General features: G+C 37.2%; 1 protein-coding gene across 2 annotated transcripts; it reads right to left on the reverse strand.

Annotated features, from left to right (window-relative positions):
• Nucleotides 1-9,617: 9,617 nt before the first annotated feature.
• Nucleotides 9,618-46,943, reverse strand: LOC149791070 (uncharacterized). 2 transcript variants are annotated; one of them, XM_089971457.1, is made up of 15 exons: nucleotides 46,875-46,942; nucleotides 45,778-45,831; nucleotides 44,951-44,982; nucleotides 41,582-41,669; nucleotides 37,053-37,100; nucleotides 36,614-36,697; nucleotides 34,676-34,753; nucleotides 33,552-33,590; nucleotides 31,845-31,907; nucleotides 26,530-26,610; nucleotides 24,074-24,115; nucleotides 13,844-13,921; nucleotides 12,952-13,136; nucleotides 10,856-10,978; nucleotides 9,618-9,780 (listed from the first exon to the last, which is right to left on the reverse strand). In XM_089971457.1, exons 1-15 carry the CDS (start codon nucleotides 46,891-46,893, stop codon nucleotides 9,682-9,684), a joined length of 1,113 nt encoding a protein of 370 aa, XP_089827583.1. In that variant the 5' UTR covers nucleotides 46,894-46,942; the 3' UTR covers nucleotides 9,618-9,681. The 2 variants fall into 2 exon arrangements, with proteins under 2 accessions (XP_089827583.1, XP_089827584.1); XM_089971458.1 differs by lacking the exon at nucleotides 13,844-13,921 and having other exon boundaries at nucleotides 46,875-46,943.
• Nucleotides 46,944-72,089: the final 25,146 nt, after the last annotated feature.

The raw sequence follows: 72,089 nt of genomic DNA on the forward strand, positions 1-72,089 counted from the left end.
CTATAGATTTGCGTATGTTAACCTTATTTAATTTCCATTGTGTGTTAAATTTATTTTTTAATTTTTTATTGATTACATGCTATGGGTAAAGTAAAATTGTATTGCTGACCCTGTCCAAAATCAGTGACAGTTTTGTAAACAACATTGTTTACGTTTTTCCTACAGTAGGATAAATATCTTTGGATTATTATCTTAAAGGACATTGTGTTTACCATGTTCTTTATTATAAATAACAGGCCTTCTAAATAAAACCAAGATTTTATTTTGAAAACATTTGGAACCTTCTGTAATGAAATTGTCCATTAGGTAATATTTTTTATTATTATAAAAAATGCTAATTTTGACTTAGGTCAAGAAGATTAGTTTAAATTCGTTCTAAAGCCTCTGCTGAAGAAACCATAACGATTTAAAGAACTACCGCCCAGCTTCTAATCTCCCATGCACCAAGACAGATAGCGGAAATGTACCCACTAACGGGAAGAAAATCGTATTGGGAGTATTCTCATTCATCAACTGAATGAGTCGACACTCCCCCAACCGTTAGATGTTCAGTGTCTGGTAAATCAAAAATACACCCTCACTCTCACACTGAATTTAGAGCAGGCACATAGGCAGACGACCTTACATGATTTTCTCAGTGTTACTCATCAACACACATTCACAAAAACGACCATAATCTGACAATCAGTGGTTTGCAAAGTCCGATTCGGTAAAAGAGAAAGAGGGCGGTGGATAAACAAGATGTATGGAAGTGGCAATAAAAACGGAAAGAAAGACAGGTTGAAGGCAAACTTGCAGAGGATGAAATAGTAGTACGAATGTACCCACTGTATTTATACCATGCTACAAATCTGCATGCTAAGCAAATTCCAAAGTTATTGCACAGTGACCAGACTGAATCGAATGGTGTCAAAACAGATGTTTCCTTTGGGCATTGTTAGTTCAGAAACTTCCTCTGTAGATTCCTTTTTTTTGTGTGAATTAGAGCATAGTTTTGGTCAAGAAAGGAAAAGATCAAAACAGAAAACACCTGTACAAACAAACATTTAGTATGACAAACTAAACCTCACACAGAACTCTATCTCTACAAATTATGTCAAGAATCTAGATCTACAATTAATTATGACAGTAGAATAAACGATTTACAAAAATCATTCTTACTTCAAAAATACCTGTTCTGGAAATACTTTGAATTGAAAACAAATTTCGAGAATTGTCCACTATGTCAATATTTATGAATGGAAGAGATTATTTAAATATTTGGAAGCGTGGATAAGAAGAATTAGGCCTCATTACGTGTCAAGAGGACCCTGTCAACATAGGAACTAGCACGCAAATTCAGATCTATTTATCTAAGAGTGAACAAGTTTGGTATTTAGATTTTCGAAGGTTTAATGAACTTTTACAATCTTAAAACAGCAGGCCAAGGTCACAAAAGAATGGTCAAACACATGATGGAAAATGCTGTTTCCCTACACCAGTACTGTCCAACCTTTTTGAAACCACGGGCCACTGAAAAATGTTTTTCATGAAGCCGAGGACCGCAGCAGAAAACTGAAAATCAACGACTTTAGACCATTCTCAGAATGTATTCATGTATTCATATAACCCTAGGTTGTCGAATCCAAACGAGGCTAAGCTAGGCACCTGCTTTATTTTACTTCGCCACCATGGCTGCTACAATTGATACTGGCAAACGAAAACATCGCAACGAATATTGACATATACAAAAATAATAAATTAGTCAAACAACTGGAAATTCCAAGGAAGTTTAGAAATGTTAAAGAATTAGTTTTTAAATATAGGGATAAGAAAGAGCTTTGGGAAAAAGAGGAAAATTTAACACATAATTGGATAAGAGAGGAGGTAACAAAAATATTAAGAGCACAGTAGAAAAAGAAAATATATACGTTGATTGGGATAGGGCATGGCGAAATTGGACAAAACTAGGATCTTTGAAAATTCAAAGCTTCTGCTTCAAATGCATACATAATGCATGGTTGACAGAAGAGGCTTCAGTGAGACGGCGTATGGTCAGAGTACCACCGAGATGTCCACTGTGCAAAACAGGACCATTTTCAAAATTTCATGTTATGACGCAATGTGCAAAAACACATAATGACCATTTAAAAGTCATACATGAAATTAGGAAAACTCATCCCTATAAAAACCAAAATGTACTATATTTAGATGGGAATTTCTCAAAAAATACACTATATGAAATTAGCAGTTACATTGTATCAACAATGAGGGCATGCCGCCAAGTGATAGTTATTGGGACTTAATATGGAGGGGCGGCGGCAATGAGAACTACCCACAAGGGATAGTTACCTTAAAAGGACTTGGCGCCCGTAAACCCATATATATACATCATGAATACTAACAACTGTACTGACACTAGACCGTATTAAGGAAAAATATTCAGGAAATTTTTGGAAATAAAATAAATTATCAAAGGCAGCCAGTTCGAGAGAGTGAAGTATATAATAATAAAGGAAATATGGAGCTCCCTCGAATATGGATCACCTTATCAAATTAGATTTGCGAAGTGCGACACACATATATAGCAAACATCAAAACACTAATGGTATTTTTTTCTCATAAAAGTAACACACCGTCACTTCGCCAAAATTCGAAAATGATATAAAATCCATTAAATTTTATTTTAAAATGAATTTATAAGATCAAGTTATAAGGATCGAAAGACAACCGGGTTTGATGTGATGTAGAAGGCTATCCCTACACGAAAACAATTTATAGCACGAACAAACATATAGCATAATCACCCATAGCATACACGGGATATAGGGACCTCTAGCCAAGGTCACAAAATTAATAGGAGAGGCATTTCGAGATAGGTGATATAAACCTACTCGGAAGAACAAACCTATAGAATACACTTCCCCGTCAAAAATTCATCAAAATTTTTGAACAAAATTGTTTTTATATAAAAAAATACCCAGCAATATATCGGGGGGATTCATGAACACATGAAAACACTTTTACTCTTTGGCTAGGTGGGTGCGGGCATCTGTCTGGTGCCCCCCCCCAAAAAAAATAATAAAAATAATAAATAAATATTGTTCTGTTCCGTTGTGCAATGGTAATGCTAGAATTCACATAGATTTAAGCTTCCACCATATTCCATCAGTGAAGAAGATGGAGCTTCGTAGAAAATAGAGTGTTAATACGTCGTGATGACTGCAGGGACGTCATTTCAACTTTTTTCCGGGGGGGGGAGGGCAAAACTTGGTTGGGGGGGGGGCGGCAAAACTTGATGGGGGGGGGGGCAAAACTTGACGGGATTACTACAGTAATTTTACACCACATGCAAATTTGGGGTGGGGCAAATAGAGTGTTGCAATACGTCGTGATGACTGCAGGGACGTCATATCAACTTTGTTCGGGGGTGGGGGAGAAGCAAAACTTGGTGGGGGGGGGGCAAAACTTGACGGGATTGTTAATTTTCGTACATATGCTACAGTAATTTTACACCACATGCAAATCTGGGGTGGGGCAAAAGCCCAATGCACCCCTACTATTTACGTCCCTGGTGATGAGGGGCCAAATTTTAAGGTTAGAAACTGGATGATGTTTGGTGTGTTCGTATTTTCTTGCAACCGAATGATGTAATAAAGAGAAATCCAAACGCAAAATAGGTTCTGCCGATGAAGCAATAAGTGTATGTATGTGTATTTTATAATGGTTGTTTTATTAAAACGTTACCCCTAGTCCTAGTCCACAATACGGGGTCATCGCAAACTGGGCGTATCTGAATGCAGCGCATTTAAAACATATCATGAATTGATGTATGAATATTTATTACAGAAAAAGTGAACTTTATTTATTAAAAAAATAAATAGAAACAGTAGAATGAAAATGATCACGAAAGAGAGGAGATAGCAAAAGTACAATGAAATGATGAGAGAACAAGTTGAATGAAATTACCAGAGAGAGAGAGAGAGAGAGAGAGAGAGATAAAGAAAGAAAGAAAGAAAAACAAAAGAAAGAAAGAGAGAGAGAGAGAGAGAACGTGAGTGACTGCATACGAATTAATTAAATTGTTGATAAAACATACTGATGTGTGTAAACGTAAGAGAAAATGCACACTTAAATCACAGGCCATTGAAATTCTAACAGTGTAGTAAGTTAATGTCAGAGAATCCCCCCAAAAAGGAAACACACACACACACACACACACACACACATATGTTTTCTTGCATATTCTGGCATTTTTATTGATAGTAATATAATTTCAATGGCCTGTGCTGAAATAATTGTTGTTTTTTTTTACAGCTAATTATTGCAATTAACTCATGGTTGTTTTTTCTTTTGTTAGATTTTCACACATACAGTTGTGTGTTCTAGACACTTTAAACAACAGGACTATAGATGGACACCCAACAGGCGTTGCTTAAAACCTGATGCTATTCCATCAATCTTTACTTGGACAACTCGATATACCTAGCGTAGCCTCGTTTTCGCAATATATTAATATTTATGAGGATAGCCTCGTTTTCGCGAGACATTAATATTCATGAGGATCTCATTAAGAATGGTCTATATAGCTGCTCGAGCTTTGGCGGGCCATTTAAAATCAGCCCGCGGGCCGCGGGTTGAACAGCACTGCCCTATACAATCGCGTCTTGCATCCACAACGTAAAATATCTGCCTAAGGATATTAGTTCTGAGAATAAAATCAAAAGTTCCCTAAATTCTGCCTAATATATAATTTACATCGGTCGAGAGAAATCGCATCAAAAGCAAGATAAAAATGATTCATGAAGACTATTGTTACATCAAACTATTCGAGCACTCTTGGGTCAAGGACAATTAATCTTTATGACCAATTCTAATTTTGCCGTTAAAGTAGGTTCCCAAGGAAGATTCAAAAGAGAGAGGATTTATTTAAGACCTCAGAATTTTGTGAAATCTTTAATTTATAATACTGTTGACGGTTATCATCGTCTCGGGAATAAAAACAAAATTGTGGTAAACTTTTGATCTGGTGTTATTTATGCTAATATTGAAATATGCTGATATTGAAACAACGTTTTTTTTTGTTTTACTTTGAAGTTGGATCACATATTTTCATATTGTTATAATGCGACAGGATATGGATCTTTTTGTGTTGTTTAAGTATTTAAGTATTTATTTAATTGAAATTTGACAGAAATTTAATATATTATTTATGCAGTTGGATATACATATTGAATTCCGTCACACTCTTAATATACTCTTGCATATACTGTATTATATCTTTAATTAGGAACTAGAATTAATTTAATAATAAAGTTCCCAAACATGGTTGACGACCCTATGCATGACGAAAAACAATATAGAAAGACATACTAACCCACACAAAGTTTTCCATATGGTAATATGGTGACATAAATTACAGGTTGCCCATTGGTATTCGAAAATTTCAAAGACGTTTGCAGTATAGTTTTCGTCAGAGAAAAACAAGTTCATATTTTCTCATACAAATGTAGTAAACTTTTTAGTATATACTCATTTTGCTGGATAATAAAATGAACAGTTCTATAAGAAACAAATTAACAGTATTGTGCTGAATTCTAAAGTAAACGCACAACCGTAGTTTGAAAGATACACAGTAATATTGTTCATAAGCAAACATTGCCACCCATCGACATTGAACTGTGTAACGTATAGCACGATCGGTCATTCGTTTAAAACAAAAATCTCGTTTTGGTCTGCTTAAAATTTACATTTAGGGTCATACTGTGATTGAATATGCCATGATAAAACTTTTCAGGTTGGTCTGGTTTTCCAGTTTGTCTGGAATGGAGGGACTTTGTTTTTCTGTTGATCCAACTAGATTTTGTTTTTCTGGTTGTGATGAACTGCATATGTTAGCTGGGTCAATTCGGTAATGGCCTTAATAAACCAGCACATGTGTTCATGTTCTGTCATTGATAGTTGAGAATCATCAGGTGGGAAAATTTTTATATTCTTTTAATTGAAATTCTCAAGAAGACGCAAAATTTAGGGAATATCAAATTCATTGTTTGTTTTTTTTTGGCACTAAATTCTCCTTTGGAATGCCATTTACGTTGGATATGTAGTCCAATTTACAGAACAACAACTTCTTTCTTTAGTTGCATTGTTACGTATATTTGATTTAATTTATATTTGATTTAATTTGTGTTTGATTTGGTTTGATTATTTGTGTGTTTTGGAGTCTTTTCATTTTCTTTATAAGTCAATGCAATGTAATTTTGCTTACAAGGAATTTGATATTCTCCAGAAAATTCAGCTTGACCTTAATTTTTCTTCAGATACCTAATAATAGAAACACTAGTTTCTATTTTTGACTTAGTTCAAGGCCTTGACTGATGGTCAAGTAAACAATTATTTCTCGGAGTAAAATGAATTGTTCTTAAAATCAAACCCTCTGAATCCTGCTTTTTTGGCTGTTTTTCAACCCAAATACAAAACTTTATACGAAAAAAAAAAAAACAAACAAACGCCATACATTCCTTTGGCATTGGAATATCATCCAGCCTTGAAAGTACAAAAATAGATCTTTCTAAAATTCAGAAAACGTCCATCTCCGAAACACCAAACTGGCTACTTAAACAACCAAAAGTACTTTTTACGCTACACGATGGAAAAAAATCCAAAACCAGCCCTTCTGTCTTCCACAACTCTTACTTTGAACTCCTCACCTAATTTAAGAACTACACAAGAATTTACACCGATAGATCAAAGGATGAGGAAAAAGCTGTTGCAGCCTTTGTTTGTGGAAATCACAAAACGTAAGTTCGCTTACCAAATGGAACATCAATATTTTCAGCTGAAATCAGAGCAATAGACATTGCTCTGCAACATATAGAAAACAAACGTATTTTAAACAGCATCATCTTCTCCGACTCACTGTCAGTACTTCAGTCACTACACAATATAATACTGGAGAATCCATTATTGAAAAGCATACTCGTTAAAAATACCAAGCTGAGTGTGTCCCACAATATAATATACTGTTGGTTACCTAGCCATATTGGTATTAAAGGTAACGATCTAGCAGATCGCGCTGCTAAAATGGCCCTTACTCAACAATCATCTGTTTTTAAAATACCATATACTGATTTTAAACCTAGTGTCCGAAAGTCCTTATATCAGAAGTGGCAGGCATCATGGAATGATGCAGTGAATAACAAACTTCATGCAATTAAGCCAACTCTAGGAGAATGGACTCCTTCCTACAGAACCATGCGTAGGGAGGAGATAGTCATTGAAAGAATCCGAATTGGTCATACTTATATCACACACTCCCACATACTGAAAGGTGAAGACCCACCAGTGTGCGTTTCTTGCAATGAACCATTCACTGTTAAGCACTTTATGATAGAATGTTTTGACCTGTGACCTACACGCGATCAGTAGTACAATGTGCATTATATGTAGGAACGTTTTGATACTATAAACATCACTCGTATTATAGAGTTCCTGAAAGCAGGGAATATTTACTCTAAACTCTAACTTTTATGCTATCACCTTGTGCAGTTTTATGCAATATATAATACATTTTCATCATTCTTCATTAACATATACCATTCACACCCCCCGTTGATCGGGAAGCTTTTTTTTCTTCACCGTTACCATCTTATCGTTTTAATTTCAACTATTCGTTTTGTATATCGCTGGACGATATTAGACTTTTTATAATGTTTAAAAGAATATACATATAACATTTTAGTCGGCGCTAAATAGCCTAACAGTGCTGATGCGCCGTTAAAACTAAATCAATCAATCAATCTTATCAAGACCATACACAAACTATGTGACTTTTACATGTAAACATGATCACATGATCCTGTTTCGCAATTAGGCATTTTCAAAATTGCGAAATACTTAGTATTAATAGTGATGTTTATTGAGAGAGAAATCTCAGAGTCTGCGTTTTAAACACTTGATGTCAAGTTGTTTTCTTTGTTGTGATCATTATTTAATTTTTTGAGTTATTTCTTATTGTTTCTTCAGATTTGGTCTCTAAAAGAATAATTCGTTTCTCTGGAAATATTATTGTATTCATACAGAAGTCTTGAACAAGGACATTTCTTGAAAATTGTATTTGTATCTCCAAAACCGGAAAATAATTTTGTTGTGTTTGTACAAGGAAATGTAGACTTCAAAACAGTACAAGCTACATCATACGTCATAGCCTTCCATCTTGGATTCTTCGTCGGGACTCGAACTTGAAATCAGTAAAATATTTTATTAGTAGGACTTCTAAAATGTTATTAGTGGATTATTCTTGGATTATTTTTGGATTTGATTCTTAAAACCATATTTTTTTTCTTCTTCTTCCATTTTTACATTTTTCCAGGGAAATAAATTACTTGTGAAATTTTTCAAACCTTGTTGTTTTCACTCTTTCTTGTGTTACGGTTTGTTCGAGCCTGAACACGTACCATAAGAGCATTTGGTTTTCAAATTAATCACTGAACTGACTTGTAAGATGGGATTAACTTTTTTGTGTTATTTTTGATTGGTTTTTAGTAAGTACGGTTTATAGTCTGAACCATAATATTTGCCAACAAATCTCCTAAATAAGTGTTTAAATGGTCAAAGTGTAAACACAGTAGTATGCCATTGTTTAGTGCAAACATAGCAGTATGTTATACTCCATGTTATTATTTTGTACAAACATAGGAATATGTGATTGTGTAATGCAAACACAATAGTATTTTATTGTGTAGTACAAACATAGTAGTATGGTATACTGTGTTTTTGTTTAGTGCAAACATGTTAATATGTTGTTGTGTAGTGCAATCATATTGGCATGTTAATGTGTAGTGAAGACATTACAGTATGTTACTGTGTAGTGCAAACATAATAGTATGTTACTGTGTAGTAACAAACTTATTATCATGTTAATGCGTAGTGCAGACATTGCAGTATGTTATTGTGTCGTAGTGCAAACATAATAGTATGCTATTGTGTAGTGCAAACATATTAGTATGTTATACTGTATGCGATTGTCTAGTGCAAAAATAGCAATATTTTGTTATGTAGTGCAAAAATGGCAACATTTTATTGTAAAGTGCAAACATAACAATATGTTATTGTGTAGCGCAAACATGTGTATGTTGATGTGTAGAAATACAACATTGCAGTATGTTTTTTGTAGTGAAAACGTAACAGTATTTCACTGTGTGGTACAAGCATATAATTCTGTTATTGTGCAGCCTGGGATCGTGTCTCGCCTGATATGTTCTTTGATTTTGAAAGATTGCCGCATGAACTGAACAATTTAGACCTTGGATTTTAAGGATTGTGCCTGTTTTGCCTTTATCTTTCTTTTTCATGCCTTATTTATAATTTGATTACTCTTTGTTTGAGGGTTTATGCATTTTTGTGGGAATTTTCGGAAATGTGTTTTGAATTCGTTATTTTTAACTAGCCTTTGCTCTGATCTGTGAAATCAGGATTACGATGGCTTGCCGCTAAACTCAATACTAAAACACATATAAACATAGTTGAAAATGATTTAGTTAGTGTGGTCCCATTTGGAACGCTTAATAGATTGTTTGAAAACAGAATGGTCCCGTCAGTACAAGCAAATATAGCAACATACGAAATATAACACCAACTGTTAAGCTGCATTCTTCTCAACTGTACCTTTAGGACATTTGTTTTCAGTTTATTTAAACATTTTTACATAACGATTGAGTAATTCACCGGATCCAGCTGGGAGTGGCCCCCAATCACTAAGTGCGACAGGGTAATGTTCTTGTCGCACTCCTGAACTATCATCTGAAGAACGAAAATAATTTTCCAAATCAAGACCATGTCGTAAAACACCACTATCACGACAATGTCGTAAAATATCACTATCATGACAATGTCGTGAACAATCTAAATCAATTAATAATGTCGTAACAAAATCAATATGAATCATCACAATCTCGTGAAACTAAAAGTAAAATAATCTTAATCATAAAATGTCTAAAATTCAATAACACGACAATTTAGTGAATAAATTAATATCGTGACAATATCGTTAGACAAAATGGTAGAATCGTCTATGATTTTATGACGAAAAGAATATTTCTTGTTTGAGGTTTTAAAGGTTACAAGCATATTCATTGTAAATAATGTACGTTCATTTTATAAAGAACTAGAAGATTTGCCGATGCAGGCTATTTAACAATACCATTGAGACTGACCAATAATTTCTATGGCGAGAAGAAACCCTGCGGTGAAATGAATGAATTGTTTCCGATTCTACAATAATCAATATTAAATTGCCAAGAAATACAGCTCCGTTAGTGCAAGAATGTCAATGGTTTAAAGACCGCTCTTGGTCAGCAAAAGTAGGTATGAACATGTCTATTTGACAACAAATCTAGTAAATGTGATGCAATAACGATGCTGTTAAGGTAGGTATTATTCTTACATACAGAAAAGGTCCAGTTCTACAAAATTATAAATATTTGTTTTTAAAGTTCTACAGAAGATGGCGATTGTCTGCGAACAAGCAATAACTGGTGCAATCATACTATCACAAAAGTAACAGGAGAATTAAAATTGTTCCCACGTCTCAGAAACTCTAAGATATTTTGAACATGTATACGTTTAACTCAAAATCCTTCAGATTTAGAAGAGTGGAAATGAACTTTCAAAACAATTTATACTTCGCTGTTTCAAGGTTCCAACATAAGAAAAGAAAGTAAGAGATTTTTTGTGAAAGATAATCAGTCGGCTATACAAAAAATTAAGTGAATGATTATGTTATGTTCCGACTGCGTGCTAAGTCTGTAGTTCGTAGTATATGGCATTTCGCTTTAATATGTATGTATTTCAAATCATATATAAAACAGTTGATCACCTTAAAACCGTCTAGCAGACAACCGACGAATATTCCGGCAAGTCCTCCATGATTTGAATATTTTCCATTAAAGAATGTGGCGACGGGCGTGTATAGAGGGATTTTCTCACATACTGACATCACCTTGGTAATGAATAATATTTTATTATACATTTAAACGTGAACTATATAGGCGTAGTGACAAAATAGTTTTCATATTTTCAAAATTCTTATAATTTCACATGTGAAATATATATCCTGGATTGTTACAACATAAATATACCTGACCTAAGAAAACGGTAGGATTGACATGACCTAATTTGTCGCAGTACATTATGTTTGTGACATTTTGTGAACTGTCTGTCAATATATGAAAACAAAGCAAATCCGATTCGCTGCTGTCAAGGAAATAAGGGTAAATAACTTCAAAGAGACGCATTCATCGTTGGTCAAATTATTTTCAAAGGTAAAATTTCTGAAATGGAATGCAGTTTCTATTTATTTTGTTCTAGCTTGCAAGGTACTCTTTTGTTCCTCTCTAAGTTACACCTTTTGTAGGCACAAACAATCAACCGTCGCGTAGCATAATGGGAAATCATATATCCTTACATGTGAAGTTATAAAGATATAGTTTACCCACGTTTAAATATCAGGGGTTTTACTTGACCGATAGATGTCAACACATGGCGAGATTCCGCTAGAAGTCATATGTTTCCCCCTTAATTCCAAAGACTTCTATACAAATACTGTTGTAAACTACAAGGTTCCAACTTGTTCCTTCTATAATAATTTTACTCTAAGTAATGCAAGACCACAGATCTCAAGCTGTCTATCCTCCGCACATCTGAGTGGTTTTTCTTGATTAAAGTTTCGTAACGTACCCTTGGCATTCCACGCAGAAAAACTATACAATTCCCCATATAAATGAAAACGTTTGTACTTAGCCACCTTAGGCCAGTCAAATCATGGTTTGAAGCAACATTTCACCCATAAAACTGTATCAAATTTACCACAAGGACAACTATAAACGGCTCCTGCCGACCACAGAACTGTCCCTTTGTGTTTATTCCGTTGTGTAATATGCCAATCAGTCTCCAATCCAAATACTACACCTAGAGTCAGAAGATCAATGTACACAACTGGATTTTGATAATGACTATTGAAAGACAATTACACTCGTGCGGTCCCACATGAATTTACCAAAAGTAAACCATGGCATCATGGAAATTCACTAACACTTCACTCCGTGACGTTTGCTCCTAGTAATTGGGTACTTATTTCGGCCTGAGGAATATCTCCCCAGGATCGGCTTCGCATAATCAAACAAGTAATCTAAAGAATCTAAGAAATCCTTGAAACATCGCTGTTAACAAATACGCATACTCCAAATTTATTAAAATATGGTCAAGCATCACAAGTGAGGTGAATTTAAATAAAGGGGATGGGGGTGAGAGTGATATACGGTGAGTTAGTTTAATCTTGAAGCAATTTAGAAGCAAAACAAATCGTTCTTTTCCTACTCATTAAAATATAAGATTTGTGATACCACACGATGAAATATATCCGGTATTAACGTGGGAAAAGAAAATATCGTCTATGAGCATGGTCTTCAAGATGAACAGCTTTATATGTAATAGTCTACCTTGGTGCTGGTCAGCTATATTGCAATTTAGAAATTCTAAGTTTTCTTTTCAAAAAGGACCAGAAATTTTAATTTTAATACTAACAAGAAGTTCTCGTTTTAATACGGACGATAAATTGTCTTCTTAATACGGTCAATAAGTTTGTGTTTGCGAATGAAGTGATACTGTATTCAGTGCTTTATATGTTGTTTAAAAGTAGCACAAAGTTAAAAGATATACATCAAGAGGCATTACATGCATGTGGGGTGGAGAGAAGCCAAATTACAGAGGTACGGTTATATTCCCGAGAATATGTGCCAGAATTAAATAACATCTTTTCTGATACTCAGACGCAATATTTGTTTGTCCTTGAAGTTATTTTAAATCATAGATTGTTTCATGCAATATGGCAGCATTTGTTGCATTGCTTTCTTTCACAAAGATAAAGAATACACGAACATGTTGTTTTCTATGTTAGAAGTGCAAATAACTTACACTTGGACCTCTTGTCCAGGAATCCGAATGACCAGAAACGTTGCACATACTTATTACCAAAGCTTCTGGTGCCATGTGATCAGACGTTTCCGGATGACAGTTTCCTGCCAACGAATTCGCTTGCTTAATTCCATGTAACAGAGTACCAACGGTAGATTCTTTCCTACATGTGTAGTGGACCGACACTATGAAAATAACAATACCTTATAAGAGTCGACACTATTAAAATAACAATATCTTATAAGAGAAAACACAACAAAATGGTTTAGAGTCTGTATGTCTCACCGGATAATGTTGTGTCTTCCTCTGTCTTTTAGCACAAATCTTTCATTGTCATCGGTAATGTTTATATTGTGGGAAGGCTGAATGCAATGAAAAGCGAAACTAAGTTTTAATAATAGGATATTTAAATTGAAATGACGTGTTAATACGAGTATTAAGAGTTGTAAGGTCTTCATTTATTGAACATGTATCTGAACTGAACGAGATAGATGTAGAAGGAAAAATGGCGTGAAGCAAATACATGCATACACTAAAGGTCCCCCAAAATAGTAATTTTCTTTGCTTTCTGGGTCATATTTGCTTGACCGTTACAAATGAAATGTCTTGAAGAAAATGACTGATGTAATGTAATAGTGAAGAACAGAGGGCTAATTTAGATAATATATTTCTCACTAAAATCAACGAATATCGAAAATATAATTGGGGTATTCATTGTCAGTAATATGGAAGTGGTAAATGTCAACGTTTGAGTTAACTATCCTGACCCATTCCTGTATTAATGAATCAGAGACGCCCAGTCAGGTCTCTCGGTACCATACTTTTATATTTTCTTTGATCGATTTAACATTAAGATATTCCGAAATCGATAAGATTTTGAAATAGTACGCACTAGTAAGAGTTGGTGTTGGGCTCATGGTTGTTGGCGTGGAATCTGTATGATGAAGTGTGGTGTGAACACTCATAGGTTCTGTAATTGAATGAATAGAAAACCAAAGTTACTATCTTTATATAAAGTAAGATTGTTTTCATCCACGAAACATTACTGGAGTTTATTGTTATAGCTTTATATGTATATGACAATAAATGACGACATGGTGAGCGATATATATATTAGCAAATTGCCAGGAGCAGACGTCACAGAGTGGCGTGTTGTAAGAGTTTATAATAGCATGGTTTAGTTTTAGTGAGTTTAGGTCAGTGCCGCATAAGTGTCCCTGAACTCAGTAGTCTCTATTACAATCTGATTTTGTTGATTGATTGTGCGAATCAATGTTCAGTACGTATGATTGGGGATTGGTTAAGTATATAATGGAATAACTGAGAAGGGATTACTATGTCACCTGGAGGCGCCGATTATTGTCATTATGATGGTAAATAGGGTTACAGGCGAAATGAGGCTGAAAATCATGATTTGGCTGACCTAAAGTAGCGTAGAGAAAGCATTTACCTGTATTTGCTGTTGGCGTGAAATGCTGGCGCTATGATGAGGAAATGTGATGAGGAGAAACCATGAGGTTGACAGGCAATTGTGTTGTTTTTATATTGTTGGTCATGCATTCTATGTATTATTGAATTCACGAGGTTTCGCACATTAAGTACATGTACCTCGGATTTGTGACCGCACTGCAGCCTGTTAATTGTTCCTGGGGGGACGGAATCAGTGCCTCATCCGCCAGGCATGTATGTGCTCAAAGATCACTGTTAATTTAGCCTCAAGGCCTTGGTCCATATAGGCCCCTAACGGCCTGAATGAAGGGCAGACATGAGTGGGAATGGACCCAACACACTCTCATGTTTTATAAATAATAATCTGTTTCACTTGATGGATGAGTGGGAATTGTGCTCACTCACTCATGTGTTTGTTTGGAAACATTTATGCGCGAATTGCTTGCTGATAATTGGTGTATGTCCGTGGCAAGGGAGAAGTGCGGGACGGAAGGCTGCTGTCCGTTATTTCCAGGTTGATCTAAGGTTCCGCTATGCAGGAATTTTGAAATTTATGTTCAATTTGTTTAAATTTAATTTGGAAAAATATTCTGTCCTGTTTAGGTTAGTAGAACATGCAAGTATGTGTATGTTTGTGTGTGTGTGTGTGATTTGGATTTGTAACGTAGCTTTAACAATTTTACAGTCATCTCGCTACGATGTCTGTTGTGTGGCAGTTTAAAGTGATGTCTAGCACTGGATTATCATGCCGCAGACATGTAGCATGATGTCCCACCCCGTCACATTATCCTGACACCAGGCCGACCAGTCCTATCACTAACCTCTTAATGCTGAGCGCCAAGCGAAGCACCTGTTAGCACCATTTTTGTAAGTCTTTGGCATGACTCGGGCGGGGATCGAACCCACGACCTCCCGCATCCGAGGCGGACGCTCTAACTGAACACGCAAGTAGAGGTATATATTTTTTAAAATTCAAATTTAAGTGTCAATGTAAATTTAATTTAATTTTTTAAAATTAAAATAGTTAAATAGATAAATTAAGATTGAGGGTTATTGCATTTTATTGTTCCTGTATGTGTGGGTTTTAGGGTTGTTTGGGTTATATTGTTATAGTTTTATTGATGGAGCTAATTTTTTATTTCCAGATTAAGTTTTGTTTTATTAAGATAGATATCTTTGCCGAAAGATCGGGTCTCTATGACATGTGAAAGACATTTGATTTATTTAGTCCGTAGTTTTTAAGTTTATTAGCTTGTTTACTAAAATGATTCTGGTTTGCTTTTTTATGTGTTGTAATTTTATTTCAGGCTAACTCTATTTTATTAAGACATATATCTTTGCCGAATTACTGGGGTCGCTGGGACGTGTCAAGGATATCTGAACTTAGTTTTTTGGTTTTCCCCCTAATTTTAGTTTTGTTAGCCTGACTGCTAGTTATGGTTGTTTTCAGGTTTTTTATTAGAGTAATCGGGTTTTGTATGGAGATATGTTTAGTGGAGGAGGTTATTTGATATTTGGTAACTGGAGACGGGTTTCTTTGCTGAAAATTCAGGTCTCGTTATACGTGTCAAAGTCGACCGTCCTTTGTTGACTGCATGACAAGGTTGCTTGGGGCACGTTTTATCCTGTTTTTAAGTTCGTTTTTTTTCTAGGAATTTTAATATATTATGGGATGCTAATTGTATGTTAAGGTTTTGCAAGTCTAGAATTTCTGAAAAGGTTTAAGTGGATCAAATTATTTTTCGTGCTTTTTGGAAATTGGTTCTTGCTATTTGGAGTTTAGTGCAATCATTGAATGCATGATGCAGGTCGTCTACTGTATGACAGTGGTAACAGTTTATGTTTACATGTTTGGGGCCTATGCATTTGCAAAAACTGCCTGTTAATTTGGTTTTACCTGTCAGTATTCAGTTAATTACTTTTTGGTCAACATTGTTACATTTGGGTGGTTTAATGGACCTATTAACTGTTGTTGGGATGGATGAAGTTTCCTACCTTTATGGGTGGAAGTCCAGTGTTTCTGCCATTTTTGATTAATATAGGTTTTTATGAAGCATTGAGCTTCTGTGATGCTATATCTAAGTGTGGCTGGATTGGGGTCTCCTACCGTACATTTTGCCACTTTATCAGCCTGTTCATTGCCAGAGACTCCTATATGTGATGGCACCAACATGAACTCGACTATTTGATCTCTTGTGGATTATTCTTTGAGCATATGGAAGGCCCCGTCAAGGAACAGCTGTATTGATTTAGTGTTTCGGTTTTTAATTGAGTTTATTACACTAAGGGAGTCGCTAATAATGACTGCTTTTTGGATGTTTTTGTTTTTGATCCAATGAAGTGATTCAATAATTGCCCATAATTCACTAATATATATAGGGCAATGGCCTGGTATCCTGATTCTTGTTTGGTTGTTAAATGTAGGGATTCCTATTGCAGCAGCCGTTCTGGGTGGCTCAGCTGTTTTAAACCCGTCTGTGTATATTTAAGTGAAACCAGGATAGGTGTCCTGTATGTCATTTGCGATTATTGATTTTAGTTTATTTTCCTGTTCCAATTTGTTTCCGTATTCTGTGGCCATGGTGTTTATCCTTGGTTTGGTTTGTGTCCAGGGGGTTTCGTCAGGTGTTTTGGTGTATTCGTCCTGTTGTTCAAGTATTGGAAGTTGTTTCCTAAGTTCTAGGATTACTTTGCCACAAGGTATGTTGGATCTAGTTTGTGGTTAAACGTGATGTTACATCTGCAAATGGCAATTTTAGTGGGATGAGTGTTTGGATGATTAGCTAATTGAATGGAGTATGTGAGTAACATTTCTTATCGTCTCAGTTTTAGCGGTATTTCCCCAACGAGGACTTGAAGCTCGTCCGATAAGGTGGAGATGAGTGTGCTTGAGCAAACGATTAAAGCTTTTGTTTAGATGACATCTAGTTTGTTTAGGAGTAGTTGTTTTGCGGAGTGTATACACTTGACAACCGTAGTTTCATTTGGATCTTACAAGGGCTTTATAGATGGTAAGGAAGGTTTTTTGGTTGGATTTTCATGTGGTACCTTTGAGATTTCTTAAGAGTTATAAGTCTTTATTGCAGTTTGGTATAATATATATATATATATATATATATATATATATATATATATATATATATATATATATATATATATATATATATATATATATATATATATATATATATATATATATATATATATATATATATATATATATATATATATATATATATATATATATATATATATATATATATATATATATATATATATATATATATATATATATATATATATATATATATATATGGTGTTCCTAGGTTTGGTGGCTGCCGAGATACATTCCTAGAAATCTTACTACCTTAACATGTTTGAGCAGTTGGTTTTGTAGATAGAGGTTAGGGTATTCAAATTAGTTATTTCGTTTTGGGGTAAATATTATTGCTACAGTTTGCTTATGTGACATTTTAAACCCCCATTTATCTGCCCATTTCCCTACGTTATCTAAACATTGTTGTATTTCTGTAATGAATGGTGTGCTGACGGGGTTTCCTGCTCTCCAGATGCCGCTGTCGTCGTCTAATTGTGAGATATTAACTCTAATGTAGGCTAAATTAAGGGAAAGGTCGTTAATCATAAGGCTGAAGAGTATGTCACGGAATAAGGCAAGGACATAATTCGGTTTTGCATTAAACGAGGACAATGTATAGTTGGTTTTTGCCGACGCGTACAGCGTTAACTAGAGTAGCTTATTTTATAACCTTGACATATAGTTACTAAATGACTATATCTCGCTGTAGGTCGCTCGTAGCGTGATGCCTAAGTTTCTCGACATGCACGGCTACTTTAGCCTTGGGTCTTGAACGTCTTGTTTTTTTATGGTATAAATAGTAAGGTTTTACTACAAGCGGTATATTATCGCATGGATCTTGTCACGTTGTGTCGGTTTGGAACCACAAAACTATATCCATAGGGGTGGGTGACAACTGTTAAATAATTCCCTTGTATATTTATGCTTTTTAGTGCGTTCGTGACATACCTATTTTATTATTGTCGTAAATTTGATAAAGCTTCGATTAATAAAATAACCACGGTTAACAAACAATTCTCTGTTAGAATTTGTTCCTTTTCACGTGTAGGACTCGGAGTAGAAAGTCGCACGTATAGTGCGGGTTTAATGTATTTGTGTTCACTTATATAAATCATTAGGGACACTGATATAATGTAATGGACCATATGCATTTGTAGGGTAACATGTTTCATCTATTTGCAACTGAAACTGGTGGAGGGGGAAGTGTAGGTGAACAAGACAGAAACTGGTGGGAGGTGTTGTTGCGCCAGACTGAAACTAATGCAAGGTGTTGTTGTGCCAGACTGAAACTGGTGGAAGATGTTGTTGCGCCAGACTGAATCTGACTGAAACTGGTGGAAGGCGTTGTTACGCCAAACTGAAACTGGAGGGATAGTAGTTGAGCCAGACGAAACTGGTGGAGGGTGAAGTTGAGCATATACGAGTCTGGAAAGTTGGGCCAATGTGGAACTGTGATATTGTGTTTTTTTGTTGTTCAAAGTAGAGAGTTTGAACTAGAGTGCACCCGACGTGGGTCGGAACTAATATTTTTGTTTGTCATTTTTATATAGTATATCGGTTATATGAACCGACCTCATCATTATCATTGGAATTTCGGCATTGTGTTGTCATCATCTCAGTCCTCGTCATTATCATTATATACATATATACCGATATTTCTTACTTTTGTAATGTGTGTGTAGGGTGCGTGAGAGAGTAGGAAATTACATAGATTATTTCATTTATTGTTTCGTGCGATCATCTTATCATACAATACAGGTCTAGTCATTCACACACATTGTTTGTGTTATTCATTTAATCCAAATCCCACTCGGCTTCAATTATGTGTTACAGAGTATTGGACTGAGTACGCTCCCTTGTGGTGTTCCATTTTTAAGTGAGAATTATTTGGAGAGGGTGTTTCTTATTCTGGTTATAATTTTATAATTTTTGTTGGATGGCCTTCAGACATCTGTTGTACTCCACTGCATCTCAAGCCCTTGGCGTCACTGCGCAAAAGCACCAAGACAGGTTTGACGAGAACTATGAAGAAATACAGTCCCTGCTAGAGGAGAAGCATCATCACCATCGTCATACAACATCGACCCCAAGTCCGCTGCAAAGAAAGATGCCTTCAGCATAGTCCGCCAAGCTGTGGAGAAGAAACTACGCGAGATGCAGGACACATGGCTGAGCCGAAAGGCTGATGATATCCAGTCCTTTGCCGACAGACAAGACATGAGGAACTTCTATAGTGCTCTTCGTGATGTTTATGACCCAGTAACAACACACACAGCCCCACTCTTAAGCTCCGATGGCAGCACTCTCATAACCGAGAAGGAGAAGATACTGGATCCCTGGGTGGAACACTTTGACGGTAACTTCAACAGACCATCTTCCATCAATGATGAAGCAATCAACCGTCTACCAAAGGTGGAGATCAAAGATAGGTGGGCTGGTCCTCAAACAGTGCTGGAAACTCATAAGGTCATTGAGCTCCTGTCTAGTGGAAAATCTCCAGGAGCAGACTCCATCCCAGCTGAGATCTACAAGTCTGGTGGGCCTAAGTTAGTGGGAAGACTAACAGAGATGTTCTGTGGCTGTGGAAGATGAAACGCATACCCCAGGAATTCAAAGATGCATCCATCGTCCACCTTTACAAACGCAAAGGCAATCGTCATTCCTGCGACAACCATAGAGGAATATCTCTACTCTGCATCGCTGGCAAGGTCCTCGCCAGGATACTGCTGAAAAGACTCACAGAACACCTTGATCATGGCCTACTGCTAGAAAGCCAGTGTGGCTTCAGAAAGGAGAGATGCACCATCGATATGATATTTGCTGCCAGGCAGTTGCAAGAAAAATGTCTTGAACAAAATGTCCAGCTATACACCACCTTCGTGGACCTGACTAAGGCATTCGACACTGTCAGCCGGGAAGGCCTTTGGAAGATCATGGCCAAATTTTGGATGTCCAGAAGTCTTCATTGAAAAGGTGAGATAGTTTCATGTTGTCATGCTTGCCAGAGTCCAGGACCAGGGTAACTATTCCAAACCCTTTGCAGTTACTAATGGTGTGAAACAAGGATGCGTCTTACCCCCACTATCTTCAGCCTTGTGTTCTCCGCAATGTTGATGGATGCTTTCAAGGACAGCGATGTTGGAGTAGGTCTTAGATATCGTCTGGATGGGAAGTTGTTCAACCTGAGGAGGCTCCAAGCCAAGACCAAAGTCCAAGTTGAGAACATTCGCGACCTGCTGTTTGCAGATGACTGTGCGCTCAACTCCAGCACGGAGGCAGGCATGCAACATAGCATGGACCTTTTTTCCATAGCGTTCTCCCACTTCGGACTCAGCACCTCTGCCATCGAGTTCGAGGCTCTGCATCACCCAGCCCCTGGAGAAGATTACCTGGAACCATCCATCACTGTCAATGGCCATAAGCTCAAAAATGTAGACAGGTTCACATACCTCGGCAGCACCCTCTCACAAGCAGTCCACATAGACGACGAGGTCAACACTAGGATTGCCAAAGCCAGCATAGCATTTGGTAGACTCCGCTCAAATGTCAGGGATAGGAGAGGCATCAAGCTTGCCACCAAACTCAAAGTCTACGCAGCGGTTGTTCTCCCCACCCTCCTCTATGCTTGCGAGACATGGACTGTGTATAGTCGATATGTTAAAAAACTGAACCACTTTCATATGAGCTCCCTGAGGAAACTACTGAAAATCAGATGACAGGACAAGGTACCAAACACAGAGGTGCTCACTAAGGCCGGCATGACAAGCATCCACACCATGCTGTGCAAGGCACAACTCTGATGGGCTGGCCATGTTGTCCGCATACCGGTAGAACGCATACCTAAGAAGGTCTTTTATAGAGAGGTACAACAAGGCAAAGATCACACGGTGGTCAAAAAAAAGAGAAAGAGATACAAGGACACCCTCAAGGCTTCGCTGAAGAATCTAGGCATTGATCCTGATACCTGGGAGAGTGTCACTGATAACCGAGCTGCTTGGCGCAGTCAAGTCAACACTGGTGCGTAAACCTCTGAGCAGAAAAGACTGATGGACTCAGCTGAAAAACGTGATCTACGCAAATCCAGGAACATCAGTTCCGCAACTCCCGGCCAGCAACCTGCACAGCCATGTCCCCATTGCAACAGACTTTTCCGGGCCCGGAGCGGACTGATCAGCCATCTTCGGACCCACCCCCAGTGAATCGATGACATTAAATGGTCCTCATCGACACCGACGGACGAACATCATCATCACCATCATAATTTTACGACCTGATAGAAAGTGTGCCATCCAGCTAAACATGCGTAAATTAATAACGAAGTTGAGTTCTGCAATCAATCCTTTTGTCCAGACTAGGTCAAAAGAATTTTTTAGGTCAGGAAAGACCGCTATGAGGTTTCCGTCTGTTTTTCTGATGGAGTCGAATGCTAGTTTAATGTCCGTTGCTAATCGTAGTATTTGGTCGGTGGTGGGATGCTTGTTACGAAAGACATATCGGTTTTCTGATAGCAAGCAGATTGTTGCTTACCAGGTGATGTTTTAATCTGTTTGAGAGTATAGTTTCCATAAGTTTACATATATTATTGGTGAGGACGATGGTTGAGTAGTTTAATAATGGTTGTTGTTGTTACGTTGCTGGGGAGATTTGTTTATATTATATACCCGATTGATCTTTTCCGGGTGATGTTTCTCTCTTTGACCCTAACGTTATTTCACATCAGTATAAGGTCATTTCGCTGTTTTAAGTCCGAATCTTGGATTCGTGTCTTGAAATAGGTGACGGTGTTTTCTGCCGTATTTCTTTGGTCTTGGAAATGTTTTGAATGTTCTTGTCGTTGCTATGTGGGAAAGGAACTAGCAAGCATATTGGCCTTTTCTTGATTGGTGGTAGCACCCAATAGTTTGGTAGGTGAGTAGGTTGATTTTCCTCTAATAGATTTTATTTTATCCCAGACCTGTTTGGAATTTAATTTTAGGTTTAATTTAGAACAAAACGTTTGCAATGTGAGAAACATTATTTATAGTCTGGGCGCGTTGGAATTTCCAGTTTAGGATATTAGTTGCAGAGAGGTCATTGGGAATCAGGAAAACAAGCGCCTTCTAGCAGGATTCACGACATAGTAGGATTCGATTGGTATAGAAACCCCTTTTGGCTTATTACAATACGTAATTCGAAAGTGTCTAGGCCATATAGTTACGTAATTCGAAAGTGTCTAGGCCATATAGTTACGTATTTCGAAAGTGTCTAGGCCATATAGTTACGAAGCTCTCTGAGTATAAAATTTGACGTTATGATTAGAATTGAAATTCGTCCAATGGGAGTATAGTAAGCAATAGTTGGACATATTCGTGTTCGTATCTCTGCATACATGTGAAGTTTGAAAAATATCGATAGATATCAGTATGTTTGAGTTTTCAATTTGAGTCTACGTTTTGTGCTCAGACAGTTTCTTAACTATTAGGAACGAATATGTTATGTGCCGTGATTTACGTGCAATTTAATTTCATGTCTGTGCTACTGTAAAATTCTTCAAATTTTCAACTTCAGAACAACTATAAAATGCACATACTGTACGAAGCACCTGTGATCGGTTGAGCAAAGCTATATTGACATGTATTGAACATGTCAATAGCCTAGTGGTCAAGGAGTATAGTACACATGTATATAGCATACTGTTATGTGTGTGGTTTGGAATTTTAACGTAGCTCAAACATTTTATTCATATCGCAACAATACCTGCAAATGGGCATCATGCCGCAGACATGTAGCATCACGTGCCACCTAGTCGCATCATCCTGACACCATGCCAACCAGTCCGAGCACTAATCTATTGATGCTTAGCGCCAATCGAGGCAGCTGCTAGTACCATTTTATTACTAAATGGAAGCATCGGGGATTGACGCTATAACCCCTTAAGGACACCTGAGCGGTCTATAGCCTACGGATCCAGGCGTCTGTCAGTATAATGTGGTTATGTACCTGACCATCACGGATTCGAACCCACTCTTGAGATACGTTATATCACTATGATATGAAAATTAGAGTTCCAATATCAAAAACAGGAACAACAATAACAATAATAATAATAACAACAACAGTAAACTTTGTTTCACATGCTTGCATTGTGACAGCTCAGGAAAACCTGTAATATATTTTGAATTATGTAATATATTGTAATTTTAGGATATGCATTTCTTACTAACGACAAACTCTATACGGTCGTGAAAGTAAGTTAAACATGTATTTCTAATATCGAAGGAAATGAATGGCTGTCTGCTTTCGCTTTTTTGTCCTCATCCTCTAGGTCGTTAATTAAACAAATCAAACTATAATGACTATATTACCAACGACATCAATAGTTCCAACAACAATACAAACAGCTACCATTGTGAGATAACTGTAATAATCACAATCATGTGGTATTAACCGTCATGATAATAATTAATTTGCATGAAACAGTGTAATACACTAAACGTACCCAGACAATCAAGAAAGCACAGTGAGTAGAGCAATAACGTGATGTTCTTATTTGCATATTTCTTTGTGTGTGTGTGTGTGTGTGTGTGTCTACCATACCGTTGCTACAGCTGCAACGTTGTCCGTTGGCATCAATAATTGCTGGAAGAAAATAAATCGTTGCAAGAAGTAAACCTATTTTGTTCTTAGCTACCAATGACAAACTATCTTGCGACTCAATCAAACGGCTTTCCATTATCAAACTACTTTGCGACTCATCTAAACACTTTTCAGTGTCAAACTACTTTATGACTCAGTCTAACAGCTTTTCATTGTCAAACTACTTTGCAACAAGTTTTTGTTGTCAAACTACTTTTCGACTCAATTTAACAGCTTTGCCATTATTAAGCTACTTTGCGACAGTCTAGATGCTTTCTGATGTCAAACTACTTTGCAAGACTGTCAAAGAGCTTTCCATTGTGAAACTACATTGCTTCTCAGTCCAACGCGTTTAATTCTCAAACTGTCCTGCGACTTAGTCTAACATTTTTTCATTGTCAAACTACCTTTCGACTCAATCTAACATCGTTCTAATGTCAACCTAATTTGCAACTCAACCTAAGAGATTTCCATTGTCAAGCTACTTTGCGACTCATCTAAAATTTGTCCAAAATCAAACTATTTTGCGACTCAGTCTAACACCTTTCTATTGTCAGGCTAATATGTGACTCAGTTCAATATATTTTCTTTGCCAAACTACTTTGCGACTCAGTCTAACAAATTTACATTTGCCAAACCACTTTGCGACTCAAACAGCTTCCCTATGTCAAAACACGTTGCCAGTCAGTCTAAGAGCTTTAAATTGTCCCATTTGCGACTCAAACTTGCAGCTTTCCAATGTCCTACTACGTTGCAACTCAGTATGACAGCTTGCTATGTCAAACAAACTACTTTGCGACTCATTAACAGCTTTCCATTGTCAAACTACTTTGCCCCTCACTCTAACAGCTTTCCATTGTCCAACTACCTTGCGATTCAATCCAACGTATTTCTAATGTCAAACTACTTTTCGACTCATTCTAACAACGTTCCAATATGAGACAAACTACCTCAAAACTTGACCTAACAACTTTCCACTGTCAAAATTATTTGCGCCCAAGGCTACAAATTTCCATTGTCAAATTACTTTATGACTCAATATAACAGCTTGCCAGTGTCAAACTTTGCGACTCAGTCTATCATTTTTTCCAATGTCAAACTAATTTGTCAAACTACTTTCCTACTAATACATTTTGCAGATGTTTACGCCTTGTATTTTTTAAATTGAAACAAATATTAACTAAATCAGCTATTTAAACTTCAAGAATAAATACCCTTCTTCAACTTTTGAAATTTCAGCAAAATTAAAAAGTGCACAATATTAAAAATGATTTCACTAAATTATTTTCATGAGAAATGTTATGTATATTTGATTTAATTTATATTAGAATTAATTTAATTGTTTTTTGTTAATATTAATCGTATTTTATTCCAGTAAATACTTTTGTTATGTAATTTTATTTACTGGATTTGAAATTTTCCAGAAATTCAGTTTCGTTTCTCGTAAACCTAATAATCGAAACTTTGTAACTTATGGTGACCTGGTTCCTGACCTTGATGCATGAGTTGAAGTAAACAACCTTTTTACGTCTTTTATTCTTTCTTAGAGTAGATTCGTATGGTGAAATCGACGGCGTACTTGAAATACGAAACAAATAACATGCAGCGATTATTTCGAAACTCTTGTTTTACCGGAAGGTTGACCCTCATGCGGGCATCTGTTTTGTGCAGTGGCCAGAATAAAGATTGATGTATTGAGAAATAATTTTATTCTTGCCTAACCAATTTAGACGTCAAAGTGATTTTTGTTGTAACCAGTTTGAATTGAACTGTTTACTTTTTTTCTTCAAATTTTGGATTCTAAGAGATTATTATTCCCTGGAAGCATTTGTGTTCTAAATTATTCTTGGACAAAGACAGTTATCGAAATTTAAGAAATGCAAACACTGGTATATTATTGACACCTGAATACTACACTCATCACAGCATACGTCGTCGCCTTTCATTTGGGATTTCATCGGGACTCGAACTCAATTTCATTAGAACGTTTACTACCATGACTCTATTTTTTAATTCTTGGATTATTCTTGGATTATTTTTGGATTGGATTCTCACAGCCATAAGTTATTTTCCTCAATTTTGCCTTATGTTTCATGGGCTCTACATTATCTGTTATATTTTAAAAAGAATGTTGTCTTCACTATTTTCTTGTTACTGTTTAAAAGATCCTAAACACGTATCAGAAAGAGAAGTAAAGGAACGAAATGGGAATTAGTTTATTTGCATATGCTTATATCTCTTAATTTAGAATTTCTGAGGAGATATTATTTCATGTTGAAAAAGTTCTTAAATTGTGTTGTTAAAAACGAATTTAAAACATATATATTTAGCAGCTAAACTATTCAGTTACAAGAGGCATATATGTTTCGCTTGTAAAGTAAAGTTGTATTGATATTTTGATAATATACATTACTTACTGGTGTAATGGTTGATGATCTCCCACTGACAGTCCATGTGGTTGTCTAGAAGCGGTGGTACGTTGCCCAACTGAATGAAGGCTAAAGCAAACTCAAAACTGTTTATAATAATTATATAAATTGATTTATCATTATTCATTATGAAATATTTTCTTATATTCTTTTATTAGAGTGCATTTGCTTTATAAAATATATTACTATACTATTACAATCGGTAAAGTGAATTGCATTCTTATAGTGTTGCTTTGTGTAAATTGTTGCACGGGAGGACGTTAAATGCACCTTATTGCACCAAACAACACTATAGGATAACATTTTCCGATGAAGATGGGAAAGGTAGATCCATTACATAATGTTCTGTCACGTCACATACCATCACCGAGTGATATGAGTGCCTGTTGGAACATCTATATTCCTGTAGTCAAGTATTTATCATGCACCGAAGTGGAAATGCAGCCGGATCTAAAATTTATCCCTTTTATCAGTCAACAGGAACTCGAAAACTGTTGACGTTGTCAACCAAATACTTACATGTTTCGATACAAATGTTCTTACATGTTTCACACTGACGGCAGGACGTTGAAAGATATTACTCTCTTTATATATAATCACATGGCAAATAACAATATTTCCAAATTGAATTCGATCATACAGACTGTCTACCTATTGATTAGGAATAATCGGAAAGAAGGACTGACAAACAACAGTTCAAATATATTGAGTATAGGATATTAATCTCACGTCTACTTTTAAGCGATTGATCAGTGTGTAATGATGCGACTTACTTTAAAACTTTTAATGGAACTTTGAGGATATAGATAAAATATAAAAAATTCGTATTCATTTCTCATGTTGCACCAGGCTGATTAGAAGCTATCAACAATAACTAGACTTCAGGTGGACTTTTTTAAACTATCAATGCATGAATACGTCATTGTTGTGCAAATGACGTCATTGATTAATGTGGAATTTTTCTTTCAAAAAGATAACACTTGAATCAAGATGTTTGGTTAGGTTCGGAGTTTCACTATTTAGGAATTGTTTTAAATAAATGTGGCACATACTTATAGATTATATAAGCAGATATTTGATTGTCATTCGTTCTGGTCACATTCTGATATTTGTTCATCCAGGCAAGCGAGAAGAAGAGGAGGAAGAACAAGAAAAAAGTGATATAAGCCCGAAACCTTTTGACGTGGAAATACTGATTTGAGTAACAGGCAGTTAAAAACAGCAACCCATTGCAATTTATCATAATGATGTTCTATGAATTTGAAAGTTCATTAGAGATAGTATTTCCTTTCCTGTTAATTTTTATCGTTTAATGCCTCCACAAGGTAACTTAAATATAATGCACATTTTTACTCGGTGTCTTGTGAAAAGCGTATAGTCCTCTAATTCCATTGGACAATATATTTCTGATGCTAAACTATTACAATTAATGATAAACATTGACTGTATTCAGGGTGAAGCTCTTAAATAAAAGGCATTTCAAAATCCATCTTCAGTGCCTAAATAAAGCTATCTGCATTTCACAGTAAATATTATTGGAGATTTTCAAAGTCATAAAATTCCATGATGTCAATGACTTTGTCCTCTGGTGCTTGTTCTTTTCTATATTTAAATGAGAAAATGTAATCTAGTTCCTAATGTAGCAAATTAATTTTTATACGAATAAAACACTCTTGAGGCACTATATCCTTTATACTGACGATCTGTTAGTTGTTCAGGTTATATGTTCTAAAATTAATCATTTAAGACGGAGAGTTTTGAGGATACCGATTGTATCACTTCCTCACTCTCTTTTTGTCCAGTAGTTGCTATCGAAAAAACGACCGGGGGAATCAATATCGAATCCATTTATCAAGCATTATGTCTTCGTTCTAAGATGAGAAATAATGACCCAGTTATTTATCCAAAATTTGAAAAGTATATACCTATTATCCGATTGAAAATTGGCAATGTTGGGTCCCTATTTTCATATTACCATTCTAGGAGAGGTGACGTTACTCGGACATTCTAAGGATCACGTTTCTTTAGAATTAATTTAGCAACATGGGATTAGATTACTCAGGCATTCAAGGAATGCCTTTGTTGTTATTTTGATTAGAAAGTGAAAGTTTATTAGAAAACAAGTTATTTGATCTACATTCAAATTTTAATTTTCTTCCAGAAATAAAACAACACATTTCCGTTACCGTCTTAAATTTATATATGGCCATATATGTGACATGACCCATTCGATCCAGCCTTTGTCGGAGATACTATATCACAATTACAGAATAAGATTTAAACCAGTCAGGCCTCTGTCAGCTCCAAATATAATATTAATGATGTTGGCATAAATGATGTAAAGAACCCGATCTTTACAGTGATATTACGTTCATACATACATCTCTTTTCAATCACCAGATCCCAATAGTGTACTCAAATAATCGTATATTCTATCATTCCTTGGCTAACTGATTTATAAATAACGATAATGCCGGAAGTACGTACCAATAAAGGCACGAACACTTTATGCTGCAAATGAAAGTTCAATGTATTCACAGCTATCTAATATTCCAATGAAATAATCATCACATCAGAGAACAATATCTTTTTATAGACCTGAAGTCTTGATTGGGAAGTCAATCGTGTTCTCAGATAATCCGTTTTCAGTAAAGTGTCTCACTGAATATCACGACTGTATATTCTTGTTTCTTACCATTTCAGTCTTGAATAGACTGTCTTTCGCATTAGGTTCGGAACTAATGACAGCTGACATTCCAAGTGGGTAATTAGTACAAAGGAAGCCGAGATTTACTTAAGCAGCAGAACACACATTCTTCTGCTTGGTAAAACCTACGAGAATTGGTATCCGAACCTTCAATAAAAATCCTTAATTTAATCTCATTGGTCACTTCGTTCTTTCCGGCCTTCTCGGAATCCATTTCGAGACATTGTTCAGTCGAGACCGTGCACAATATGGGTAGATGATGGTGTCAAATTGTAAAGGAATATAATAACATTTTTTCCTACCATTTTCTTATTGTACCTGTGTCATACTAAATGTATGCACCATCGTATTAAAAAGAATTAGCTGTTTTTACCTCTATAGTGTGACTATAATAGACTTTCAATTTGTTTTATATCCTTTGTGTTGTTAGTTTGTCCTAATAGTGAAATGACGGCGTTTCTGTTTCATTTTGAATTTGGATCACATATTTTCATATTGTTATAATGCGACTGGATATGGATAATATTATGTTGTTTAATGCGAGTGCACAATCAAAATATTTAATTAATTGAAATTGGACAGACATGTATGATCTTATTTATGAAATTAGGTGTAAATATTGAATTCCGTCACACTCCTGATATCATCTTGCAAATATCGTATTATATCTTTTGATGAGAACTAGTACTAATTTAATAAAGTTCCTCAGAATGGTTAACGACCGTATTCATGTGAAAAAGAACAATGTAGAAAACATATGCTAACCCGCACAAATTTTCAGAGTTCTGCATATGCTAATATCGTGACATAAATTATAGGTTGCTGCATTTGTATAGGAACATTTGAACGACGTTAGGAGTACAGTATTGATTAGAAAAAAAAACGAGTTCATATTTTCCCATACAAATGTAGTAGCATGTTTATTAAATACTCATCAGGCTTTTCTACCTAAGGCTGAATCCAAAACTAAATTCACAACCATAGCACAACAAATACACATAAATATTATTCATGGGCACCGCCCATGAACCATTCAACTTAGTCACAATCCGTCATTCCTTTAAAAACTAAATCTCGTCTGGTCTGCTTAAAATTTGCATTAGGGTCATGTTGTGAATAAATGGACCTTGTGACAACCTTTCAGTTGAGGTTGTTTTCTAGTAGGACTGGAATGAAGGGATTTTGATTCTACTTTTCTAGTTTGGATGGACTGCATTTATCATCTATGTAAATTCTACAATGACCTTAACGCAACTTCACATGTATTTTCGTTCTGTCATTGATAGGTGTGAAAATTGTTAAATTATTTGGATGAACTTTTCAAGAAGGCTCAGAAGTAAAATGTGTTTGTTCAGTTGTGTTTATTAAAGTCTCCTTTGAAATGTCATTTCTGTTGGGCATGTAATCTAATTTTGTTTTCAAATTTATTGACTCTACTGACTCGTAGAATGGGATTCACTGGAAGAGACGGGATAATCTTTATTATGTTTTTTTTTTTGGTTCTGGAGAGCGCGATTAATCGTCTGAACCATACAATTTGCCAATCAATGTGAACAGATATAATAAATACGTGTTTAAATGATCGGAATGATATTTTCAGTATTGCATGTTATCACCTTTGCTGTCATGAATCTATCGCTGGACATATCAGATATCACTTTCAGTCTTACTCGGTGGTAACTTTCTTTTGTGACTCAGTGAACTCATCCGCAATGTCAATATTATCTTCTCTACGTTAATTTGGACCAACGAACGAACGTGCTTGGTTCATCCACAGATGAATCCAACAAAAAGAAAGCTCCGGTTTTTTCTACACGAGCTTACGTTGTTTGTTTGCTATAAAACTAGTTTCTAGCACACGATGTTATTTTTAGACACACGTGTCCTATAGTTTGAAGCAGCAAAGTATTGAGAAATGCTGCATGATTAGGAAAATGTTAATGGAAATACAAATTAGTATATAATAAGGTTTGTTATGTTTTCGGGTTACGTAACATACAAGTCAGTGAAAAGAAACATATATGTACTGATCATTAATTCTTAAAATACATTTTAAAATTTTAGAGCGATACCAAATGTTTGTTTCTGCAAAAACATTCGTTCAAGTCAGTTAATATTTCAAAGGGAATATATTGTCCTCCACACGTGTGTCTGAAAATGTGATTGAATGGAAAATGGAAAAAGACAAATCCACACTTCCAAATGCCCTAGAGAAAGTCTAGATTTAAATAAATTAAAACATATAGAAAACTTTCAAGAATTATATTAAGGTGAAAGTAAGTAGTATTCATACACGTATTTAAGAACATCTGGCATTGCCTTCCATTACACTACCTTCATAATGTAATTAGAGTAGCCAGACGAAATCATTAAGAATTTTGAGAAGGAATGGGCAAAAATTTAACTGAGTGTAAGTAAATGTTATCAAACTTTAATTTGATATCATGCTACATTTATATTTGGCATTTCCCACGGAACATGTGTGAGCCATTTTGGAAACTTTATTAAAGCATGAGAGAGAGAGAGAAAAAAAAGAAATAGAGAGAGAGAGAGAGAGAGAGAGAGAGAGAGAGAGAGAGACATACAAATTGTTTACCTCTATCATGTGTTAAACAGGGTCCAATACTAATGTTGTTCCCGAACAGATGGGCATAGACATCTGAAGATGATACATACAATGAGGTAATATCTTATTTTACGTGAGCACATGTTAGTGTGACGTTCGCTCTGCTTATTTTAAAGACAAGTAACAACATAGCTATATTATTTAGAATTGGAAAAATCTTAAACTTGTTCTGTATACGAAAACAACTCACGAAACTGCAAACAAATACTGTGACTTCATTCATATACTTTATGTAAAATTATGTGCAAGTAAGGGAATAGTTACTTTCTTAGTAAAAGTATCCACTATGCATTGATATAATGTTTATTTTAAAGACTTTCGTCTACCTTGCAATATATTAATCGTTTGTTTGTTGTCCTGCAGATACCTGCATGCACAGGTAATTTAATATACCTTATTTTCATGCACTGAAGGCTAGACAAACGGAAGAGGGACATACGAGGATGTCCAATTTAATATTCAACGTTCTCTATGAAAACAGGAGAAGAAAAATAAAAAGCCACTCAAATTATATCAAAGCGATAACTCTTTAAGAAGTGGTAGAAATATACTTATCATCAAATTAATCCGAAACCTTATTCTGGCGAAGCGTCACAGTTAATTTGGTTGGAATCAAACAAAATATTGTTAATGACAACGTATTCACAAGTAATTCGCATGCGCTTTCTGGCTTGTGATGAGCTGGAAATATATACAATGTACTTAAAGTATTGATTCCATTCATCTGTTCTCTTTTAAAGATGAAGTTTCTTCGTGAATTTGAAACAAAACAAAAGGATCGAATGAATGCAAGGTTTACATGAGTTTGAGATTTGTTGTTTAAGTCAATAAGGTTCAATAAATGATATAAATACGCATATAGTTTAACTAATCTGAACTCTTGCTGAGACGAAGTTTCACTGCAAGTTCTTTCCATATCAAGGAAAACGTACAGATGCTAGAATGTTCGCAATGTTTTCCATTAGCTATGACAATGGTATGATGTAAAGTGCCATAACTAGAAGAAGTATATGTTAAACTCCTTCTAAGATAAAGCTTCACTGTGCTGTCGGTTTTAATCAATCCATAAATGTGAGCATACAACGCTTACAAGGTTATACACTAGGAATGGCTATGCTAAGAGGACCTAGGCCCATAACTCTGACAAATACTTGCGCAAACGTACTGATCACTGACCTCGTCCATGCTCTAGTCAAGATGAGGTTTCAGTGCAAATTTAGTTAAAATTATATTATGATAAATGTTGAGGACAGAATGTTTCCAAGGTTATGCATTAGCAATTTCAATGCTAAGACCATAAAGGGCTATACACGTAAGAAATATCTTTCGAATCTGTGCAATATCATCCTCGTCGGATTTACTATTTAAGAAGAAGCTGTATTTGCATCGTTTGTGAAATCTAAGAATAAATGTTTATGTTAGAGAGTTAATAACGGTGAACGGATAGACTGAAAGATGTAGGTATAAATGCCATGTATAAGTGTCATCTCCTAGAGAAATCTATAATAGCTTTTTGATGATTTTATCTGGATAACTGGAAAGTACCAATTATTCATATGTCTGTGACTGTTTTAAAAGCTGTTTGTACGATTTTACAACCCAGAGAGAGAGAGAGATAGAGAGAGAGAGAGGGAGATGGAGAGAGAGAGAGAGAGAGAGAGAGAGAGAGAGAAGTACAATCAAACTGCCGATTTAGATTTCTACATGACGACGGATCTGAAATGAAAAATGACTTCTTTTTATTTTTACCCTCTCTTGTGAAGGTGAAGTTTTTAATGTTATGTGCACATATAATGTCGAGGTACATGTTTTTTTTCTTTTCTTCTGGACAGAGAAATCGTAATTTTCTTAGACGTTTTACATTCAGTCATCCGAAGAGATCTGATGAGTAATACAAAGTCGTTATTAGGAACTTTAGCATATGTATGCAGAAATAGCCCGGAAAGAAAATATTCATTTTAACTTATATATACTCTTAGAGGCTCTGATCAAATATATGCCAATTTCGTGATAATAAGTGTACATTGTCTAAATGAAATCAATAATTCATACTAGCGAACGCGTCATTATATTCAAATAGCGTTAGATTCAATTTTGATCAATTTAATTCAAATAAACTCTTCATCCAGAAAGAGCATACAATGTACGTGATTTGCATAAGGATTCTTGCACAACAGAGACTGTGGCTAATACAAAGTCCAATGTACATTTGAAAATATAAAGGTTGACTGTGTAAATCATTGTAGATTTAATAAAGGTGAAGATGGCCAATACATATCTGTTTGCATTAGCAACGTAATTAAAGTATCGATTCTAACGTCTGTTTTACAAATGCTGTCGTACGTTTTGACGGAAAGAGGTTACGTTTTAGTCCTTGAGGTGGGAGTCTGTATAAAGAAGGTGTTGTTTATCTGAAGACATATAATATCATGATTCCGTTTATCAGGTAAAAGCGTCTCTCACAGCACATCCATCAATACACCACTGGGACTCATCCATTGCTGCAGGGTCCAATTTAACTGGCTAAAGCGATTTCTGTCAATGCAACTTATTTCAATTCACGTAAGTTTTTTCTATTGTTTAGATTTCATCATTATGTGAATTTGAAATATCAAATAATGTGTTCTTCATATACCTGCGTACAACATTTTAAATATTACATCCGAATGTTTTAAATACCATTCTTTAAAATAAAGATGCATTGCTGATAAATTGTACAATGAGTTAGCTCCCATTAAGTACCATAATCAGGAATTAGTGTAACACATGAACTCAAATTAGTAAAGTTAATCCTAACTTACTGTTTTGGTATCTTTCATGATGGTAGACAACATGCCCCGTACACGTACATCTCTTGGAGTGATGCGAGTTGAAATATGCTATAATGAATATAAGAATTACATCTACATCTCCCTGTAGCAAGCCAATAATGTTTTAAAAGTGCCGCTAAAACCAACAATCCAAACCACACTGTGTGTATATATATATATATATATATATATATATATATATATATATATATATATATATATATATATATATATATATATCAATGTAAACAAACAATAAAACACCGACTGTAGTAATAGCATTACCCCTGCTGCTGTTGCTACTACTAGTACTACTACTACTATGGTTGACAATAGCACAACCTTTTTAAAATAAGAAAACCGTGTACAGCTACTTAGGAATAAGGACGTAATATTTATCAAGATTTAAAAGGTTTTAACAACCACTGGAACACGACGATCACCCTTTTAAGCGTGTCTAATTCACATGCATGCCAGAAGCAGTACTTTGCTGCAAAATGTCATACATCTTCATTAACCAAATAGCCAGGGAAACAGTCTTCATAATTAAATGCGAAAATATTTTCCAATAATTCAAATTGCGTGACAACACTATTTACATCTCTGCTAAGAATCAACTAGAATTTTGACAGAAGAAATGTAGGAAGACGAGCTGTATTACGGAATATTGGACATTGCTTTAATGTTCTAATGATTATATATTTATTATTGCTATTAAGGTTAAAGCCTGAATAAAACTTTCTTAATCGGTGTATTTGAATCTATCAAAGCATGTATATTTCCCAAAATATAATTTGGGAAAAAAGTTAACCGTATGAGATTATTCCATCATAGATTTAACGGAGAGAGGTGCAAATTCATTCAACTAGAAATTACAAGAGAACATTTACATTACATATTTGTCTTAATCCTGTCTTTCAATGTGCATGAACAATACTGAAAACTAAAACTAGCGTGGCATTAACAACATTGCAAATATAATAATCTGAGCATTATTGTTCTTCCCCATCTGTACAGTTAGTTAGTTGCTTGGCTTTAGTGCCAGCACATGGGGATTCCTCACTAATATAACTGCATAGCTGAGGAAACATATTTGGAAGTTTTTGCCGTCATGGGGCTTAGAAAAGACATTTAGTTGTTCAATAGTTTTTAAATCCCACCCCCACCCACAATGAGGGTCCAGAGGACGTCTAGTTTGTCTGTTGATTGTTCCATCTTTGGACATTATGGATACCGCCGATGACTAAATGCGGTAATTAGCTGTTGAGTTAGTAAACATTTCCCAGAGGCCATGTGGTCACGTTTAAGAGGCTTGTGCATACGTTTCAAGGGGTTGGTAATTGTTCCGGTGCTACTTCAATTGAAATGGAAAATAAAAGCATCTTAAAGCATCGTTTATATCAAGCTTTCCGTTTAATAATTTGATGCTGGAGACATTCCGCCATTATTACTTTCAGCCATTTTCAATAAGACCCGGGTTCACATTTTTGTCTTTTGAAAATTGAAATATTATTTAAATTTTATACAAGTTTACCCGAGAGGGTGGAAGAAACAAGCGTAATAGCGCTGCTGGCATGCTGGTGGCAGATGGAATCTTTCTCAAATCACTGAAACTCTTGTGATATACGTTTCGATACAGATATGAACATATACATCTAAGTACACACACGAGTAGCTCTCTTTCTGCAAAGTGGACATAAAGATGAATATCTTTATGGCTGAATGTCTTCATGTTTCTGCGAAATTTGTTGCAAGTAAAATGGTCTGACCTTTCCAAGGCTTGAGATAAACCGGTTCTTCACTATACTTTATTGTTAACCTAAGATAAAACTTGCGATAGAAAACGTCATTACCATTCGGTACTCTAACTATTAGGCGTACAAATAATAATAATGACGATGATGATAATGATGATGAGATAATATTTACTTTTCAATTTTCCAATCACATCGTGCATACAACCTGGCCCATGTTCCGGAGATCGCTCGTGCAGAACCCGAAGTATATGAAACACTGCAATATATATATATATATATATATAATTTTGAAACGCATTTAAGGTGAATAAAGGCAATGGTTAGATTAAGAGAGTGTAATTACAAAAGCAGATGTTTTCTGAGAGTCAAAGAACGTGTCAGAACTTATTTTATAAATGTCTTCTTACAGGTAACAGCAATTATTTCAGCGACAAAGATATTGTGAACACTTTTATTTTAGTTTATATATATATATATATATATATATATATATATATATATATATATATATATATATATATATATATATATATATATATATATATATATATATATATATATATATGAGAGAGAGAGAGAGAGAGAGAGAGAGAGAGAGAGATTGAATTTACCTGTTTCTATGGAATAACACTCCAGATTATTTTCTAACAGAAGGAGGGCTGGAAAAGAAATGTGTCTGCTTTTGTTGGATTATTGCTTACAATTAATGTTTATTAGGAAACTGACATGAAATGGTGTCCAATAAATTATTTTATAGTTACGTCTAGATTCGTTTAATAGGAAATATGCTTGAAATTAGTTAGAAGACAATGTGCCTAGATCCATATATGACTTACACTATTGATATGGTTTTGACTTCTTTCTTGAAGCTCCACGAGTGCAAACGTTAGAGTATATAGAGACAGGTAATCAAAATGACACTGTACAATTTTCAGGTTTTACAATAGTTAATTTGCTTTATAACCTTAATTATGGTCACTTCACACTCTATCATCCGCTATGTAGAACTGTTTCAATCAACGTAAAGCGTTTGATTGTAAAACCGTCTAAAACATTACTCATATCAATCTCTACAGAGATGGCGAATACAAACATATAAAGTAGTAATTGAATGGTTGCATAAGAGGCATTTTATCGAGTTAATTATGAAGACACACACACACAGATATATATATATATATATATATATATATATATATATATATATATATATATATATATATATATATATATACTCTGTGTATGTACCATAATTATACCAGAACACATAATAGTCTTTAGTTAAAAGGAAAAATATATATATATATATATATATATATATATATATATATATATATATATATATATATATATATATATATATATATATATATATGCCATAGATATACCACAATACATAAAAGTCTTTAGTTAAAAGGAAACGACTTGCTAATTTCTGTGATGAAAATGTTCTAAAACTAAGGGAAACTCATAGATACAACGAATACAATATACATTTATTGTGTTTATACCACCCCTTTTAGATCATAGAAAAAACCCTAAAAGATAAAGTACCTTGCTGAGAAAGGCAGTACATCGATATCCAGCAAAGGACACTTCCCCTCACCCCACTAACCCAATTGGAGGTCACCAAAGGAGACACGTCGTTGATAGGAAGCCCCCGTAATGATATATATTTTGTTTACTTTTAAAAATAATTTTTTTTCATTTTTTTGAAATACAAACGTATCGTCTATATTTTAATGGAACTGACTCTTTCATAATAAGTCAATTTCCTGCTTGCTTGAATAATGTGCAAGAAGATTTTTCAGTCAAGAAATCTTTAAGTAAAGAAAATTTATATTATTTTGCTGTTTCGAATTTAACCTGATTGCCAGTCATATTTCTACCCAGAGACATGTATATTGAGACAGCCTCAACCAACACGGGAGACAAACAGTTGGACACTGCAGTTCTGTTCTGAGATTCACTTGAGATTTACCCGTAATTCCCAACGTGAATAATTTAAAAAGCAGTCCTTCGTGCCACACGGTATCAAATGCCTTTTTTGTATCAAGAAAAGCAGCAAAAACCCGTGAACCCATGTTTACATTATATTGTACTGATTGCAACAGCACAAAACTCGCTGTTGTGCAGCCTAAACCTTTTTGGTAACCATGTTGTTGTGAACTGGGTATACCTGCCTCAGTGTGGCAGTGGGCTAAAACTAGACAACACACTAAGGTATTTACATATGTAGCTAAACTATGGGCTGCTGTTCCACAAACACAGCTTGATATGTGTATTAGATGTGGGAATGTTTATACAGACTTGATACTTCATTGTTGTGTTAGTTGTCCTTATATGTCGAACTTTCGAAATTCTTTCTGGGATTTCCTTACTGATAAATTTCCCCTGAGCCTGCACATTACGTTATTTAATGCAGAAGATGAGCTGCAACTACAATATCTTTTAGGTAAAAGGTTACCATCAGGAGTAATCGACAAAGAAAACTCCAAGCTATTCGTCCTGTATGCAGCATACTTTGTCATGCAGTGTGCAGCTATCTTCTGTAAATAAGGTACTGAAACTTGCAACTTATGAGTTGACGAACACTTTGTTGATTGATATTGTGTAAGAATTTGTATTCCAATATAGAATATTTTTTTTTTTTTTTTTTTTTTTTTTTTTTTTTTTTTTTTTATTGATTGTATTCAGATGATTTATTCTTATATCATGTAATCTTCCATGGAAGGAAATAAAGATGATGAGTCATATTTCAGATTTCTGCCGTTCTGTTTATTGGCCTTGCTGTCCTGACACCAAAATTGATTGGTGTTCGCAAAGAAACTGGATCTAAATAAAGATGTCTTAAATGTTGTTCTTTGTTAGTTTCTGTTAATGAATTAAAAAATAATGTTATTTATTTCTGAAAAATGTTACGTATAAATGATTAATTATATTCCCGTTTTTATACCTTTTCCTTGACCTGTGGCTATTATTATAATATTTGCAAATGCCGTTCTCAATTTTAACGACATCTGAGGACAACTGGTTTACGTATCCTTATTTCTTGGCAGAGTCTGATTTGCTTTTCTTACGTGAAACTAGTCAGGATGTCGTACCGATTGAGCCAATTGCATGCACGACTACAACTCCCAGTGGCTAGTATCTCCAGAAGTGAGTCGAGCTACAGTGATAGTGAACTATCCCTTCGGTTTTATGTTGTATCGAAAGTTAACTAGAAGTTTAATTTGATTTCAATGCAAATCTTTGTCACCAGTTTGGTGTTACACTTGCATTACGGAAAAGACTAGGGTGGGCGGTTGAGCTCACTGAATGGAAACAAAAGGTCATGAAAATTTTAGTATACATTATCAACCATGTATGCCAGGGATATGTTATCTGAAGAAAAAAATTGGGAATGTTTATGTTTAAAAATAATATTAAGCTTATTGGCGTTATAACCAGGTTCATGCTCACAGAAGAAGTTTAAATTTAGGTAATAAACTATGGTTGTGTTTTTTCAATGTTGACGTTTTGTAGTCTATTTATATCTTCAAAACTTGAGTTTTAGTGTCCTATGATTTGAAATAAAATTTTAAACGCCAGTAGTTGATAGTATTTACAAAAATGTAGGCTGTATACATTGTGTTGTTTTTTTAAAATAAATAAAAGTTTGCGTCTTAGTGCCCTTGATTTATATTACATAAAAAATGATGGTTAATGGCCTTTGAGTTTGAATATATAGGGATTAGTGGAGTAGGGTATTCAAAAACCTTTTGGCTGTTAGTGACCGAGATATTGTCAAAAACATTCCAAGGATAGCAAACGTAATTCGGATTTTTCAAAGGCATGCTGAACGTGAATGATCTAGGAATTCCTCAGCTCCTACCAACCCCCAAAATGAGCATTAGTTGCCTAGGGTTTAATTATAAGATAAAATGGTGGACGATTATATATCAGAGAGATAAGGATCTTGAAAAATTGAAAACAATTTGCAGAGTTACATCTTGCTGAAAGAGTGTTGTAACATGGTTGAGGGTGATATGTTAGTAGGATAGAGGTTTTGAAAATGAATACAGCCGTGTGGAAGGTCACATCTTGGTAGCATAGAAAACACAATATTGCTTGATATACTACTAACTGCGAACAAGGAAAGCAGAGAGAGATTTTGACGAGATTGTAGGAACCTGTTTGATTCGATTAGAAAGTGTACGTACAACGATGAATATGGTATTGCTATTTTTGTTAATGGGTAATAACGCTACGTTCTTGACTGGTCTATACGGTAATGACATACCGTTCTGCTATTGTAGCACGTATGCTGTAAAGAATGCATGTATCTTTTATTAAAAGGCAGCTAGGCTTAATGCATTTTCATTAAATGGAAGGAAACCTATAATTTATCTTCACATCATATTGTGTCCTCTACATTTTGCAGTTCTGCTACTATTAATCCTTTTTCAAAATTTTTACTAACTTCTTTTTATGAGGTTCAGTTTTCGATATAATTGATTACATAAAAAGATACGTTTGAGAGTTAAATTTGACAACTGCTTAAAGTAAACAACTGCCAACATTTTAAAGCCAGCTTCATGACAATGAAAGTATGTGGAAATGGGCCAAATGAAAAAAGGATGTAATTAAACAGTTAACGCTATTTACCGTTGACCGGAGCAATTCTTATGTTGTATTTATAATTTCTTCTGACCATAAGATTCATTTTATTCCTCCGATCTCAATCATTTTCTTCAAGCATTGTGTGTCTGCTGTACCACTATTATAGATCCAGACACAGAACTAAGTATAAGAGAGAGAGAGAGAGAGAGAGAGAGAGAGAGAGAGAGAGAGAGAGAGGTAGAGAGAGAGAGAATTTGGATGTATTCGTGTAACTTGTTTTCTTCAAAAAGAAAATAAAGAAGCTACACACACACACACACACACACACACACACACACACACATATATATATATATATATATATATATATCTGTCAACGGGCAGCTGTGTATTGATCGAGTGAATGACCGTAAATTGTTATCTAAATTACTTTAAATTTGTAAACTTCAGTATATGTTTGTATGTCTACATATGGTTTTAAATATATTCTCCCGTATAACTATGCATATATGTCAGTGTGTCATGTTTTGTTACTGACCGTTGTATTCCGTATAATTTTCACAGCCTGGAAAATGCCCAACACTGGACTGCATAGTATGATTGGACCAAGAAAAATGATGGGTGCCCTAGAAGATGAAATTAGAAACAAAGTTAGTTGTGAATGCAAGCAATAGTCATTATACTCGATTTTACAAGTAATGACTTTATTATGGATTATCAATGAGGAACACTAAGAATGTTGGCAACATAGTTTGAATTGACTTTGATCTTTAAAGAATTTATTTGTAAAAGCTGGCTTATGGTATATATGAAAATTAAAGAAAGTATTAAAAACCAATTTATGCAATATTCATATTTGTCCCAAAATATAGAACCAAAATCACATGAAACAGATGTCAAGGAAAACAAAAACTGCCAAAAGATCGCATTTAACAGTCTAATGATAGAGTGTTACGACTATAACGAAAACCACCTAGGTTTATAAAAGTCAATAAATAATTTGTCTCCATCGAAAACAAAATGGAAATTAAAAGGAACTAGCAGTATTGTGAATTAAATCCCAAATAGTACTGAACGTTTTATCAAAAGTCCAAATGTATTAAGTTCCAATTGAATTCCAGTGGTAATTCTAATAAGTTCCAATGTTGAATGTGTGTATGTTCCTATGTTCCCGAGCTTGGTAATGTTCTAATGGCCTGATTTATGATGATGTGCTAGAGTCTTTTGATACATGGCAATAAAATAATCCAAAAATGTTCTTGTCTGAATTTACGATAATCCCAAATTAATGTTCCAGTCCAAGAAGATTATTGATAAGCACTTTGTATTTCCAGTGAATAATAATTGGAATACAAAATTCCACCCAAATTAAAACCTGAACACAACAATAAAAATAAATTATACTATATCTTAAGTCAAGAATGAACAATTTCTCAAGTCAAAATTATTCTATAGAAAGCTAACACACAAAATAGAACTAGGATGAGGGTCAAAAGTAGATTTCTAGAGAACTCGAAGTTGCAGAAAAAATAAAATCTATTACTAAAAGCTGAATTAAGAACATGGTGAACATCAGGTACACCAGGTTTTTCCATATGAGAATTCCAATGACCTAACCTCAGATTAAGATAAACATGTTTACATCCATTCACGATGATCCTAATATTTAATCTAAACTCACAGAAAAATAGAAGTCATGTATTATTTTCTTTACAAAATAAATATGCCTGACCGTTTACACAGTGAACTTGATTTTGGACTATGTTCAATTAAAATTACAAATTTTCATAACATATAATCATTAAGAAAAGCGAAAAAATAATGCAGATTAAATATACATAACAATAGCCAATCACTGGCTGCGTACCTGGCACATTTAGTGTGGAACAATACATTTGGAATTTGTTTTAGTGTATTCACTTATATACATTTGAATATGCCTATTGCAATTTTTCTGCAAAAAAAGTACTCTGAGCTATATCGCTTCACTTCCCCTGGGCAAAATGTTGTGCAGAACTAAGCCTACCACTTCTTTTAAATAGCATTCATTAGCGAACATTGTTGTCTAAAATTAATCAGTTTGCATTTTACAATTTATTTCAAAATTTAATTTTGCTTTAAATTTTGTTTTATAATTAAAATTGAATGCAATGTACCAAAATGTTTATATTTCAAAAGTTATTTAAAATTTAAGTTTCATGCCTTGCTTTACAGTTAATGTCTGATTGCATCGAAGAATTCCTATAATAAATTCAAATTTGGCATCTCAAGAGCACTTGACCCAAAACTTTTACCCTGTGGAACACCAACACCTTACATTTCCTCACAACTTGTGTGCTATCCTATTCCAAAAGACTTTACGAATAAAGTTGCAAATAAAATAGTTTGACTACAATTGGCCACAATACAAATTGGCATGAAAGGACTCAGCTGACAATTAGTACTTTTGGTTCACAGTGATTTTATATGTGAACGTATTTCAGATTAACATACGATATTTGAGGATTCATACATAGTGGAGAGCTCAGTACTGAGAAGGGCATGGAGAGCTTATAAAGAAAAATATAACTGTTGTGTGAGTTCGTTAGTCTTAAGTTTACGGATATCAATGTATTTTTATCAAATTGTTTCATATATCCTGACTAATGCCTTGAAATAATTAATTTTTTTGAAAAGAAATATTTCTTAAGAAATTCTAGTGACAAGCAGCTACAACACTTGAACGAAAAAGGCTGATCCATCCATTGATACAATGGAGTATTGCTGAGTTTTCTGTTTTCTTTAGATTACGTGTTGTCAGGATGGTAGGACTTAAATGAATGCGATCAAGAGAACAATCCCAGGTTGGTTCTGGAAGACATTTCACTTTTCTCATTTTGCATTGTTGCTCAATGTCTGCTCCTGCATTTGTAGACTTTGTATTGAATAGCCTATTCCTTGTTCCAAATGTTTCGAAATTCTACATTCACAGTTTGGTAATGCATACAGTATAGTAACTGAAATTACTTTCTGTACATCCATCGTTAGGGATCTTATATTGTTTTTAAATTAAGGTCTTGTTACAGAATGCTACAATAGATACTACTGTTCCTTATGTCACACACTTACTACTAGCATAGTGAGATCCCTTTGCCTCATATAGTGCTAAAACGTATTCCTGGCACACACTCCTGCTGAAAATATTACTGTCTTTCGGTTTGTGTTGTGTAACACTTGTAAATTAAATATAGTAGCATGTGTAACACTCGTATTAGGATATGAAATATTTATGAATGTTCTTAGTAATATTAATATTCTTTCTCTAGCTGGTATAAGATAACGATACTGGCACACTGACAGTATAAACTATTACGATGGTTTTATTAGAATGTTTAGAACAAAGGTTTATATAACACTTTGGGGTGGATGATTTCAATGTTAAGTGCTTGTGAAGCAGAACCATCACAAGTACACACAAACACACACACGTACGCACATGGGAATGTTAAAGCACAAATTACCCATAAAATATGAAACTGAAAATTCGGGATGCAGTAGAAAATCAAGCACAAGAACCAGCTGCAGGAAATCGGTAAAACAAAACATAAAGTGATGTATAAGGTAACTCGAAAACTAAATTTTTGACTGATAGCGAGTTTTTAGAATGTTACAGGTGTGCGCAAGAAACCAATTATAACATAAAGATTCATGCACACCCTGAACAGATCACAAAATCCAAAGTGGAAACAGAGTGTAGATGAAAATATTAGAATTTGAATCTACCCTACATTTTCCTATTCATAATTTTATTATACTTTTGTTTCAACATGCAATGAAATTTCTGTATGCAATAGTTCCATCGCATATATACATAAATGTGCAATACTTATATGGTTAGAAAGTAATTTAGGTAACAAATATTTACTACCTGGCTTAGGAATAATCTCCTTCCACGCTCATCTGTTAACAAAATCAGAAGGTATTAATGATGTGGTATTACAAGTGTAAGCATTTACAAGTAAATTCAATTCCCATTTATGTTGAATCACGTTTTATAACCAAGTTACTCAAGTCATAAACGAAACACTCTGCTTGTTGGGGTAGGTGGGAACGTGAGCTGGTAGTCGTGGTGTTGTCAGCAGCTTAGAAATGAATCAAAAGAACCTCTTGTGTTGACATTTATCAGGAGGTTCAATCACTTAGTACACTAAGAAATTTTAAATCTACAATGTCGAAATCACAGCACAACACATTGTTTGTTTCGTGAACACGTTCATAAAATCATCCCCTGATTTCTAGTACCAGCTACTGTCTGTGTGTGTGTGTGTGTGTGTGTTTTGAGATTAGGATTTTAACGTAGCTTTAAATAAGTTTCAGTCATATCGCTACGATGTCAGCAGTGTGGCAATTGATTGTGATATCTAGATCTGTGGCATCATGCTGCAGACATGTGGCATTAAGTCCCACCCAGTCGCATTATCCTGATACCAGGCTGACCAGTTAACACTAATCACTTAATGCTGAGGCAGCTGTAAGTACCATTATATGAGTCTTTGGTATGGCTTGGCCTATATTCGAACCCATAACAGACCGCATCTGACCAGGAACTGGGTACTTTAGTTTTCGTTTACATTTAATTACTATCTATCTATCTGTCTCTCTCTCTCTCTCTCTCTTTATATATATATATATATATATATATATATATATATATATATATATATATATATATATATATATATATATATATATCACCTGCTGCATAAATCAACACGAAGGATACACTGAAAGCCCACAGAAGTCCGAATTCTGGAAGAAAGGAAAGGTAATAAGGCAATGTATGCAGAAGAAAAACTATTCCTTTTATTTTTTGTTCTCGCTAAATATAAGGTACTTTCTAAAGTGGCATCGGATTACAGTGTCGACATTGAAAATAATTTTGGTTGTTAGTATTTATGATTATAGTAAGTCAAACCTTTAAAATCATCTCTCTCCCTCCCGCACACCCTCACGCACACACACAAACACATATTTAAACGGTAATATTCTGTTTTTTGACTTTATATTTACCGTATGTATTTAATACTGACATATATATATATATATATATATATATATATATATATATATTCTTAAATAATAGGCGTAGTAATAATGGCTATAGGTAAGTGTCAAATGATATCCAAATATATAGCTTCCTACCTTAATAATGAATCAGTCAAACAGGGAGTATCAACATCTTACTTCAATACTTAAAATGCACTAATGTAGTTTTTATAGTACGGTTGAATAATGTTCCTTATCCTTCTGTAAAATATTTTATCCAGTAGAAAGTCATTTGTGCATGGCTTTAAGTAAAACAGAAAATACAGACGCTTACTATGATAGGTTACTTTGTTCTAGTGAAGATTTAAATATTCGAATTTTATCATAAAAATTTGACTATGTAGACTATTTAAAGTTAATCAACCTTTTTAATTCCTTTAATGTATGGCATTTAGAAAAGGACTGAATAAGTTCGAATGAAATGACGACAGGTGTCACGAACAAGATCACAAAGCAAGCGGGATTCAAAACTCTGTTATATGCATAAACATACTGGAATACTATTTTCGTTTAGAAATTCACACTATATACATGAAAGCATTGTATAAATTGGCATTTATGTACCACAGATTAAGGAGTTAATCTTTTGATTCTACATTGTAAGTATCGATACAAGAATATACGAAAGGAATAAGAAAGGATAACACCAACACAATCAGAGTATGCACTTCTTCCCCCCTCCCCACCCCCATCCCGAAATACCTTTTTTCACATATAAGTTCATATGTACAAAAATGAGACATTACCTTTTGCGTATTGCGCCATGTTGAGACACTAGTGATAATGCCGCAATCGCATATCCGTTATCATGTCCTAGGTTTAAATATAGATTTATGACTGATAACGCCGTCACGGAACTCTATCAATGACACAGATCGGCTGGGACCGTGCACCTTCACATTACTAATTCGATCTGTAAACTATGACGAATTCTAAAAATATATGATACCTTTGAATGAATTAAAATAATTTTGTGTGGTGCCATAGCCAGTATGAGGTCGTCGGCTTCAATATTGGATTTCAGCTGATACATATAAGTCCTCCCAAATGTTGGTAATAATAGTCCGGGGCAAATGGAATAAAGTGTCTTACCTAATGATACACCATTGTAGGAAAGTCTCACACAAGTAGGTAATTTAGACTCCGATAAATTGGAGTCACGTGTTGTCAGAATAGCCGGTCCGGTCCGACTGATCCCATGGTAGAATGTGAACCAGCACACTTTCCGTTGCTATTCTCGCATGTGAACCAGTGAATAACAGCAGCTCTTGGAACCATTAGTCTCTTCTAATATAGAGGAGTACATCGGGCCTATTCTACCTACTCGAGCTTCGCTGACAAGTGCGTCATATTTACAAGTACACTAATATACCTATAATAAGCATTTGATTACCAATCATTGTACAAATTAATTGCATTAGTCAGTATATAAATACACATGGGGAATTTGGCCTATATGAAAAAATCTAACCTTCCCGTTTGCAGCCTTGTCGAAAGTACAGCCAGTCATTAATTTTGCACAAGACGCAAAGTTTTCGTTATTACCTACTCAATTAACTACTTTTATGATTGTATTGTTTTTATTATTATTATTATTATTATTATTATTATTATTATTATTATTATTTATCCCAACTTTGTCACTTTGTCCTATATCTATCTCTATCTCTCTCTCTCTCTCTCTCTCTCTCTCTCTCTATATATATATATATATATATATATACTATCACAAGGACACACTCGACCTATGTCATGGTTTAACATATGATTTCTTATATTGACAGGCACGTGAACCATAAGGTCAATTCTGTGGATATTTCTAAACAGCAGATTTCCTATCTTGACGTTATAAACGTACCAAATGACTTCAAAAAACCGACTGAGCATAATGATATACCATCAGTAGTGAATGGGGGCACTAGAGCGACAATGGGAATTAGCATTACAGAGACCCCTGGGCAAATATAGCGACAATGGAAATTTAACATGGAGAAAAATCGTGGACAAATATAGCGACAAGGGAATTTAACATGGAGAAAAAAAATCGTGGGCCACTCTAGCGACAAGGGGAATTGAACATGGGGGAAATAAAGTGTGGGTCTATCTAGCGACAAGGGGGAATTGAACATGGGATTTTTAAAAAAAAAAAAAAAAAAAAATAATTTTTTTTTTAAAATTTAAAAAGGGGTAGGCAATTGAAAGTCATTCTCTTTTCGAGAAATATGGGTGGCCCTGAAAAGGGCCTTTGGGTTTCTTCTGCTTCTTCCATTTCCTCCATTTCCTCATCCAGCCCCTAATCTTTCCCCAAATTCCCTTCTTCTTTCTCTTTTCATTTTCCGGTATCCAGTCCGGGTGACCCATGGCTCGGAACTTCTGTTGGATTTTTATCCAGTTATTGTTCAGTCTCTCATATTCTTCTTTTTTCTTTCTATTCTCTTCTTCTTTTCTATCTTTTGCCCACCTCTCTTTAATTTTCTGCACTTCTTCCTCTATTATCTTTTTCATCTTTTCTTCTGCTTTCTTTAGTTGTTCAATGCCTATTTTCACAAACTTCCACTCTGACCATTTCTCTAGCTCTTCTAAATAGCATCTCACTGCTTTTACCTTGTCCATAGACTCTTTTATAGTCCCCACTCTTACATACTCTGGTTGAATCAATCCTCTCAATCTCTTAACTTCTTCCTCTATCATCTCCTCTATCATCTTCCTCGCTAATTGTAGTTCATTGACATAGTCAAGACTTTTTCTCAACCTCCATTCTCTTTCTATCCTTTCAATAGTATATTCTCCATCCATCATCCAAAAGTAAACATTTCTTAAGTCATTAAACAACGCCGACACTTCCATCTTGTATCTGTTATTCCGTAGAATGGTTCGAACGACGAACGTGGTGGGTTCTTATAGTGAAAGCGCGGACGTGATGGAAAACATCCCCCTAAGACATAAGATTGATATTACCTAGATCATGACCAAGCAACGCGCGGACGTGAAGGAAAACATCCCCCTACTTTCTCATTTCATATAATAAAACCCAAACTATACTCTCCACATACGCTAAGAAACAATAAAGAAACCCATAATCTACTATTCACACTAACATACCTGAGCTCTTACAAATACAAACACATACTCTCACACTATAAAAAAGAGTCAGTATTTATATTCACACTACTCTACCTACACACATTGGCAAATTGATGGTTATTTCTTTTCTAGAGTATTGGGTAGCCCTGAAAAGGGCTATTGGTTTTTTTTTTGAACTCCAGATTCACCTATCTAATGATGGCACCTTCCTGGCCTGGCGCCACACACGCATCTTCTTCCCCAGTCTCCTTTCACTTTTCTTCTTGGGAGTGCAGAGGCGGGATATGTGGCTTCAGAGTCCCAATTTTCTGTCTCTGGGATTCTGAAATTTCCTCTCTCCTCTTCTTTGTTTCTTCTCTCCTCCTCTTCTTTTCTTCTTCTTTTCTCCTCCTCCTCCTCTTTCATTCTTGCTTCTTCTACAATGGCCTCCGCGGCCAGTTCATTTAGTATGCGCCTGGCATATTCCAGGTGCATCTGGAATTCTAGCAGTTTCACAATTCTGGTATTCATTGTTTTGTCAACGAATGAACAGGGTAGCTAGACTGCCGAGCGAGTTTCAATTTATACTGAAAGCGCGGACGTGATGGAAAACATCCCCTAAAAACATAAAATTGATCTTACCTAGATCATGACCAAAAAAACAACGCGCGGACCTAAAAGAAACACTCACTCACTTTTTTATGCTACCCATTACTATTGTAAAAAATTTTCATTAATCACTTCAATAGACTATCCACATACGCAAAGAAATCCAATCTAACCCCAAATCTACACCTCAAACACCAAAAAAAAGACATCATTTTAATCTACTATCCTCACCAACGTACGTGAGCACTTACAAACACACAATCTTATACACAAACACATACCCTCACACTATTTAAAAAAAGAGTTATTGTTTATATTCACACTACTCTACCTACACACATTGGCAAATTGATGGTTATTTCTTTTCTAGAGTATTGGGGTAGCCCTGAAAAGGGCTGTTTTTTTTGTTTTTTTGTTTGCTATGGCAATCTTTTAGTTTCTAAGAATGCGATATCCTCTGAGGATAGACTTTCTGGCGATAGGTCTGCTTCTTCGGAAAGAGAAGAAGAACTCTTTGGTGTCGATACGGCAATTGACAAAGCCTCTGTCAGGTTCAGGTTGCTGCTGCTGCTGCTGTTGTTGCTGCTGTTGCTGCTGCTGTCTCTGAAGTCTGTACTTCTCTGTCCATTCTTCTTTCTCCCTGTTCACTTCTTCTCTGAAGAGCTCTTCTATCAGGTCTTCAGTGACTTTTAGCATTCTCACATTCTCTGTCTCTTCTGGCTTCGGTATCAGACTGTGTCTGACCCTGTGCAAATTCACTTAGGCTTCGTTTAGCTTAGCTAGTTTGGAGCACATCTTTGTAGGAGGATGAGTCGACAATAGATGGTTAGACTGGAAACAACCCGATTCTTAAAGTCAAAGCGCGGACGTGAAGGAAAACATCCCCTCCACGGTTTTCGAGCAGCAACGTTCAATGAGTGTCATGAGAGGGATAGTAAGAAATTAAAGAGCATGAATCAAACATTCTTATAGCCAAACAAAAGACAAAGGCATTTTTTTCAAAACACAACATTTTTTATTCAAAAATCACTTAACACTAAACAACAACAACTCTAACATTTTTAACAATAATCTAACATTATAACATCAAACAATTTTTTTCAAATCACAAACAATTTTTTCTCAATTCACAGTCTACCTTAAACAGGGCTGACAACGTTGTGAATGAAATTGTGATTTCCACTGTTGGAAATCATTAGGCCATTGATGGACACTACGTTTCCTAGCTTGAGACAAAAGATAAGTATAATGGTCACAAAACCATCGATCTACTTTCACATCGTTTCTAGAAGAAGAACGAGGTTCAAAATGAGTCACTAAATGTTCTAAGGAATAGCCCAGGCTGCGATGATGCAGAAAATACACACAATATTGTCCACACACCAAGGAATCTGTGCCTTGTAATTTCACATTATTGAATCGGGTGGTCTGAGCATTTCTTCTCATAAAGTCGATGATATCGTCTTCCAAAGGGGGCAATCCGTACGAATCAAAATATTCCACACATCCTTCTTGAGGAAAGTAAACGGCTACCCAGTGGTTTCCTGGGAGATGACTGTCGTCCGTGTTGATCACGTAAGCTAGATGGTCTTGAGGTTTCCGATGAGGGAGTTCATCTTTAGCACAGACGACAGGATTCCAAGAAGCCGTATACGAACTGTGGTTCAAAAGGTAATAAAGTTCCCAGGTTTTGTGTGCTTTTTTCTTCTTCACAGGTAATAATATGTCATCAATTCGATCCTGACTTTTTGCTTGAAAATGTCTGACAAATAACCGTTTCTTCGTTTCGTCTCCTCACTCTGATTCAGGAGAGCTTCGATACGATGGATCTCTTGAGTGGTTAATGGTGGACAAGAATGTTCACGCAAGTCTTTATACCACTGGTGCCACACGTCTTCGTCCGAGATGAGACTCCAAGCTTCGTCCAGATACTCGTCCAATTTTTCTTCTTGACTTAACATCAGGCATTTATCGTGTTGATCTGACTGGGATGATCGTTTTGACATCCATAGCAATTTTTCTTGATCAATTCCGTCATTTTTTCGGCCAAGTGTTTGGCAAAATAGCAGACTAAATGGGCTTCTTGTTCTGGCCATCTCGACTTCATCATGATCACTTCTTCTTCCACAGTCTCCTCATATTTCATGTCCAAAGTTTCTCCACTAGGTAAAGAGGGATAACAGTCTTCCATGACTTCTAGTAATCTAGAATGACTTCTCTCAAACTGTTAATTTCTATGGTATTATCGAATTCTGCATACAGGATGACGTTCACCGTTACATCAGGATCTCGGTTTGCAAACTGAATTTCCACACGAATCTGGCCAGATTTTATAGGGTGGAAATGTCCCTCGTCGCTGCCTTGGTCTGGAGTGAAATCGAAAGCCCACAAAGCATAGCCTTTTGCATAATCGTCGTACGTAATGCCGTGACTGGTGTTGGTTCCTAACTGTCCGGTGGCTTCGTACAGGGACAAGTACGATCTCAAATAATTCTTCTTCTGAAAGTCAGGCTCAAAGGGTCGGGCACACAAGGTCTTGCCATCGCGACTGACTTCGATCTTGGACACGCCAAAGTGTTGAAAGTAGAAAGGATTTTTAGCCAAAGCTCCGTTGAAGGTTTCATTTTCGACGATACCAACGATCAAACGTTTGGGTAGCTGTCCTTGGAACAGATGATCTTCGATCATGGATCGCTGTCCCTTGGGAATGGTAAAGGTTTTCACTTCCACGCGTCGGATCGGATACTTAGCGGTCGTTCTGCTCAACGTCTGACTGATGTCGTTACCCACTTTAGGCAACACTTCCACGCGTCGTACGTAGAGCCTGGCTTCCTCGATGACAGTTTTGCAAGCGGTAGTACCTATCAAATGGAAAGCGGCACTGCTACGATTCAGTCTCAGGTGAACATTCACCCCGTTCAGCAAATATTTCTCTTGCAACCACATGTCCAAATGCAAACGATCCATTAGTTCTAAACTTGTGTTGACTTCTATGATTCTGTTTCTTCGTTCTACAAATCCGTCATTGTTGTCTTTGGTAGCATTAGTTTCGAAATTTTCAAACTTGTCAGCTTCGTCAGCTTCCCATAGCACACAGGCATTGAGATGAGTGTTCTTGGCGTCTATTCCGTACGTCAAGAGATTTTCCAGGTACGCTCGATAAGGATAAGTATCCATGCTGCTGCTGACCAGTTTGTTGTTCAAGTACAAGTCCACTCCACTGAACAAGGAATGCATGAAATTGTTGACGGGAGCTATTACCTCATCGCCATCTAGGGGCGAATTGTCCTCATCGACAACTTTGACTTTCAAGTACAAGTAACTGCTATTCAGATCGATGTAATCTTCGGGCTGTCCTTTGATTTCAAACTCGATGGGAGCTGAGGCTGTCAATGAGGAGATGGGGTGAAATTCCACCCACTGAGATTCTTGCATCATCATGGTGGGGGGCATGGCAAACAGATCCAGTTCCGACTTGAAAAAAGCGCAAGATTCTCCGTGCATCATTTTTTTTCTGTGTTTCAATAATCGAAAACGTCTAAGTCTCGAACGGTTCTTCTTTTCTTGGCCTTTCTAGCTTGAAGTCTGGTGAAAGGATGTTTTCTTCGTCGTCTCTTTTTGTCTTGTCCTTGCTGAATGCTTGACTCGGTAGCGTGCAGTGTATTTATAGGTGTGTCTCGTCGGCCCAAAATGTCTTTGCCTGTTTGCAGCAAGACATTTTTGCCTGCCCTCATGAAGGTTTCTTTAGGGTTTTGTTTGTCGATGATGACATTTTGGAGAAATTCTTTGCCTTGCGTCAGTGCCTCATCTTTCAAGGCGTGCAATCCACGTGTCACCATCGGTTTCAACACCGGGGCCACCGAACGAAAGGCCGAGTTTAACATATCTCCTAAACCGTGTCATCGCTGACGAGCAACCCCTCGGTACACTGGATACATGACTTACGAGTCGTGAGAGAACCGTTTTCGAAAATGGAGTTTCACCGTGACTTTTCCGTTGGTGAATGGAATATTTTGTCCCAAATCTCCTTTTATAGTAATGTTGACCGTGTCCAAATACGACTTGCTGACAGGCAAAGAGTGAGGATGGACATATTCGCGGTGGACGTGGTAAGTGTTTCTTCCTTCCTCGTCAGCGTTCGTGGCAGAATCCACTTTGAAAGGAATGACACGCAGTAACGGTACGGAGGTGTGTCCCACCACGTTGTACTTCACCACATCGGAATACAGATTCAGTCCTTGATTCAGTTCTACTGGGGTACGAAATAACTTGCTAAAAGACTCGTTGTCGTAAACGATGGGTAATTCGTTTTTCTTCATCATGGTCATTCTCATGTTTATATCTCCGCCCAACATGTCAAACAATTCTGGACAAAATAAGAAAGACATGATTTTACACCCCTCAGGAAATTTCATCAGGAAGCGACGAGCTGTTTTGTGGTATTCCAGGGTGACACTTTTTTTTGAAATACTCCAAAAGTTTCAGAAACACGCCATTAAACGTGGTGGTTATGGTGCTGACCAAATGTTGACCACTAAAATAATAGCCTGGGAGAATGAACAAGTGATAGGTAGTGAACGTTTGATTTTGTGCACGAAATTTCTTGTCATATTTGACATGGGTATCCAACCACTGTTGCATTTGTTCGTCATGAACTTCCACATCAAATTTATTTTGATTGGGAAGGACACCGAGGACTTGGGTCGGGTGAATGATTTCCACTAAAGCCACTTCCCAATGGGCTTCGTGATCTAAGGGGATAGCCTGAGGTAATTTGGCCGTGTAACAGCACAACGTGTTGTTGGGAAACACCTCCATGGAACTGTCACTGGGTAAGGTTAAATAAAATTGTTTTTGGTGACTCATAATTCCAGAGTTCTGTGGCTGTCCGAGGGGTTACTGGACGTCAGAGGCGTATCTCCGCCCAAAATGGGGTTCTGGTTGTGATTGTGGTTGGAGTGGTGACTGGCACTGGCACTGGACACAAGGTTCCCGGGGTTCCCGTTCGAGGAGAATTTCAGGGAGGGACTGGGAAGCAGGTAACCGATACAACTGCTCAATAAAATGGTCCACAATTGTTTGTCTCCTTGTTGCAAACTCAAATTGGCAATGGCTGCCCATAAACACAATACACCACGAAGATTTGGCAGAAAAAGACGATTTGCGTTTTAGGCACACGTTCTCCACACCACACCCACAAGGGTTGTTTTTGTATATCTTGCACAGAAGAACTAGGTGAAGCAGTGGTCGACGTAGCTGCATCTGTGTGAAAAGGCATGATGGTCACTTCTTTTTATAGTCGATGACTTGCGAAGCGTCGATCCAAGAATCAAAACTGGGTGGATATCCTTTCCAACGTATTTTGACTTCCTCGACACGTCGTTTGCCCACTTTACGGGTTCTGTGTTCGAGAATGCTTTCGATGTCGTACACGTCGTCTTCTTTTTTGGTCACACGTTGTAACTCGGGCAAATAGAACGTTCCTTTGAGTACTTGTCCGTTCATGTCTTCCAATTTATAGACGGTAGGATGACGGCCGTGCACTCGTCCAGTGACGCGAAAGAATTCGGTCGTCCAGTTAGGTAAGTAACCTTTGTCGAAAGTGCGTTTGGTTTTGCCAATGCGCACCCAATCTCCTACAACCAACTCTCCACTTTTCTTGGGGACAGCCCTCGTCGGGGACGTACCAAACAGGCGCTCAAACACCAGCACTTCGTTGTCGGGAGTCACGTCTTGCGGGGCACGTCCGATGCTTCGATGGTAAGATTGGTTGTACACTTGCACCAGGTGCGGTAAGATGTCGATGTACTTCAGAGTGTGGTGATGCGTAAAATATTTCCACATGCGTTCTTTCAAAGTGCGTTGAAAACGTTCCACGATGCTGGCTTTGGTTTCGGGATTCTCGGTGGTAAAAAAATGAATGTCACGTTTCTTTAATTCTTTTTGGAAAGCTTGGTTCAGAAATTCGGTGCTTTTGTCCGTTTGCCATCGAAGAGGGTGACGATCACTTTGTTTCAACACCCGTTGCAGGGCTCGCACTAACTCGCTGCTCGATTTGGAAGTCAAGGGCACGACCCAGGCAAATTTGGAAAAAGACGTCGATGACACAGAACAAATATTTGTAGCCACGATTGTAGCTGGCCAAATGAGAGACATCGGCTAAATCGGCTTGCCATTGATAATCGATGCCTTCCACTCGGGTGCGACTTCTGGCAAACTTGCGTCGAATGGGTTTGTGTAAAGTGTAGGTAGCTTGTTCTTGTAACCATCGTTGCACTTGAGGTAAACGGAGACTTTTCTGTCGCGTTTTGGCAGCACGATACAATTTTTGAACTCCTGCGTAACCTGCAGGATGCGAGGGATCGTAGTAAATGCTGGCTAAGACTTTTCCATTTTTTTCTTTTTTGTGTTGGTTGGTTGGTGTGTTAATAAGGCATCCACTCTTGTATGATGCTACTCTTTTCCTCTTGGGGTACTTTCTTGGATTGCAATGCTTTGCGTGTGCGACCGGCAATAGGTGTTGAAGAGGAGGATGTCTGAGCGGGGGATATCGGTTCTTGTTTCACGTCTGTCTTCACTTCTGTCTTCACTTTCTTTTTCTCTTGTGATGAAGAAGGGGTGGTCATCATCTTTTTAATCCATCCAATTCTGGAGGTAGGTGGTGTTGTTAACTTGCATACTTTTTCTGGTGGAGTTTGAAACCCTTCTTCTTCTTCTTCTTTTCCTTTTTCTGTCTTGGTCACTGGTACTGGTGGTACTGGTACTGGTGATGGTGCTGAACTTTTCATCAAGGTCTTAAAATCTTTCAGAGTGGGCAGAGCTGTTTCGTCTAAAGCTTTCTGGTGAAAGAGTTGCAGTCGTTGCAAAAGTTGACCGTACTTTTGCGATTTTTCTGTTTCGGACAAATCTTTGCGATCCATCAAGGACTGCAATTCGTGTTGTAACTGGGACATCTCGCTCAAATTAGGATTGGGAGGTAAATGCGGGGTACGTTGTTCTTGCCACCGATGGTATTCCATCCATCGTTTGTAAGGCACTAAAGCTAGTTTTCGTCCTTCCATGGGGTTGTCAGGGGTCGATTCTCAGATCTTGGGACTTCCGAAGGCCTTTTTATCTTGCTCCCACCAGTCCTCCCAACATGGTTCCCAAGACTCCTTTCAGTATGGGGCCTAACAAGAGAGGCAAAATGCCTCCACGTTGGACCAACATCTTCTTCTTTTGACGAATGGGAAGTTTCTTTTGAACCATTTGGCGAAGAACGTGACGATGTTTGCTTAAGCATTGTTTCTGGTGTTTGGACAAAGGGATTGTGCCTTTCAAAACGTTCAAACAACATTCGCACACGGTATCGATGACCTCTTTGGAGGCCGATTGAATGAGTTTTTTTCGTAGAGGTGGAGAAGCTTTGGACAGGACAGATAACATGTCCCCATGTTTAACTAAACGTGGTGGTAGTCCTTTTCTTTTCTTTCCTTGGGGTTTTCTGGAGGGTGACATCTTTGAGTCTTCAGGAGCACCAAAAAAACACTGATACCCCGACTTGGTCACAGGTCTTTTTTATACTGGAACGCGTCGCCACTGATTGTCTTTACGTCGTATCAATTTGAGGACAGGCATGACACGTCGTGGAGGGGTACGCAACGGACTAAATCGAGCCAGTTCTTGCTTGGACAAATCCAGTAAACTTTGTAACGTGCCCGATCTTTCATGGACTTTGATTTTGGGAGAAGGTACTTTGTGAGCAGCAGCCACTGCCACTAAATTGGAGGGTCCTGCCACTGGGAAAGTTCTTTTTGGGGTCATCAACGGAGAAGTTCTTGGTGTGATCAACGTCTCCAAGTACTCTACAGTTCTTGGTGTCATTAATGGAGAAGTGGATGAACGTGAGGCTGCCGGTGACCGTGTCACCGCCGTGGCAGGTCGTGGTTTGCGAGTGTAAGGTTGCGTCCTGGCCGAAGTGCCTCTCTTGCGACTAGTTTTCTTTTGTGGACTTTTCTTTTTCTGGGGACTTTTTCTCTGTTTCTTTTTCTGGGGGCTTCTTTTCATTTTCCGGGGTGGTGTCTGGTAAGAGGAGGGTCCCGCCACTGGAGAAGTTCTCCTTGGGGACCTGGTCTTTTTCTTCTTCTTGGGGCTTCGTTTGACTTTTTTCTTGGGGAGAACTTTGGGGGCATTAGGATCCCATCTTAAGAGAGAGCGAATGATGATCCCTCCTAGAGTACCGCTCCCTCCAGGTTTCAAAATGATTTGTTTTTTGGTTTGAGTGTCGATGCGGGGATCGGCCAGTTGGACCAAAGCGACTTTGTTTCGATCGAAAAAGCGTTTGGTTTGATGATGAATCTGAATGATTCCTTGGAGTATTTGACGTACCGTCACCGTGAACCATCGTAAGACTTCTTTGAGACTAGCTTCTAAGACACGAGCTCGTATTTGTGGATTTTTTTCTCGACTGATGGCATACAAGGCACGAATCAATTTGACGGGAAGATGCGACTGAAGGGACGTCATGTTCACACTGTGTGAGGCAGACGAAAAGGGTCTGAGGTTTTTATAGATTTTTTTATGTGGAGTGAAATTAAGTCGAGGACGGAGACGTGTACAGGACAGGCCCTCCGTCTTGGCACCAGTGGTGAAACAAGTGGGTACGAAATCGCAAATCATCGTGAGTCGTAGGTTTCAAATCGACGAGTAAATAGGCGTGTGGCGTTTGAGTGGCATCGTCGTACGCCTGAGTCAGCCAAGGCGTTCCTAACTGTTTGGCTAAGACTTGCACTTGCGATTCATCTCGAGGGCTTTTAAACAAGACCACGTAATGCGCATTGAGACTGATGGTGCGATGGGCTTTACTTTGTTGAAACAAATTTTGGGTGATGTAAACGACACTGGCATTACGGTGATGCCCTTTGCGCGTTAACCACAGTTTAATTTCTTCTTCGTCTTCTCCTAACATGTCGTCGAGAATGACCAGATGGGTTTGACGGGAGTCAGAGACGATGCCGTCGTCTTCTTTAGGAATGCCTTCCACAAACACGATGGAATCGCCTTGACTTTCTCGCAAGAGGCTGTACGCCGATTGCCACTCTTTGTAACACCACACGATCCGTTGAGGTGGCCGATCGATCAAATGATGTTTATGTTCGATCGAACGTTTGACGAATTCGGTTTTGCCTGAACCGCTAGGTCCAGCAATGAGCATGTTAAAGGGATGGCGGAGATACAAAGCCTCCCAACTGGCACGATCTAAGTGTTCGTCGATGACTTTGACAGTAGAGGAAGAGGGAGCAGAGACAGGAGAGGTAGCCATAGTGTCAGGAATGTCACTTGTTACGAAAACAAACAAGGCAAGAGTTTATATACGTTTATTGAATGTTTCAAACATGAATACAAAAGACAAAAATACATAAAAGCCAAAGGATAAAAGGCACATGATAACCATTAACGTGGAGTAAAAACAAATGTCTGTACAACAACATGTTTTGGGTAATATTCTAACCAGTTCTGTATTAGGGGGTAAGATCACACAATTGTCCTCCCGAAAAAGTCTTTCAGGTCTGTCCACGACAGTCCCGTCCTGGGTGACGGGTTCTTCTGGCACCATCACTAACACGGGTTGAAAAGTAACTTTTATCCTTGAACAACTCTCGTGCATACTGGGCCACTTCTTGGGTCCAAGCCTCAAAATCCCATTCTTTCCAGGCACGGACATCTGTCCAATGGGGATGTAAATCACAAGCTACACACACATCGTCATACACGTCTTGGGTAGCTAAAAGTTGACGAATCTTTTTTTCCCGTAGAGGTCGAGAAGTATCCAGATGAAAACGCAAGGCTTTGAGCAAAAGGAGTTTTTCGTGACTATTTAAGGCCATTGAGGTGGTAAGTACTGATCGTAAAGAGTCCACAAGGAATCGGCTGGTAAACGAAATCCCAGAAAACAAGTCACTAAGACACACACCACTTGTCGACCCAAATTGAATGGATACAGTTCTTGTAATAATTGATGGTAATGATCCACGGTTTGAATATGGTCATTGAGTTCCTTCCACGGAATCTGTTGGATTACATGCGATAAAAGTCGTGGCATGGCAGCCTGTTTTTATAGTCTCTTTGTTTCGGAAACAATACACGTACTTTCTAGCCAGACATCTTCGTTCTCCAGTAGGGAATCTAAATGTTGCATACTGTAACCGAAACGTCAGACTTCGTTTAGAAGTTCCTCTTCCGCTAAGTAGATTCCACGTAAAATATGTCTGTAATCCTTTACCTTGTCTTCCTCAATGTGTTGTACTAGGTGAATCTCGAAGTAACCAAAATGATCAACACGTGGATCATCGGGGTCTGGAAGCATTGAACAAGGTCTGACCACTGAAACAATTTCTGACGAATCAGTTCTCTTATACCATTCAGGTACCAGTGCTTAAAGATCTGGTGACGTAACGGATGCAATTGTTCTTTACGTTTCACTTGTATTTTGACCAGCTCTCGGTAAATGCGTTCTCTCAACTCCACAGGCAAAGCACGAATGTTCTCTTGTAAAGTATCCATGAACAGATTATGGTAAGTTACTTCAATGTCTCGGTCCCACTAAGGGTAAGTAATGACAATTCGGTGACCATCGAGCATGTTCTACGTAGGCCGAATCTTGCGGTTCCCAGTAATGAAGTGACACACCGCAACTGAAACACTTGACTTTATCTCCTTCGCCCAAGTAGAAAAATCCGGCTCTGGCTAATTCTTCTGGGGTCGGTCCTCCCAGATACTTAGGCCATTTTCCTTTGAACGGTTGAAGACGATTTTCAAAGTCGCAGTATTCCGACAAACGCACAGGAAACGAATATTCGTCTTTCACAGGTTCGTTTCGATGAGGGTTGGGTGACATGAACAGGAGTTTGCTCAGGGCTGGATGACATCCGTAGGGGGGTAGACGTGAAGGTGAACATTCCGCTTTAAAACGAAACCCAGTAAAATGTCCAAGAGGACGAGCGGCATCACTTTCGCATCCCTCAGGTTGGACACGCACAGCATCCCTTTCCATAATAGAGGTAGTGACACTAAAGTTCCCATGATGCTTTACGGAATCGCTAAGGTCACAACGTACAGCATCGTACCCATCGCAAGGCTCACAATCGCATTCCACTTCAGAAGCCTCACACTTGAATTGTGCCTTTCTAAACAACTTGTTTTGTGTTTCTCTGAAAGTATTCATCTTGTTCGCTCGGTCCTGGTAGTCACAATGAACTATCGATCTTGCCTAGGGTTCCTTTTTATATACAGACCAATACCAACGTGTCCATAAGGTAAGATGAAATGATTGGGAAGTCGCACTCGCTTCTGGTACACGATATGATAGACTTTTTCCAAGGGCCGACTGACGATGTGGTGAGTGGGGAAACGTACAATCTTGTTCGGTTGATAGGTGGTCACTTTAAAGTATTGATCTTTTCAAGACTGCAAGGCTTCTTTCAGTACCCCAAAGTTGACCACCCGACTGGTACGATAATTCAGAGTCAATCGTTTCACTTTACACTTCGTGTGCACTTCTCCTTGTTTGTCCCGGTATTCGTAGTCATAATTTTTTGGAACCGCCAATGACGAAACTTAGAATCTTCTCGTCGGGATGCTCGTCTGTCCAGGCTCCTAAACGGTCTCCTTCGATGTCAGGGTGCTGTTGACTCGGGTGATGGATGTAAATGCAACTGTCCGTGTCAAAGTACAGGACGCGTTCCCCTAACAGTTCTAAAGCTTCGTACAATTTTAAGCGAGCATGGGCTGTCCACGTGTTTCATGTATTTGGTTTTTGTCGTGAATCATCTGGAAGTATCGGGAAGGTTCTGTCAAATATTCCGTCTTGGGTAAACACGGACGTTGTGCCATTTTACCCCACAAGCAATTTAACATCACTTTGGCAAACGATCGCCTGCCTTCGTTTTTCTCGATGTGGTCTAAAGAGATGCCTTCTTGTTCATAGTATTTCTCTTTGAATTGTATTTGGTCTTCGGGAGTTTGACACCAGGAAGGATAGCCGCTGGCTTCTTGTTTCAGTTTCAAAAAGGCATCCACGTAGTCAGCGAAAATGCCTTTCTCACTGGGATCACCCTTGTGGTATTGTTGTGTCTTGGGAAAGTGGCAAATTTCATACACTTCTAACAGTTCGTATCCCATGTCCAGAGCTTTGAACAATTCTACGCTGACCCAGGTTCCCGTCAAGGCACTTTCTTCCTGGGTGTGCTGACAAGGTTGGTCTTGGTTGCACGTTTCGGCACAAGTACGGCACAAGGGAAACATCAGTTTGCCTTGACAATGGTGAGGTAAGACGGGATGGTATAGGTTCGTGGGAGGCAAAACTTTGCACTTGATCAAGCCTTCGTATTGTCGAATGTTTTTCAGGCCGATGTGTTCCGTCAACAATTGCGGGTGCCCTACAGGAAAGTGACAATATTTGCACACGTAGGGATACAGCGAACACACGTCCAAGTATTTGATTTCTTCTCCTTTCTCTTCGTCGGCTTGGTACAGCAAACAGGTGGCATTGGTCCTTCCTCCGTACAAACTATCCCTCGGGTTCAGCGGGTCCATGAACTGGTAACTTTCCACGAGGCGTTTAAACTCGGGATCGGTTTTCATACGGTGATCGTACTCGTGTTCCCACATTTCCACCACTTGGTGTCCTTCCTGTTCCAACTTTAGGCGTCGCTGACAAGTGTCCTGGTACAAGTCTTCCATGGTCCGTTGTAAAAACTGATTTTTAGTGTTGCGATCAGGGTAACAGACGGGACATCTGTGAAATAAGCAACCGTTAAACTCGTACACGATCTTTGGGTTTTCCATGTCCAAGCCATCTACCGAATACGTTCCGATGGTCTTTTCGCCTCCTCCGTTGCGGGCATGCTGAATCCATTTGTCTTCCTTGTCGCACAAGTAATGTAACCAGCGTTGGGCTTTGACCGAGTATTGACGTTTGACAAAGTGGGTCGTTTGAGGGCTGATGACAGCCACGGTGTTTTCAGGCATGAATCTTTGCCGGTACACTAAGGAACACGCTTTGGCAATGGTGCAAGCTTCTTTCAAAGGATCGACCCCTCCGTGTTCCATGAACTGTTCTCGAAATTTTCCACAGCAACGCCGTAAAATGTCCACGTCGGAACGACAATACTTTAGCATTTCTTCCTGAAAGTCGAAAGGGTCCGAGGCGTGAGCCTGGTACCAAGCGTGAAAAGCTTCTCGTTGTTCGGTACGCATGTTGTCGGGGTCGTAATAGTGAGCCTCAGGTAAATGGGGTAGAACGGCGTGTTGATTGGCTTCCGTATTGAAAAAGTGTGGAAAGTACCCTTTAGCCATTTCTGTCATTCCAAACGTTTTAGGCATTCGACTCAAAGGCATGGCCAAGTAACTCATCGAATCTTTAAACTGCACTTGTCCCACTTGCATGAAAATGATTTTGGCTCCGTTCAAAGTCACTTTAGGACGTTCGGTGCCTTGTTCCGTATAGTATCTCAAAAGAAACTGTCCATCGTATCCGGAGAAATTGTGAGCCATCACCGTGGCGTGACGATGACAATCTCCGTAACGTTCGATGTCCTCTTGGCTCCACGTCTTGTCGATGGGGTCTAAAACCCATTGGGCAAAATCGGCTAACCTGTTCGGTCCCCGAAAGATTTTTTCACGCCGTCCGGGAATCTTGCTGCAGTGAGGGCAATGACTGAAGATAGGTTCTTGAATGCACTTTTCGCACGCTCGATGAGCCACGCAGAAATTAGGAATGTGAATGCCGGTCTCTTGCATGCATTCGAAATCGAAAAAGATGAAATTGTCTTTCTTCTTGTGACCGTCCTCTTTCTCTGGTGGGGGTTGGTATTTTTGCACGTAGCATTGGTGTTCCAAGTCCACGATGTGATGACAAATGTGACATTTTTTTTTCCTGAACATACGTGTGCCTTGGTACTATTGGTACGTATGCCTTGTCCACACGTAGGGCACAATCTCAGGAGTTGACAAGCACATTTCTGCTGTGAACCTTGCGTCTTCAGATGTTGTTGGTAACAGGTAGGGCTGACAAACGTGCGCAGACAAGTTGAACAAGGCACTGGTCCTTGGCTCAGACAGGCTGAGGAGGCCAAACATCCTGAGCATTTCAATCCACAATGCTTGTGTTGCTCTCGATTATTATAACCATGGTCACATTTGTCACAATAATAACTGTATCCCAGGAATCCGGTGATACTGGTAATGGTATCGAAATGTTCATCGTGATAATAGACATGAATGTATTTTCCGTCCTTAAAGTCTTGGCCTCGAAACAACAGAGACCCGCACACTTCTTGAGGGTGCACTTTCAAGGTGTAGAGTGGAGCTAGGGCATCTTGCAATTTTTGCATCTCAGGAATGCCACAGGGTGTGTCTTTGGACAGTCCGGCTTGTTGTAACAGGAGTTCTGCTTCGTTTCGCTGTTTGGCTCGATCGGATCGTTGAATAGTTTTCCAGGCTCTTTTCCATTCTGCCGTGTCGTTCTTGTTGACATAGGTTCGTCCCACCACGATGGCTCGAGCTAAACACATCTGGTCTTGAGGATTGTGAATTTGGACAAGCTACGCTTAATGCTGCGAAGCTCGTTCACCAATAACATCTTTTTGCGTCCGGTCCCTTGAGGAGGAGAGACGTGGGTCATGTCCAATGTGGCTTTTCCATCGGTGATGTCAAACTGGTCATTAGATTGTTGCACGTGTTGAATCTTGTCCATGACTTTGGAAGCGGTCAATTCTGCAGGGATGCTAAACTCGATCCAAACAGGGGATTTCAAACCGTCATGTTGTATGTCTCAAGCGATCGTCTTCTTTGGGTTGACATTGTCGCTTGAGTGCGGTGAACAAAGAATCCCACACCCCAGTGATGAACACTTCTGCTTTCTCTAACGGCACTTCAGCCTTGAAATCTTTAAACTTCACCGTGTATTTGTAAGCCGTGGTTCTAAATTTTCTAGAGGAGCGCTTTTCCGTCTCTCGAATGGAATAGTATTTTTCAGGGTTGACTAAGGGTGGTGAACTTGGTTTAGAGGGTTCGGATTCTGGTTCATTCATGTCCTCTTCAAAATCACTGGCATGAATTTGTGCCAAGATTTCAGCCCTGGTACGAGGTGATAGATCACGTTTCTGCCTCTTACTTTCTTCTTCTTTCTTCTCGAATGAATAGGATCGTTTCATCTTGAGTGAAACACGTCAAATGACTCAAGTTTAAACACCATAGACTAATTTATAGTCATGGCAGACCAGCGTATATAAAAGGGTGTGTGTCTTGTCGTTTCACTATTCATTTCACTCTCAAGCCGAGCACAACGATGGAAGAGACTAGCCAAATCGAACGTTTCGTCAGAGCTTTGCTAGGGGTCATTAGAAAATTCTCTTCAGACCAGCCGACGGACTACTCTCCTTCCTTTCGAGATAAAAGTCAAGATACTTGCTATATCTGTCAGAAGAAAGGGCAATGGTCTTCAGAGTGTCCAGACCGTCAAAAAAAAAAACCAGGGGCTAAAAAAGACAAAAGTCAAGATACCTGTTATTATTGTCAAGAAAAAGGACATTGGTCTCCAGATTGCCCAAAAAAGAAACAAGAGGAGTCAGAAGAAAAGAGGAATTCTTCAGAAGAAGAGAGGGATTCTTCAGAGGAAGACAATTCTATTTACAAGAGGCAAAGAAACAGGAGAAGAAAAGAAGAAGGGAAGAAAATGAGGAAAATGAGGAGAAAGAAGAGGAAAAGACGGTGAAGAAATTCAAAAAACAGACAGACTAAACAAGGAGTTAGAAGAAGTCAATGAACTTTTAATTAAAGTGTTCCGTTGTGAATTGTGAATTGGATTGTAACAATGGATAAAAGAAAAAATTAATTATATAAGGTAAGTGTCTTTGAGTTTTGATTTTAAAATAAGAAGCTACACTCACGCACTCATACACAGATACGTACTATAGGGGGTAAAATGGTTTTTTTTTTTTTTTGAGTTATTGGCAATTGAAATTTTATTTCTTTTCGAGAAATGTGGGTGGCCCTGAAAAGGGCCTTTTTTTGGTGTAGGGGTGAGTTTAAGCAATCAACTTTAACTGCCTTAAGCCTTTGCCATGGCCAAGGCCTACTTCTGGACTGCGTAATGTTGATGATGATTGGGTTGAAATCACTAAGGGTGGTACTGTAGGCTTAGTCACAGGGTTAACGTGTTTAGCTCGGGAAGGTCGTATTCTCTTCGGTCGTAATAAAGAAGTCTGATACATTTGTTTCAGACTTCTTAACTCCGCTAAAATGTCCATCAGTACCGTGACCGTTTGATTTTCACCCTCTTGTTTCTTTGCTGCTACTTCTTCTTGCTGTTGTTGCTGTTGTTTTTTTCTTACCTCTTCTTCTTGCTGCTGTAGGAGAAAAGCTTGTTCCGCTTCCTTTTATCGTTGCATAAATTTCTCCAATTCTTCTTTCTGTCTCTGTCTAAAATTCTCCACTTGCGATAATGAAGAAGGTAACGAAGGTTCCGGAACAAATTCTTGCGAGGTAAAAAAATCCACAAAATCCCAATTCACCTCTTCTGAAAGTAAATCCGGGTTCCCTTGGGCGGTCTCCCCTGCTGGTGCACCCCAATGGATCGTTTTCTGAGTTTCCGTCATGTTGAATCACTGTCGCATAGATTGACTGTACACAAGCGCTAGCGAATCTATATAGACGACGTGACGTCACAGACTGCTCTCTTCGGATTGGATGCGAGCTGACTGAATTTTGTAACGCGTGTTCGGATTGGTGAATGAACTCAATCCGTTTCAATCCTTCCTCTACCTATAAATAAGCGCAGTTCACTGCATTGATTCACCTGTTCTCGTGGCTTCAAGATGTAGACCACAGTCGAATCATCCACCCTTGTGTCTTCCATGATGTTCCGGAGGGACATGCTCATGTATGTCCGGTCCAAGTGGACCGTTGTCGACAAGTCAGACACCACTCTGTGGATACGAAGAGTGTATGTAGAAAGACAAGGTTGCCTCAAGAGGACACTGATTTATGGCCCTCGAGTAAGACGCAGCTTGAGGACAAGAAGATGCCGCAGATGCCCTTTATGTTAATGGATACATTAACATAAACCCAAAGGCCCTTTTCAGGGCCACCCATATTTCTCGAAAAGAGAATGACTTTCAATTGCCTACCCCTTTTTTAAATGTAAAAAAACTTTTTATTTTTTATTTTAAAAAAAAAAAAATCCCATGTTCAATTCCCCCTTGTCGCTAGATAGACCCACACTTTATTTCCCCATGTTCAATTCCCCTTGTCGCTAGAGTGGCCCACGATTTTTTTTCTCCATGTTAAATTCCCTTGTCGCTATATTTGCCCACGATTTTTCTCCGTGTTAAATTTCCATTGTCGCTTTGCCCAGGGGTCTCTGTAATGCTAATTCCCATTGTCGCTCTGGTGCCCCCATTCACTACTACCATCTTGTCGCTCATGTGAACCATAGTATCAATTGTCGCTCATGTGAACCATAGTATCAATTGTCGCTCATGTGAACCATAGTATCAATTGTTGCTCATTTGAACCATAGTGTAAATTGTCGCTTATGTGAACCATAGTATCAATTGTGGCTCATGTGAACCATAGTGTAAATTCTCGCTCACGTGAACCCTAGTATAAATTGTCGGTTATGTGAACCATAGTATTTAATTTACGCTCATGTGAACCATAGTATCAATTATCGCTCATATGAACCATAATGTAAATTGTCGCTCATGTGAACCATAGTGTAAATTGTTGCTCATGTGAACCATAGAATCAATTGTTGCTCATGTGAACCATTGTATCAATTGTCGCTCATGTGAACTATTATATCAATTCTATGGACATTGTGTAACATACAATTTCACATCTAGACACCAGAATGTCGCAAAATGTCGGAAAAAAACTTGCTTATCATAGGATTTCTCAACTTGTCTCTAAAGTACTACCCTATGCTACTAACAGACTATGCAATTGTTTTTAAAAATTCATTTGATATGATTTAAAATGTACAAAACTCAGACACTGCCTTTTGGTTACTGTGCATTGTTTTGACGTCCGGTTAGCCTTATCATGTCTTAAATTTAAATATAGATTCATGACTGATAAGGCCGTCATAAAACTCGATCAAAAACAAAGATTGGCTAGTGCCGTACATATACTTTACAATAATAATCCCACATGTACATCTTCGTCGTCATGATATTCAACAAATATAATAAACCTCTTGTTAACTAAAATGGGTGTAAGGCACAACATCCAGTATCCAGTGATACTTGTGTACGTCAAAATGGACTGACGTAGTCGAAATTGGCGGTGACAGCGTATATAAATGTATTTTCCTATATCATGATGACTTGCCTAAGATGCTGTTTTGACTTTGTTCATAGCATCCATTTCACTAATCGTATTCAGTGTTCAATATTTTTGGGTGTTTCAACGAACTAATCCAGAATAAATTATCGTGATTGAAACCCAGTTTTAAGCTAGTCTCAAATACGGTCCATACATAACATTTCACTCCTTGCCTTAAATCTAGAACAACACATATGTCCCCCTTATCTTCTGTAGGAGTAGCAAAACAATATCATAATTGTCCAGAAAAATCCGAGCTGTTAAAAAACACGCAAAATTCAAGCATTGCAATCAGAACAAGAGGCCCAAGTTTGCTGGTATCACTCACCTCTCATTCATAATTTACCGTGTATTTATGGAAATTGGATGAGAAATATAGAAATATATATCAAACAATTCATTGAGTTTCATAGAAATATAGTCTCCAGTTCTAGAGAGGTAACAAGAGCTGCCTATCAGATGCAAGGTATCCTTTTATCATGCACATATCTAGCTTATGATAGGATATGTCTAATGCGATGACAAATACAAACTTCAGGTGGAGCACACAACGATTGGAATTTGGTCTCTGATGAGGCGAGGAACTCAGCCAGTGAAATACAGTATTATCTAAATACCTAATCAAATATTCCAGATTCTTGATAATATAAGGCTATTTAATAAGTTTGATCAAATATCTGATCAGACATAGTTAGATAGTTGACAAAAATACAAATCAGATATAAAGGCAAATCAAATAATATGCCAGAATTCTTCACATAATAATAATCAAGCCAGATTTTGATGACATAGGCCTGTTTACCATGTTTGACTAAAATGTGGTCAAAACACGTCACCAGTTTATATATATATATATATATATATATATATATATATATATATATATATATATATATATATATATATATAGAGAGAGAGAGAGAGAGAGAGAGAGAGAGAGAGAGAGAGAGAGAAAGAGAGAGCTTGAGCTTGGCTCCTGAAATACAATTATCCAACATATTGAGATATTATGATTTACTAAGTCTGGTTAAACTTAAATCATATATTAATTCTTTCAAGTGGTGAAATGTCAGTCATTTGGAAGATCACCTCATTAATATGCGAAGATGTTGGCCATACTATTCCACGATATATTGTAATAATTTAAGCCCAAAATCGGACCAGAATTATGATTTTAGAGTGGAAATAACTTTCCGTCAATTATATCCATGATCACACCCAATAATTGGGTGAGTCTATCATCATGTAAATATTATCGAAGATCTTGATGATATAAGCATATATTGTGAATTTAGTCATAATGAGATCACAGTTATATATTACAGGATGATAACAAGGAAATCCAATCAAATGCTAGAATACTTCATCAATATCAGTGGACCTCACTCATGGTTCAACCCACCCAAGTTATTCATTATCTGTCCATATTTATTGTTTCATCAAAATCAGATAAGAAGTGCCGCATATAGAATGGCAACAATATAAGATGCATGATTACCTCATTCTTCTCAAACTTGTCCAAGATCTTGATGATATAAGCATGCAGTCCACGTTTAATAAACATCAGATGAGAAATATGACTTCCATTAGGGATAACAAGCTCAGTCAATCAGATTCAAAGTCACCCAGTTAGTATGAGTGGATTTCCCTCATTTTCGAGGTCGTACGAGATCTTGAGAATTTAAATATATAGTTCAGGTGTGATGGAAACAAAATCAGAAGTGCAACCCGTTTGAGTATTAACAACGTCAGCTAATCAGACGTAAGATTACTTCAAGAAATTGAGTTTTTCCCACGCTTTATCGAGCCCGTCAATGATCTTTGTAATGTAAACCCATATTTCAAGAAATATGATTCCCATAAGGGCAACACACTAAGCCAATCAGACCCAAGGTAGTCTTACTAGTATGCGTTAATCTCTCATTATCGCATTTGTCAGAAACCTTGAAGATATAAAAATATATCCAAGTTTGATCACAGTAAGAAAATGTAGCTTCCAGGAGGGTAAGAAATGCCGCCTATCAGATTCAATGTCGCTTCATTAGTATGCGCCTCATTATCAAACTCTTCCTGATTGTACTGTGTTAATATAAATACATCTTGCAAGTTTTGATATAAAGTGGATCACAGATATTTACTCAAGAGTGGTAACAAGAATTTATTGACGGACAGACGATGAACGATGGACGACTGACGACCAGAGGAGGACGACTGATGCCGAACGACAGATGACGACGGGCGCAGAGCCATTTTATAAACTCACGCTTCATTACGGCCTGGTGAACTAAAAGTCTCGTGAACATAAATTATAATTTTACACAATATCCATGATTATTTTAATATTTCCATCTTTCAGGGTTCCCAATGGTTGCTGACAACAGGCACATGGTACCAAGACTGAAATTACGTAGCAAATATTCTAATGGTGCACAGTTTGGGAAGTAGTTTGCCTGAAAATTAATTTGTGATAAATGTTTCAAATTATTTAGAATTACATGATACAAACCAAACATTGTTCTGACTTCCAACTTCATTGTAGTTGACTTATTGATCACTGTAATAATATCAAACACGTCAGTATCATATGGCAACCGATGTTTGTGTTTAAAATTGTAATCACCATTGATAATCCCTCAAGAATAAACGAATGAAGAAAAGGTTCTACGCTGTACTAACTTTTTGCGAATTCTACACGGATTTTTCAAATATGTATATTAATGATTTATTGCAAGAATAATATCGTATGACTTAGGCAAATTTGACGACCATGCAAGTGGTTGAGATATCGCTATAATGGGGCTCACATTTGTGACAGTTAAACGTTGTGTCATGTCTGTGCAGTTCTTTCGAAAATTATAAATGCAGCACGTCCTGCTTTCTTTATCTTATTTAATAGAATGCGTCTTTCCGTAATCAAGAAATATCAGATGTATCATAGTGTGTTCGCGTAGCAGTTCTACCTTTTCTTTGCCATTGGTTAAAGAGAGACAACTATATGTATGTAATTCTGTTTTTAATGACTGTAACATTTTTCACCTAGTTATTAGGAGGCTTACATTTAAAAGTACAGACCATCTTATAGATACATTTATTCAATCTTATATTCTTAAGGTCATTTGGACAGAATATATCTAGATGAATAACAGAAATCCCATTAAACAGTCGATTTATCTCTCCATGCACAATAGCTATTTGCATGTGTTAACCTTATTTAATTTGCATTGTCTGTTAAATTTATTTTTCTGTTTTTTTGTTGATTATATGATATGGGTAAAGTAAAATATTATCCAGGAACGGGTACACTCACTGAAACATTTGAAATGGCCAAGACGGCACTGAAACCTCTTACTACAAAGTCAACGTTTTTGGAAAGCTCGTGATATCTTCACTTCCCAGTTTGTACAGCTAAGTGCTCGTCATGAACTGTTTAAGGAATGCATCTTGAAGGGTTATTAGTTAGCACTTGAAACTTATCGACAAAAGTTTAGGAAATAAAAAAAACCTTTACAAACCTATGCCTAATTTGCAAGACAAAAAGAGCAATTATTTGGAAAGTGTTGCTTACTCAAGAAAATTGGTCATTATTATGAAAATCTCTGATAACTCGTATTCGTTGAACAGTACAAGAATTACGTCCATAGTGAGGTTAACACCTGTCTTGATAAACACAGGCTGGAAACTTTAGAAAACAGTGTTCGTACAGCTGACGAATGTTCCTTACCTCATCCACTAAGCTTTCTTGTGGTAAAATAACTAAACTATTTCAGTCAAATACGAGCTCTTCCAAATTCTAGATTCGCACAAGTTTTAGGAATCAAGTTTCTGATAAGACGGATCAGAAATCCTTATCTCTTCGCAAGTAAATATAGTACAAGAAGAAAGAGTACTTTATTTTGTATTGCTATAAATTGACAAAGAAGCAA

Source organism: Sinohyriopsis cumingii, chromosome 10, assembly GCF_028554795.1.
Source record: "Sinohyriopsis cumingii isolate HCF-2022 chromosome 10, ASM2855479v2, whole genome shotgun sequence".
Lineage (NCBI taxonomy): Eukaryota > Metazoa > Mollusca > Bivalvia > Unionida > Unionidae > Sinohyriopsis > Sinohyriopsis cumingii.

Coding starts and splice junctions, on each gene's coding strand:
- LOC149791070 (XM_089971457.1), bottom strand. Junction 33,591..34,675: donor TCATGAAAGATACCAAAACA/GTAAGTTAGGAT, acceptor TTTTCATTTCAG/ATCCGTCGTCATGTAGAAAT. Junction 31,908..33,551: donor TCTAAATCGGCAGTTTGATT/GTACTTCTCTCT, acceptor TATCATCTTCAG/ATGTCTATGCCCATCTGTTC.